The following is a 72,089-nucleotide window of genomic DNA, read 5'->3' on the forward strand; positions in this document are numbered from 1 at the left end:
CTTCTTCCTATAAAAACCTTCCATTTTGTACAACTCCTCCAGGAGTTCCCTTCCAGGTGCTGCATGGGATGCTGCACAATTCATGAATGGCTTAATAAAGCCAATTAGATGTTCAAATTTGAAAATTCAAATTCAAATTTGAATTTCTGCTGAGTTGAATTTTGTTCAACAATATTGATTACATGTTGAAATGACACTGTCTTGTCTATATTGGGTTAAATGAAAAATTATTAAAATTAATTTCACTTTTTCCATTTCACCTTTTTAGTGTAACTAGCAGGAAATTTAAAATTGCATATGTAGGGGTGCCCGGGTGGCTCAGTCCATTAAGTGTCCAACTTCGGGTCAGGTCATGATCTCATGGTCAGTAAGTTCAAGCCCTGCATTGGGCTCTGTTGACAGCTCAGAGCCTGGAGCCTGCTTCGGATTCTGTGTCTCCCTCTCTCTCTGCCCCTCCCCCACTCACACTCTGTCTGTCTGTCTCTCTCTCAAAAATACATAAACATTAAAAAAATAATAAATAAATAAATAAAATGCATATGTAGTGTACGTTGTATTTCTAGTGGCACTGCTCTAAGAAGTAAAAGAAATTGAATATTAAAAAGACCAATCCTCTAGGGATGTCAGGGTAGCCTAGTTGGTTTGAGCCCCTTCTGACTCTTGATGGCTCAGTTCTTGATCTCAGGGTTGTGAGCGGAAGCCCCACACTGGCCCCCCACACTGGGTGTGACGCCTACTTAAAAAAAAAAAACAAAAACAAAAAACAGACCAACCCACCATAGAAAGCATTTTAGGAATAATCTTGTAAGGGGCTTATCAAATTACTTATTACAAAAAAAAAAAAAAAAAAACTTTGTCCAAAAAGGATTCGCAAACTAGGGGCTGAACAAGTAAAATATTTCTCCATTCCATTACACGTGCGAATTCTTCATGTACAATTTTGCACCACACAAATTATTAATGCTGAGAAAGAAAGGGTATGGGGGCCCAATGTCCACAAGTGGCCCAGCTCTGCGAACCTCTGTGCATTTGGGAAAGAGCAGAGCAAACCTTGTAGTCCTGGAAGTCAACCATCCTCCAGGGGAATTGAATGCATAACCAGAGCCTTATTAACATAGCCTACAGTTCCCATCACACCCTATAGCTAATTTTCTTATCAGTAATACTAATCACACTGTAATTACTTGTGCAAGTAACTATCTCCAGCACAAGACTATGAGCTTTGTGAGAGCAAGAATCCACATCTGTCTTCCTCATGGACATGTCCACAATGCCCAGCAGCATGTATAAGGGCTCAATCACTATTTACTAAATGAATGTTTGGTAAAAATTGAATCAAGTAGTTTTTCTGTTCAGTGCACTAGAAGCCACATATCTACAAATGAGTGGCCTAGTTTGAAAATGCTATCAAAGCTTCTCTTTATGGCAGAGATAGAAAAGAGGCAACTGATAATAATAATACAGAAATGATGATATAGTGCAGGCAGCTAGCTAGGTATGTGCAGAGAACTGGATTCTCTGACCATGAAAAAGACAGAAATCACCAACTACCTCCTCACTGAAGTCAGGGAAAACCTGGGGGAGCTCACATGAGCTCTTCCCTATAATCACTGCCCTAAAGTAACCAATAACTTCATTGTAATACATTTGCAATGAGGTTTTGACCCTCCCTGCAGGGGATGACTGCTGTGACAATTCCAACAAGGACCATGAAGGGCCAAAATCTCACCCTCCCGACTAGTAGGAGAGATCTCTTAGATGACTGCCCATCTCTGCCCAGTCAGAGACTGCCCTAATTTGTACCCATAACCCATACGAGTATAAAAAAATAAGACAACCCTGGGCCTGCCCAATCGCCCACTTTGAGAGTGCACTTTCACTCTGGCCACTATTAAAGGATTGCTTGCTTGCGAGTTTGGCTCTGAATTCTTTCTTGGCCAAACTCAGGAACCAAGTCCAGAGAACAGGACTCACCAGTAACAATGATATATTAATATTAATAATTAATAATTGATATAATATTTAATATATGAATATAATAATTAACAATAAAAGTGTTTTTTAAATATTTTTTTAACATTTATTTATTTTTTGAGAGACAGAGAGAGACAGAGCATGAGCAGGGGAGGTGCAGAGAGAGGAAGACACAGAATCAGAAGCAGGCTCCAGGCTCCAAGCTGTCAGCACAGAGCCCAACGCAGGGCTCGAACTCACAAGCTGTGAGATCATGACCTGAGCTGAAGTTGGTCGCCTAACCGCCTGAGCCACCCAGGCGCCCCTACAATAAAAGTGCTTTTAATAAAAATGATAATAGGGGCACCTAGGTGGCTCAATTAGTTGAGCGTCCAACTCTTGATTTTGGCTCAGGTCATGATCTCAGGGTCATGGGATCAAGCATCGAGCTCCATGTTGAGCATGGAGTCTGCTTGGGATTCTCTCTCTCTCTCCCACTGCCCTTCTCCCTCATTCACTCTCTCTCTCTCTCTCTCTAAATAAAAAAGTTAATAATAATAATAAAGCTAACATTTACTGAGGGCTTACCAGATGATACCCATTGTGCTAACCATTTGACCACATTTAATCCTTTTTCACTTAACACTACAACTAACCAGATGAGTACTATTATCAGCATTTTACACACTGGAAGACTGGAATTTAGAAGATTTAAGTAATTTTCCCAAAGATACCCAACAAGCAAGTACTAGTACAAGGATATAAATTTAGTCTGATTCTAGAACTTAAGTCTTAACACAGTGCAAGATGATACGCCAGGACATTTGAGAATCTGAGAAGCAAAACACCTCCCAAAATTGTCCTGAGGGATAGAATGCGGGAGTGTCTATCCATAGGTGTCCATCCCCCAATGGAGGGTCATTGCTCTGTCAGACCTCTGCCGCATCAGAAAAACAGAAAGCAAAAAACACAATGTAAGCTTGAGGCCAGACACTGGCAGCAATAAGTGATCCGGTGAGATTGAGAAGACAGATGCATCTCTACAGAATATCTAATTCCCAAGGCTTAGTAGAATCAGCGAGAGAACCCGCTGCAGCAACTTATGCTGAGGCCATCGTTGACAGCCATCTTCTTCCTCTTCCAACTTTCATTCTAGATATATTTCACCCTTGGCCAGCACCACAGATGACTGCTTACCTAGTGGGGAGACATTTGAGCCCTTAGTTGCTTTGCCCTCATGAGGCTATTATTGCTCTTCTTGCCTTCACCAATTTGACTGGGCATGGAAACACCAAGAAACACTTCAATGAATCCCCTAGCTTTGTAGACATAAATTCTCCTTGTCCTCACTAAATAGAGCAGCATTTGTAATGAACAGGTCTGAGAAGAATCCAGGTCTCTTCTCCACCTGTTCGCCCCACTAGTATGAGGTACCCAACTAATCCAGCTGTAGTTATAACTTCAGTTTCAGTGGCTCCTATTATGGTCTCTGGTAGGAGAGTTCTTCCGTGGAGATTAGAACCTCTAGTAGAAGAATAGGAAGCAGAAATTCTGCAGTTAATTCACTGGGAGGCAGTGTGAGAAAGGCCAATATTATTTCCACTTCTTGGTCCCCAGACTCATATATTCTAGCTTTTTGGGGCACAAGATCATATCTATCAGCTGTTTTTGTTTTGTGCATGTAAGTATCCAGGATGATGGCCTTCCAATTCGATCAGGATTCCTGAGTGGGAGATATGATGGACCATGCCAATGTCCTATTAGGCCAGCTGCCTCCAGGGGATGCAATATACAGTAGGACCCATAGAACCCATGGTTGTGTACCCATTGTGACACCTCTTTACCATAAAGTCGATCCCTTACTCAAAGGCAATGTGTCAGAAAATCAGGTATCTTGTAAGTCCATCAGATTATAGTGCTGGCAGAGGCATTGGGAGCAGGACCAATCCATAAAAAGGAAGGTGTCAATTCTTAAAGGACAAATCCCTTCACTCTCTAGGAAAGACGGGCTTTTCTGTAATCAATCAAGTGGCTGGCTGCTCTCCTTTCAGGATTTACTATCAATCTTTGCTGCTGACACACTGGACATTCCAAGAGCTATACAAGCTTTAGTAAGCAGGAGCTTTTGCTGTGGAGCCAGACATGCACCCCATCCTTAACATCATGGCTCCTCTGTTCATGAGCGTATCAGGCAAGCACTGAATCAGCTGAGGACAAAAGCTAACTAACACACATTGGATTTGCTTGCTGAGTGCCTCCTCTGTGATAAAGATTCTAAATGGGGCATAAAAATAATATATAAAGGTTCATGAACTTTGTGCATACACCCTTAGATCTATCCACATGCCTCCTCCAAAGCTCCTTGTCTCCAATCTGCTGATTTTGTACCATCTTCACCCCTGACCAGAAATAGACACTAATTAGGAGGGAGCGGCCATTTCTCCCTCCATACTAAGTAGACAATCAAGTGCTCACAGCTCCGTCCAATGGGGGCATTTCACCCAAATGTCTTCTTAGGACCATCCCTGAGTAGGGCTGCAGAAAAACAATAATACATTTTCAGCTCAAACCAAGCTATTTAGCCAACCAATGCATGTATAAGGTCTGTGTTGTTGCTGTTGCTATTGTTGTCTCTTTCATTACTTCATCTTCAGAAGCCTGTCCTAAGGCCATAGATGTGAGCTGACTGAGAGGTACTGGGGCAATAGAGGTAGGTGATATCTAACTTACTTTGCCCTCTGGACCTCCTCAGGCCTGATCCTTAATGTACCATTTTCCCCTTACAGCAGATTGCTGTTCTACTTGCCTAACCTTATGACTCAGTGGGTCTGAATTTGACAACAGCTAGCTCATGATGGGCACCAGTGCTTTCATAGCCACTTGATATCCCACAGTTAAAACCCAGTCTCTACCAGCCCCCAGGAGTATTGCAGGAGCTTATCAAAATCAAGCAGTTTTCTGTAGTCTACACCTTGGATCTTCTATTGTTTTCCAGAGTTTCCAGTTAACATTGTTATCTACAATAGATGCCTCCAGCCCCAATGAATCTACTGGGTCACACAGGTCAAGTGCAGAAAAGTTTATACTTCACTACTGCCTGGATCTGCTACAGAGCAGATCTGGGCCACATTCAGAGCTGAAGGTTTTTTGAGTCATCTAATGAATGGATTGAAGCAGCATTCCTAAATGTGGTATATGTGGCCTCCCAAATCAAGGAGTCATCAGTGCAATTTCTCTCTCTCTCTCTCTCTCTCTCTCTCTCTCTCTCTCTCTCTCCCTTCAATAGGGACTGCAAAGGCAATACATTTTCCTTCACTTGAAAGGATGTAGCCAGTGCTTCTGTGCCCCACGACATGACATTCCATCAGCAAATCTCTGACTTAAGCCACAGCTTTGTTGAACATGTTTGTGGGAGCTCAGATTCACTTTTCACTTGCAATGTTTCAGCTCAAGCAGACTCTGTGAGTCTCTCTGCTTCCTGCCCCAGAGTCTCCCCTGAAACTATCGGTGTCTTTTAGACAGGGCTCATGTATGTTCTGAAATCCAAACTCCGGTCCTAAACACTTTGCATTCCTGAGAGAACTGAGCGCTGTTGTCCGGAGCAAACACCTCTATATGAACCCCAGTACTCCCTCTCCTCATTCTCCCTCTTCCTCTCCTTCTTGTTTGCCCTCTGCTTCCTGAGATGGCTTTCCAAAGAAATTACCTGCACACAAGTTCTTGTCTCGGGTCTTATTTCAGGTGAAACCAAACTAAGAGAGGATGCCACCAGCTCCTAAATCATTAGATGCCCCCAAGTCAGGCAGATTCTAAATCCTCATAGGTTTTATCTCTCACTCTGTGGCACTCTCCCTAGAATATCTTCCTAGAATATCCAGCACTTGCCTCCTGTTATCTCTGTCCAATGAGCATGATGTCAATGATATAGAGGATGTCGTGACAGTCAAGGTTCCTGCAGGACTCCATATTGATGGAAAGCAGAAAAGTTATCCTATCCCTGGAAAAAGACAGTGAATATGTACTTAAGTCTTTTTCACAAAGGAGTGAAGTGTTTTTGTTCTGCTTTATGGATGGGACATTTGCCAGCTCAATAACCATATAACAAGTATGAAAGGCGGTTTTAGCTATTTTAATAAAAGTATCACATCTGGCACAAGAGCAGCTGTTATTGGAGCTATCGCTTGGTTAAGTTTCCAAAATCTACCAAAATACACCATGATACTACTAATTCTTTCAAATACCAAAAAGATGAATTGAATGGGTTATGACAGAGATCATCATCTCTACATTTTTTAAGTGTTTACTGATGCAATCTCTATAATCCCTCTCGGGTGCAATAAGCTTCCGGTTTTTTATTCTGGTCCAGGGAGGCGAAATGATTTCAGGAGCTTTACCTTGGCCCTTCCTAGCATAAGAACTCTTGCGACAGGTCAGAGAGGGATCTATCAGTTGCTAAGCATGTCAGTACCAATTATACCTGGGGGAATCCATAGGCGCAGTGGACACACTGTGACGCAGATTTAGTCCCTGTGTAATTCACTTTCCACAGTGTGCTTCTCCTTGGGCAAATGGCTTTTGGTCCCTTGGGGAATGTGTTGGGAACATTTATTGTAGGTAATTTGTAGTGGCATTGCAGGGTTCTTCCTCAAGGGACCTGGCTTCCCCCTCACTTGATGGGTCTGAATGTGAGGTTACTCGTATTAAGGCAGTTAATGTCAGCCTTTTGCTCACTACTTCTTCTGTTTGTTTTTATGGCTACTCAAGGTGAACAATATGCTTAAATACACATCTGCCTTACCGTTAGAAAGACTTTGACTGTGAGCCTGAAGACCAAGGCAACCCGATGCCACTCTGGTTTTGCTACCAGTTTTAGTAATTGCATCCACCTTCTGTTGGCTAAATGCTACCACAGGGCTTTTGCTCTTCTGGAATCCTCTCACCCCTGTCATCCTCCACTGATTATTCGGGATCCTTGTTCCATGGAAGCATCTCCTACTTCAGCCTGGGCTTATAGAGGACCCTAAACTTCTCAAAGGATATTCATTATTGCTTTATTGAAGGCAGTGCCCACCTAGCCTTCCCAGGCAATATAGTCACATGTCGGGTTCTTTGCCCTCCCATTAAAAATTCACTCCAAAAATACCACCTCCCTGATTCCTTCCTCAATATTCTGTCAAGACCATTTTGCCAACCCTGTTTCATTTACTGAGGGCTTCCACTGCATTTAAACTTCAGTGAACCATCTCAGCAGGGCATGGGGACTGCCTCTAGGTGACCTTGGCCAGCTATTAAATTGAATCATGGAGACTACTAATATGTCATTAAATCCTCCCTTATCCAGCCTGATATTTTGTCCCCTTCCACTACCCCACAAAGTCCAATACCTGCAATAACCACTCCCAGATTCTAGCCTGTGTCCTCTAGATTGCTGCCAGTTCTTATCGGCTAGATCTAGTGATTCTTTGGGTGACAAAACCATTTCCTGCCAAAGAATGGACTGCACTTCCCCACTAAGGCTATAATAAGAGCCCACCCTAATTTTCAGTCTGGAGGCAATGAGGAGAGATTGGAACAGATCTTGAGGATAAGCATGACCCTGTCAAGCACCTGTCTCTGATGAGGTCTTTTCATGGTCTTTAGGTGGGGGTGGGAGTGATTCTCCCTAAACAAGGGTGTGTGTGTTGGGAGTGGGGGTGGGGGGTAAGGGTTGCTTCTACTAGCCCAAGGGGATTAAGGGAGTTTCAAGGTTTAAGGTTCCCAAGATCACCGATATAATTTTCCCCTTCTTAGTCTCAGGATCCTTCTCCTCCCCTGACCCTAACATTAGAGACCCGTCAAAGATACACATTGGATTACCAAGCAGCTCTGCCACCCTTAGAATTAAATCTTGAACATGATTTTAGCACCCTGTCCTGTGGCTGCAAGAGATGAGGGTCTCCTTAAATGCTGATACATCTCCCAGTGAGCCCTGAGCTGAGAGCTGGCTGACCATGAAAGTTAAAAAAAAAAAAAAAAAAAAAAAAAGCCAGCGAATTCTGCCATCTTCTAAGTGTCCTTATCTCTTCCCACTCAAATGCTAGAGCTACCATGCAGACCAGTGTTTTATCTTCACCTTCTGTCCACCACATCTAAGAAGAGCCTTAGTGATGGTGATACCCCAGCACACCCGGACGTATCGGTGTCGCCATCTGACTAGTGAGTCACCTGAGGGGCTGCGTTTGAGACTTTCTTCCTACACTAACTTTCTTAGCTTGGTTTCCCTAAAAAGTGTAACCTAAGACAGCTGCATGTGTGTGCCCAGGCCATCTGGAAGATGATCCCAGTGAGAAGCAGTGCAGGAATAAAAGGAAGGTATAGGAAATGGTCTAAGAACGCAGTTTGAAAGTTGCTGCTCTGGGCAACCAGGATACAGTTTCCCCAGGACCTCTTAAGAAGCACACAGAATGGCCCTCCAGAACTGCCTCACTAAAGGGTAAGAGCAGGAGGCTTTACCCATCGGGGACTGTCACCCGTTGGTTGAAGGCCAACCTAGGAGTGAGTTGTTGTATGGGAGTTAGCAAACTTTTAGAGGAGACTCCGGGCAGACAGCAAAGAATGATAGAGAAAGGAAGCCATCAGGGAAAAGTGACAAGTTTGCATGAAACCGACCCCACAACCAAGTCCAAAATTGGAGGTGATGCTCAGAACATGAGTCAAGACACCACAGGCTTTTGACACAACAGGACTATGAATTTCTTAGGAGTCGACAGTCAGTTCATTGCTGCACATCTTCAGTTTCCCACGGTGGTCATCACTAGGGCATCACAGTGATGTAATGGAGTCAGTACTTGTTAAAAACCGACTCAGTAACAAGTACTACTCAGTCTGTCATTCACCTCACATCTGACATGTAAAAATATTGCACTGGCTGTATTTCGTTGCTAGGGCTGTCATAACAAAATACCAGAGAATGGGTGGCTTAAGCCACAGAAATTTATTTCCTCAGAGTTCTGGAGGCTAGAAGTTCGGGATCAAGGTACTAGTAGGATTGGTGTCTTCTGAGGCTCCTCTCCTCTCTCTGGCTGTCTTCACATGACCCTCCCTCTGTACATGTCTGTCCCCAGATCCCCCCCCCCTTTTTTTTTGACAACTGCTACATTTCACCTTTTCTCCTCTTTTCTGCTTTCTGTTAAATGATTGCTGTTCTTCCTTTAAATGTGTTTAGTGATTCCCTGAACAGTCATCCAGGTAGATAATGTGCAAACCCCAGCTTGTCCAAGAAAAACAGCTATGAGTCCTCCACCAGCTTCCATAGCCTCCTGGATGCAGACCTCTTGATTCCCAGTTCCCTGGGTTGTTTTTCTGGTTTGGTTTGGGTTGGTCTGGTTTGGGTTTTGAGGATGTCCAGACATTAAATTCCATGTCATTTTCAGTATTTTCTTTTTCATAGCTTAAAACAAATTCCAACTATGCTCTAAATGTATTTGCCAGTCCGTCTGGAATTGATAATAGTTAACGGATACAATCTAGGAAGGATGGAATTTGCTAGTAAAGAGGGAAATGATACATGAGCCCTCGGTGAGGCAAGGCTGAATTTTCACACACCAGCTATTAGCTGCTTTCCTGTCTTAGTTTTGCTCGTGGAGATCAGCATATTAGCATTACTGTAAACCCGATTACTGCCTGTTTAATGTCTCTGTTTATTTTGGTTGATTCTGCTCGGACTGCCTTCCCTCCCCTTTCCCCCATTTCAAAGCCATTGGAATCCTCATCATCTAGGTTCTGCCCTTTAGAAGAAGCTTTCATAAGCCATGCCAGCCAATACTTTACTTTTTCTGGACTTCCATACTCCTGTCCTGACCCTCATTTGGCATTGCATCTTGGTAATTCACTCAGCAACTATTTACTGAGTGCAGACTGTACCAAGCACTCTGTTCTAGATGATGGCAATACAGCTGTGACTGAGACAAAATCTCTGCTCTCATAATACATGGGGGAGGCGCAAACAGCAAGCTGCTGAATGGAAACTGGAAGTAGAGACATAAAGGGGAAGTAGAAAGTCCTGTCAGAAAGGCTATGGTAATTGTCCAGGCAGAAGTAGAGGGTAACTTATGATGTCTCTTGTAGAATAAGTTGTTCTATGCTGACATTTACCTTTTCTTTTGTGCCCACAGCTCCTTGAGGGCAAGGAACCCATACTTGTAATTTATGGATTATGTATACAAACTCTGCATATGCCCATTTAATAGGTGCTCAATAAAGAACTGTTGTTCAAATGCCTTTAAGTCCACATTATTCAGGTAACAGTATGGCATCGTTAATGGCTTTGTCATTTACTGTCTCAGTGGGGAATTAAAATTCTCTAAGTCCTAATTTCAACATTTATAAAATGCTGATAACACTGACCTTGTACCAGGTTGGTAAGGATTAAATAAAAATGCCTAGCCACACTCACCTCGCTTATACTAGGAGATATCTGCCAGTCTTTGATAGAAACCCTCACACCCAAGACAAAATACAAATGTTGCCCTTTCTGTACAATGCCTGTGAAATTGTCAAAGCTGTGCGAAACTGACTTGATGTTAACATATACATTAATCCAATCCATCCCTCTATGGGTATCCAAATCATGCACTCAAAAAATGTTCTGGCTTCCTTACAGTAATCTTTGCCTTCCGGGCCACCTTAGTGTTACCTAAAGCTATCGCAGCTATCCCATCTTCGGGTTCATGTCATTACATCTCAGCGACCGTAGGTGTAACCCTAAATGCAGGATAAATGTTTAGTGTTGATGGCTGGCAGAGCTATGGGATGTATGTACATTCTGAGCAGTAAGTGACATTGTGTTAACAATGCTGTCAACTTTCGTGTCACGTTGGAAGGCCTGGGGTTGCTGTAGCTACAAGGTGAATTATAACGTCAGAAGCAACCCAAGTGCGACTTCAGTCCGCTGTCACCAGAAAGCAGGTGCAAGTCAGGCAAGAACATAATAGAGACAGGTAGGGTGACTATGCCATCTCATCTGGATCAAAAGGAGGGAAGAGGGAACCCCAGTGTTTCTAATTCCGGGTTCAACATTCTCCACTAGTCTTCCTTCCCAAATATCAGCAAAGGGCCATGGCAGTGGAAGTGGCCCCCAGCGTGGTGGCCCACGGGGGGAGGGACCCGGGAGTACGAGGCCGAAGCAACCCGGAGGCTGTAGAGGCTCAGAGACCAACAACAAGCGAGGACCGATCAAAGGATAAGAACACTCTACCCGATCGGCGCTCCCCGCTCCTAAGCAAATTTTAGTGGGCGCAGGAACGCACTACCGGCCCCGTGGTGCCCACTTTGGCTGCGCTCTACCCAGGTTCCTGAGAAGACAGAGCATGCGCGAAAGGTAACCGCGCCCTCGCCGCTAGAGACCCCAGGCCGGCGAGGGGGCGGGGCCGCACAGCTGCGCACGCGCGCGGGGACACGTAGGCGGAAGTGGCGCGCGGGCGCAGGCCAGGCGAACACCTTGCGAGGAGGCGGCGGCCGCTGTGGAAAGTGCAGGGGTAGGCGGAGAGGAGAAGGAGGTGATGGCGACCTGGGGAGGGGGAGACTGCTCCGTCTGGCAGGCGCCACCCGGGCTGGGGTCACCTTTTCAGGTGGCTTAACGGCTCTGGAGTGGACGTGTACCCCCGGCTCTTCGCCGTGTTCGGGACCCAGACCCTCCCCTCCCCAGAGAACCTGGACACAGCTTATCTTCCTCATCTATAACGAGCGTGCGGCGAGGGGATTGAGGGCAGGACGGAGGGCGGGGATGACTTCCTTTTTTAAAGAACGGAAACTGGCACGGTTTCTAGGGAGGAGTGTGTGTCCGTCCCTCCTTGTCCCCTTTGCGCCCTGCGGCAGGCTAGAACCCCCTCAGGCCCCGGTCTGTGGACTCAGGCGTGAGGCCACTTCCAGGAGGGCCTTTTAGACTAGTGAGGGGCCTCTGGAGAACTGGCAGTCGCCTGGGTTCCCAAGACTGCTTTTGAGTGAAGAGCTACTTCCGGGTTCTGCGTTAGATAAAGTACTTAGGGTCTTCTGCTGTCCATCTGCTTTGCGGTGCAAGGTGATCGTTCTTGCCAGGTTATTAAATTTATGTCACAATCTTCCACTAAAAGTTATGCAGATTCTCCAGTCTTTGCAGCTTAGTTTTCTCCCCCGCCTTTTTATTTTTCTTTTAAAGAAATAACGGAAAGGAGGTGGAATGCTTTGGTGTGCTGACAGTGGGTTTTTTTAGTGTCGGGCATATGCATTTCTTCTAAGGTAGTGTCTCACATGTCGATGTCGAGGGTAGATTTTTGGATTCACGTTTTCCTAAGTGAATTGGGATAGTTTGGGCCTTGGAAGAGAGAGATACGGCAGCATTTGAAAATAATTTGGATGAGTGTTATTTGTACTTAATTTCTTTATATTAAATCCAAAGCTTAGATTTATCCCTTGGAAAAAAATAGAGTAACTGTCAAAAATGAGTACCCTGTCTGATCTTCGTGTAGTGAAGTGTGTACAAAGAAATGAGCCCCCCTTTTTTTGTTGTTTTATAACCATAACCCATAGGTGAACAATTAATAGAGTCCAGTTAATGTAGATACAATGGCAAGATTATTTTATTTGTAACAACGAGTATGACAAAATACAGAGTAAACTATGTTCAGGTTATTTACACTGTAATGTAATTTCCTCATATTCTACCCTTTAGTAGTGGGAGACTTTTCTTCTAAAGACTGGAAATGAACTAGATTAAGAAATGAACTGAAAGATTTTTAACTTAAGTGGGTCATTGCAAACCAATGTTATTACCAGTTATTTATAATTTTTAGATGTCAGTATATACTGAAAATGCTGCCTTTTCCCATTTTAGCAGTTGCTTTGTACCAACAAGTAACTAAAGTTAAATATATGTGTTGACTTTAAGAACAGGAGAGGCCCCAGGCAGTGATTCACACCTGTGGGGTTTTTTGTTCTTAGTTTAAGGCTTACTGTGAACGTCTAAAGCAGAGCAAAATGTTGATCATTTAATTTGAAAACAGGTTTAATTCTATGCTGGATTTTATTTTTCCTGCATCGAAAGGACATTGGCCTAGGTTCTGTGGATATTGATTGATATCCATCATTCATGTCTGAAACGGAAGGTTTCACACATTAGGATCACAGTTATTGGGTATCAGAGTTTACAGTGTCTTCCTTCATCAGTCATGTGATCTGACCAGTGATGTTCTGATTAATAAAACTGCATTCTAAATGCAAAGCTTGCAAGGCAGATTTTCTGGAACTGGTACCTCAAGTAAGCAAAAGAAATGAATTTATTTCCATGTTCATTTCAGATGCTTTGTGGGAAATTTCAGTGGAGATGTCAATATTTTGGCACAGATGTCCAAGAAGTGACAGTGCTGAAGGGATTTAACTCTACATGTCTGGCACAGATCTGCGGCTCCTAAGATTGCCAATAGGTGTGTTGAAAGTGGCAAATTGTTGGAAAGGAGCAGAATTCTGTTGATTAAATTGGTGCTTACTAGCGTGCAATAGACTCCTTCATTTCATATTTTACACTTTTGTTATGTGTTGAAACATAATGAAGATGATATCTTCTCTTCCCCTAAAGATTTCAGAAGCTTCTAAGAGAAGCAACCATAAAAGCAAAAAGTTATGCTGTTATGATTTAGGTATTTGTAAAAAATTTTATAAAATGCTATGAGAGTCCAGAGAATCACCCAGCTTGTAATGTATAGGGCCTTAATCAGAGGTATAGCATAGTGGGTATTCATGTTGAGCAATGTGAAAGAGGGATCAGAAAGGGAAGAAGAGATTATAAGCAGTAATCTAGTGATGCCTAGTAATCTAGGCAAGAGAAAACAGCTGCTAATGGTAGGTTCAGAAACAGATTTTAAATACATTTACCAATGTAGAGTCAACAGGAACCTTGGCAAAATGTAAATTTGAGGAAAAGGAAAGAATCTAAGATAATTTACAGATTTTCTGCTCGATACCATAAGTGAGATTGGGAATATAGGAAGGGCAGGTTTGTTTGGAGGTGAACATAGTTCAACTTTGGACTTTTATTTATTTATTTAAGTTTATCTATTTTGAGAGAGAGAGAGAGAGCATGGGGGAGGGGCAGAGAGAGAGAATTGCAACCAGGCTACACACTGAGAGCATGGAGTCCAGTGCGAGGCTCGAACTCATGAACCCCTGAGATCATGACCTGAGCCAAAATCAAGAGTCGGAGGCTTAACTGACTTAGCCACCCAGGCACTCCCAGCTTTGAACATTTTTGAAAGGAGGTGCCAGTGGAACTCATGAGTAGAAATGCTTTCAAAGACGCATTTGGAAATAGAGATCTGGATTTCAGAAGAGAAGTCCGGGTTGGAAGTCCAGATTCATATTTCCAACTGCACATCAGAGGAGTGAGTCTCCCAGCAGCCGACCATATCGCACTAGCAGTAGTTCTAAAAAGTTGGGTAATAGTTGGGGCGCCTGGGTGGTTCAGTCGGTTAAGCGTCCGACTTCAGCCAGGTCACAATCTCGCGATTCGTGAGTTCGAGCCCCGCGTCGGGCTCTGGGCTGACGTCTCAGAGCCTGGAGCCTGCTTCCGATTCTGTGTCTCCCTCTCTCTCTCTGCCCCTCCCCCGTTCATGCTGTCTCTCTTTGTCCCAAAAATAAATACACATTAAAAAAAAAATTAAAAAAAAAAAGTTGGGTAATAGTTAACATTGGTGGTCTTACTATATGCCAGATGTTTTTACATTTATTTCATTTAGTACTAACAAAAATTCTATGATAGGCACATTTTTTACCACCCCTCCCCCTTTTAAAGATGTACAACCTGAAGTTCAAAAAGGTTAAAAGAATTTACTTAAGGTTCTTCAGCTAATCAGTTAGCAAAGCTGGGTCGTGCACTCAGATCTGTCAAAATCCAAAGCGTAGGGAAAGCACCATGCTGTACTGCTTTCTCATAAAGGTAGCTATAATTTTTTTGAGTCACTGCAATATGCCAGGCATTTTGCTGAATTACAAACATCTCAGCAGAATATGGTTGGAGAGAAATTTTTGATACTAACAAAAGCAGGAAAGAGGTCTTCTAGAAGTTTTATTTATTCTCTCATGTAAATATATAATCAATATTTGCACATCCTACTCAACCTGTTTTCCATAAGATTTTTAGTTTTGCTCACAAAGTTTGCCGCCACCACAGTACATTTGAAAAATCATACTCAGGTAGACAGGGTGATTGCAAGCTGGGGTTTCAGGACTTCCAGATGAAGGGCCAATTTATTTGGTTCCTTTTTAAGGGTGCAGAGTATGCCGGATCCCAAGAACGGAGAGATAAGTAAGATTTGAGTCTTGCCTTTTCAGTTCTGTTCTCTCCCAGCTGGGGAATTAGAGAGGGTATCACAAAGGAAGGAACGCTAAAGCTTATTTCAAACCCTGACCTAGAGAAAGAAGACATCAGGCTGAAAGAACATCATTAACATAAGGTAGAGGTGTTTGAAAGTCCATGGTCTATTTCTGGAATGAAATAGTAGTCCATTGTGGGCAGTTTGGGGCTTGATTGAAAGATGTGGAGGGAGGAGAAGCTTAAGGGGGATCAGATTTATTTGAATGGTACTCTGTATCCATGCCTACACATGTGGAAAGTAGTTACTCAGGTTTTTGTTTCTTCTACATTCAAGATCATTTGAAGCATGATTTATAAAGAAAGTCAGATCTCAAGGGTGTCCTGCAAGATGTCTTAAAAAGTCTTAACTCAGAGATGGCAGTGATTGAAACATAGTGTGGGAAGGAAGAACAATATATAAAGAAGAAGAAACAGGTAAAGGAAAAGAAATACAGTAAAACTTCTTAAAATTATGATTTTTCTCTTTAGAAATTTGGCGGGTGCACTGTAAAACAAATGTTCTTTGATGCCTGAGGATGGTTAGTTACAAGTTGTATTCAGAACCTGGATCCATATTTAAATTGCTAAAGATGGCCTGCTTAATCTCTGTGATCAGCAAAGGAGAAGTGATCACAAAGTGACTAAGTCTTGCCATTTTAAGCCATCAAGACAGTTTTGTCAAAATTATCCTTATCCATGCTCTTTACTCAACTAGTCTGAATTTTAGTCCCCATTGGGGTTGTGAAAGACAGTCTTTTCTAGGATAATTTTTTCATCATAAATGTGTTTAGTTGTCCTAACTCTGCTCTCTCCTCATCCTGTACTTGGAATTCATTTTTCAGTTTATATAAATCCAAAGAGAAACTGACAGTCATCTACAGAGTCCTCATGACTTTTTTTCACAAACTAACAAAAAATGATGTTTTCCAGCTTTTTATAATCCCAAAGACTTCTTTATTTCTTTTTTTTTTTAAACAGCTGTATTGAGGTATAATTTTTATACAAAAAAAAACTACACATGTTTAACATAACACAATTTGATGAGTTGGGACATATGCATATACCTGTGATACCATCACCTAATAATCAAGGTAATACATATATCTGTCATCTCTACAAGTTTCCATGTGTCTGCCTGTGTGTGTGTGTGTGTGTGTGTGTGTGTGTGTGTGTGTGTGGTTAAAAATGTATAACCTGGTATCTACCCTCTTAAGAAGTTTTTAAGTGCACACCACCATGTTGTTAACTATAGGCACTATGTCCCATAGTGAGTCTCTAGAACTTACTCATCTTGTATAAATGAAACTTGAAATCCATTGAACAAGTCCCCAAAGACTTATTTTTTTTTATTTATTTTTTTATTTTTTTTTTTTCAACGTTTATTTATTTTTGGGACAGAGAGAGACAGAGCATGAACGGGGGAGGGGCAGAGAGAGAGGGGACACAGAATCGGAAACAGGCTCCAGGCTCTGAGCCATCAGCCCAGAGCCCGCCGCGGGGCTCGAACTCACGGACCACGAGATCGTGACCTGGCTGAAGTCGGACGCTTAACCGACTGCGCCACCCAGGCGCCCCAGCCCAAAGACTTTTTAAATTAAAATGATTTCCAAAGGAAGGAAACATCTTTTAACCTAAGAAATGCTGTTGCTAAAGCATATCATCCTTTCTATAGTCTCTGACAAATCTAGCTTTTTTAAAAGTAACTTATAGTTGTTTGAGTTTATTTTAAAACATCCTTAGCAAGTATATTTTAAATTGTATTAGTATTTAAGGGAGCATCAGTTTTTTGTGTGCAATTAAAGATCAACTTTAATGTTGAAGATATTACTCATAGACTGTCATGGGCTTTAAAAATCATATCCTTAATACATATAAAAACAATAAAAGCGTATTTACTTCTTTGATAAGTAAACACAAAGATAAAAAATAAACACTAAGTTAGCTTTTGACGTTTGCTGTGGGAATGAGAATGGCATTATGTTTAGTGATATTGGTCTTTACCAGGCAAACATAAATTGGAGAGTAGACATTGTTTTTGGTTGCTTAGAAGTTTGAATAGAGGAATTACTATATTAATATCTAGAGAAAATGAGATTCGCCTGTATAATTTTTAAAGTGTGATGTGAACTATTACTTGGAGCATAGTATCTTATCCAAAGGTTTTGCTTTAATTGCTAATTTCCTTCTTTAGGACTTGGCTCAGCAAGCAAAAGAAACACTGAACAAAGGAGAGGAAACCAACAAAGATAAATTTGGAAGCACTGAATGCAACAAAACAAGAACAATGGATCTCAAGTTCAACAGTTCCAGGAAATATATTTCTATAACTGTCCCTCCCAAAACACAGACAATGTCACCACACATCAAGTCAATAGATGACGTTGTAGTGCTTGGCATAAATCTCAGCAGATTTAACAAACTTACTCAGTTTTTCATATGTGTTGCTGGAGTTTTTGTATTTTACCTAATTTATGGATATTTACAGGTAAAAATATTTATTTACAAGATGCTAATTATTTATAACAGTTGAGGTCAATAAGAGCATTACTAATAGTTTTACCCAAGGTAGTTTTCTCCATAGGATACCAGTTTATTCACATTTTTGAGTTTTTTAAATATGGAAAAAGACTTTCTAAAAGTTAGTGTGCTCCTTTTTTCGGGGATCAAAATTTCACAGTTGAACATTTCAGATGGGAGAGGAACAGAGACCATCTTAAAAAATTAAAATTGTGAACACAATTTGAACTATTTATTGTGTTTAACAAAATGGGGGTAATATGCACCCCCATGTGTTTGTAAAGAGTGATTCAAGTATTCGCTGATATTTTGGAACATAATTCTCCAATAAAATTGAATAGTAACACAAAAGTCATATTCTAGCCCATGGTTGATTCTTGGAGCTCATTAGAGTGATTTAAAAATTATTGTATTCTTTTTGATTATCACATATAGATGAACTATAAAAGGAAGTATAAATAAAGAAGATGGTAGAATTGATTATTCCTTACTTTGTAAAAATGCTATGAGGAGTATTAGCGTGAAATAAAAACATGAATTAAAAATCTTAGTATTTATAACAACTAATTTCCCCACTAGAAGATGATACAAACATTCAGATATCACAATGAAGAGCAATGAAAAATAGTAAATTTTATCAAAGAAAGGTTGCAATTTCTTGTTAAGGAATATTTTATTTCTTCTTCAAAATACCATTGTTACCAAATAGTCTGGGAGCAGAGTTAGTCATTAGAAAGGAAAATGAATTAGAAGTTTGCTGTACAAATTTATATTAATCTTTTTCTGTTTGATTAATGAGCAGAGACTTAATAATCTATGCAAAACTTCTTTTAAAATTAGATAAACACCACTTTCACTTTGTGACAACTGATGTTGCTAGCATATTAAAATAGTTTAGGGGCGCCTGCGTGGCTCAGTTGGTTAAGTGTCTGATTCTTGATCTCTGCTCAGGTCATGATCTCACAGCTTATGAGATTGAGCCCCGTATCAGGCTCTGCACTGATAGTGCAGATTCTGCTTGGGATTCTCTCTCTCCCTCTCTCTCTCTGACCCTCCCTGGCTCATGCTCTCTCTCTCTTGCTCTCTGACTCTCAAAAATAAATGAAAAAAAGAAAAGCTTTAAAATAGTTTAGAGAAAATGGTGGGGTTTTGTAATGAAGTTATATATATATATATATATATATATATATATATATATATATATATATATATATATATATATATATATAATATATCTGAATGCTAGCATACTTAATAAAGCTATTTTCATGTTTTTTAGTTCATGTGCCAGAAAATTCCTAAATACCTTGCAGACGTACTTGAACATGAAGTAAATTTGGGGAATTACACAGTATCTAGTTCAGAGTTTATGAGGGAGGGTGATTTATTGGATTAAGCCAAATAACTATTGGAATACCTCTTAATGACTTGTTAATAATGGCTTATTAACAATTAATATAAATGTTACTTCATGACACAACATTGTGTTTAGATAAGTAACCATTTACAAGGAGAAATTTCATAAAACCCGTGGCCCAGATATTCTAAAAAATAACATTGGTTTGAACTGATTAAATTCCTATAGAAAAAACAGGTCTGAGATAATAAACTTCTAATGAAATATATTTATTGTATCATAAAGGAGTTCTTGACCCAGGGACCTTTCTCAATGTTTGGGAGCAATTTTTAATTTTGGCAATCTTTTTTTTTTTTTTTTTTTTTTTTTTAAAGAGCAAAGCATAGGATAATGTTGCTTTATAGCCAGCCTTCTTCCTCCCTTTGTTTTTCTCACTCAGTTCTTTGGAAAGGCCTCCTGGACTTCTCTAATTTTACCTTTGAGGTGCCTTGTGATTTGGATGGTGTTTTGATTTTTGGTGGGTTTTTTTGTTTTGTTTGTTTTTTTGCTGGTGGTGGTGGTGGTGAGGCTTGGTTTCTTTTTAAATGTTGTGTTTATAGGGGCGCCTAGGTGGCTCAGTTGGTTGAGCGTCCAACTGCGGCTCAGGTCATGATCTCATGGTTTGTGAGTTCGAGCCCCGTGTCGGGCTCTGTGCTGACAGCTCAGAGCCTGGAGCCTGTTTCGGATTCTGTCTCCTTCTCTCTCTGCCCCTCCCCACTTGTGCTGTGTCTCTCTGTCTTTCAAAAATAAATGTAAAAAAAAAATTTAATGTTGTGTTTATAGGAATTTATTGTGAAGAAATTGGTTTGCCCAAGAACTTAACAGTATTCATGTATCTCTTGACAGGAATTAATATTTTCAATGGAGGGTTTTAAGTCCTTTGGCTGGTACCTAACTTTAGTACAGTTTGCATTTTACTCCATATTTGGCCTAATAGAACTTCAGCTTATTCAGGACAAAAGGAGAAGGTATGTAGTTTGTTTTTATTTTTTTGACAGTTAAATTCATTAGTAGTAGTTAAATTTTTTGTTTTGTGTTTTGGGAAAATGGAGTATGTTATACATGCAATATACATATCATATCTAATGCCCAAGAATTTTTATCAGTATAATCAACTTACTAAAAAATACTAAATATATTTTCTTTGTACCCTGAAAAAAAGTGGTCTCTCTTACAGTGTAATGTTATCAGAAAAATGTAGTTTAGGCTCAACTTACAGTAAATGTATCTTCTTGAAACAGGAGAAAGTATCAAGTGTACATAAGTGTTTTTATAAATTTCACTGAAGTGGGTGTGATTACTGAAAGACTTACAGTGCTACTAAGATCAAAGTGATGAAATGAACTATCAATGCCAGTTTTATAGTGGTCTTTGAAATGTACAGTTAATGTTTGGTGGGATATGCTCTGCTTAATATTGTTGTATTTGTAATGTCCAGGACCTGAGACTGCATGTTTAGACATCAGAGAAATTTCATAACGTGTGTTTTCATCAAAACCACAGGAGCTTGTTTAACAGTATATTTTAAATTGACCATCTAGATTTGAGAAATATCTCAAAATATTTTTAATAGTATACTAAACAATGTGCAATAAAAACCTGATTATATACAAGAGGAGGTTAGGAAATTGAATGTAACTTCTGTAAGTGTGGTTATCCTGTCATATCAGAGACTTTAATATGTGAACATTTCATGTATATATTGGGCAGTTTAAATGCAGTAAAGGAGCTATAATACTGACATTCGATCTTCATTGATACAAATGTTCAATCTTTCAGTAAAAATAGGATATTTTCACAGCTGCTATTTTTCTTACAAATATATTTTTGATATTTCTAAGAAGATAACTATAAAATTTTAAATATTTAAGTCTACACCACTGGTATTTCTTCATAGTCCTAATTCATAGTTCTCAACCTCTTTACTGCCAATAAATTTTTAGAGCAGTCATAGTAAAATGTTTGAATCTGAGAATAGCATTTGTATTATTTTCATGCTCTAAAACTGCCATTCTCAGTCACAGGTGATAGGATAAAAAGTAATTAAATATATCTGTCCAGACTAATCTGTAGGAAAACCTGATGGTTCATTACCAGTTGCAAACTGCTGGACGTCTGTTTTCAAAGTAAAAGAATCTAACACTGTCTTTCTTAAATGGAAAGTGATACCAAGATACGCCTCCCTGTCATCTACCCAAATGAGATGGGGAGTGTGCCTCCGGCCATGTTTATCCCTGCCTTTAAACCACATGACTGTAACATGTTTAAAGATAAAATAATTTCTGTTTGATTTAAACATAAATGAAGGAGTGTAGGAAAAGAATTTACAGATGAAGATAATTATGAGTTGAAACCTTTTCATTTCCATGGCACATTAAAAACATTTTTAGTTTAAAAAGTCTTTAAAGGTATGTTACAATGAAAATATGCTTAGTCACATATTTCTGAATTTATTTAAATGCCATTGTTCTCTAAATCTTGAGTTAGCCAGATTCTTTGCTTAGTTTTTTTTTTCCCCCTTTCTTCCTATGTTTATATGAATACCTTGTACTTGAAAGAGAAAAGGATATGGAGTCAGAAAACATGTATTTGAGTCTTGGCATGGCCTCTAATTAGCTGTCCTAAGACCTCAAGGGAGTTTCTTAAGTTCTCTGACCTTTGAGGACCATTCCCTAATGTGTGGTAAAGCATATTGTAAGTTGCAATACCCTGAACCCGCTACTTGTTATTTTTCACCAAAGATTACCTTGTAACTTTGTTGTTACTTTGAGTTTTTAAGGAAGATCTGTCAAATTGGTTTTGTAGGGGCTATTTAAAGTCACAATTTCCCCACCATGTCTAAAGAAGTAAGAAATTGAGATACTAAATAAACAGACCCAGTGAGCACCCCAGAGGCAGGATGATGAATCTAATAACCTCCTGGTTTCACCAGTGAGCGAACACCCCTGGAGGAGGCTGGGGCCTTCATGAGTCTCTATGGCAAGTTGCTCTCAGAGTTGTGACCTTCTGAATATAGGTCTCCTGAGTTTCAGGCTGGTTTTCTTTCGACCTGTGTTATGCTACTTTTTAATCAACATTCCTTATGATTTTTCTGACTTGAGGTTTTTTTTTAATTTTCTGGCCACTATTTGCAATTTATCTCTGAGGAAATTTGACCACTGTGACTTCTGTCATTACCTGGAAGAGTAGTGCTGTCCTTCCCTGATGATGCCTCACTGAGGATTAGACCCCACAGACAGCATGTAAATCAGTGTTTGTGTTCTCCACTGATGCATATGGGCATGCCACGTTATTTCCACACGGACTTTAAATGTTGACTACTCTATTAGCGGTTGAGTAGGAAAGGCCTGAAAATTGAAATGTAAATGGAAGGATACATTTTAATTGAATTTTCCAGTAAATTATTTTGCCTTATATCTAGCCAAATAAAAACTATGGAGGAGTTTTGTTGCCTTGATTTAATCCCAAAATGGAAGCTACATCTAAGTATGCAGCATAATCTAATTATGTGCATAGTACTTCACGTGTTAGTCACACCAGTGTACAGGGTTATCTTAGACCAATAAATATCCAGTCAAAGTGCACAATAATAGTGCAAAATTCTGAAGATATCATATTAAAAATCCCCTTTAGGAAATTCAGATAGGACCCCAGGTAGTGATTTGGAATCGTGAGGAGGGGAATCAGATACCTCATCTTGAAGCTAATTGTTTTAACATTTTATGGAATACAGAATTAGAGTTCACCCATATGACATTGTGGTGATAAAAATCACGTTCAGCCTTTTAAACTGCCATGTACTTTTTCTGCAGGTACTCTGCTCAGAATATTTTAGCAGAAGGGCTAGACGTATTTTTCCTAATGCTAGATGGGAACATTAGGAAACAACAATTTAGAAGTTGAAAATTAGTTAAGGTTCCTTTTACCATTATGGAGGTCAATGTTTTTTAAAACTCTTTTTTTCCAAATTTAGTCAAGATGGTTTTTATACGTAGGTAGAACTGCTGTTAAAAAACTTCTTACCGGGGCACCTGGGTGGCTCAGTCGGTTAAGCGGCCGACTTCGGCTCGGGTCATGATCTCACGGTCCGTGAGTTCGAGCCCCGCGTCGGGCTCTGTGCTGACAGCTCAGAGCCTGGAGCCCGTTTCCGATTCTGTGTCTCCCTCTCTCTCTGACCCTCCCCTGCTCATTCTCTGTCTCTCTCTGTCTCAAAAATAAATAAACGTTAAAAAAAAATTAAAAAAAAAACTTCTTACCAACGTTTCAGACCACCCAGAAGAATCTGCAGAACTCTGTGGTACACCGTGTTTCACACAGCTGAAAGTTCTCACTTGTGATCAATTAAATTGGGTAAATTGTTGCTTTTACCAACATTCTTTTGTATGAATACAGCGTGATAACCTTTAAAATAGTGGTATTTCACCAGTATTTGTAGAAATACTCATCAGAAATTAGACATTTACACATTGTAAACACATTATCTTATAATAGTGTGAATCGGGTCCCAAAATGAAGATTTTAAAAATTGTCTTTTACAGAATACCAGGAAAAACCTACATGATAATAGCTTTTCTAACTGTGGGTACTATGGGGTTATCAAATACTTCCTTGGGCTACCTGAATTATCCCACCCAAGTCATCTTCAAGTGCTGCAAATTGATTCCTGTTATGCTAGGAGGAGTTTTTATTCAAGGTATAGTAATGATATGTTTTCATACTGTTTGAAACTAAGAGGATCTGTTACGGCATCTAGCATTAGGAAAAACCTGAAACTCCAATTAATATTTTTTAATGAACATTCGAAATATCAGAACAATTCTGAGTGACATTATATCAAAATAAGGTATTATAAAAACACTGATACTTCTGCAATATCCCCTAGTCTTTGCCGTCAGTAATTTGGACTGGGGAAAAATAAAAATAGTACTTTTTTAAATTACTTTTTCTTTTAGTCGGGAATCCATCACATTTCCAGAAATACTGCATTCATCTATTGAAGACGTAGCTCAGAAATACCTAGAAAACTCCTCTTTTCAATTCTTTCATTCTTCTGCTCTGCAGGGCTCCTCTCTCTACCTCCATCATACACACGGACAGTTCTCACACTGAAGTAAAGGTTAACCTGAGCAGAACTGCTTTTTTACCAACTCTGCTGGCTCACTGACTTCCTAGAGCCCCAACTAAGTTACAGGCTATGTGGAAATAGGAGCGAAAGAGGAAGCAATGATAGCAAGTGGAACACATTTTTGTTGTTTCTATAACAGTCATGCAGAATATTCATGTTTTGACAATCAAGGGTTTCTATTTCACTAAAGTTCTTACACAGCCTGACTTCATTTTTTACATTAGAGGCCTTCCCACAAAAGCCCTTTGAAATGAAAGTATGGATGTCAACTACTTCATGTATAATTTCAGGGTAACTGTTGATGCAGGAAAAAGTACTGATACCCTTCCCTATTAAAAACCACATGCATGTGTAATACGTCCTTAACAATCCTTACCAAAAAGTTATACTACATGATTTTATTATTTAGATGTGGATCTACTAAAATAGGTTCATTCGCACCAATTCTGATTATGGTAGTTGCAAACTTAAACAGTTATGCAGCCTGAAAAATTGCTCTGGTTACTTTGTAAACGTATGGGCTGTAAGAAAATTCAGAATCTTATAATATACACGAAGGAAAAAGGCACTCATGTCCATGCACTTTAAATGTTCATATTTACTCACCGTAACAGATAAGGTAGGATCTCATCTCTAACTCCTAAGGACATGTTGCTGCTCATTGGTAATTTAATTTTCCGAAGCCCTTCTGTGACTGTCTAAGGCACTGATCTAAGCATTCTTCGTATGTTTTTGACTTTGGATATAAAAAGCAGATCCTGCTATACTTGGTTAGACACATAGATCTAAAACTGTGTCAAGTGGGCGTGTGCATAATGAGGTTGGCTTACATTTATTTTACACAGGGAAGCGTTACAACATTGCAGATGTGTCTGCTGCCATATGTATGAGCCTTGGCCTGATATGGTTCACCCTAGCTGACAGCACGGTTGCACCAAATTTCAACCTGACCGGTAAGGAAATTGTTTGTGCTGCTCAGATTTTACAGGCATTTGGGTTTAGAGTAAGAACTTTTATAATTTCGTGAGAATTTTAAACGATAGTGTGACATCTATGATTTTCGTATCTGACATAAAGCTTTCGGACTTTCTGTATAAGATGTAGTAAAAATATTACAACCCTGCAAATGTAACAGTTCTTTTTAGTGCTCTGGTATCTTGACATGACAAAACGCTGTGCGGCCAGTCAAAACCTTCTGTGATCCAGTACATGATAGATGAGTTACTTATGGGCTGAATCGGAAGTACACACATTAGTTATAGGAGAATCACAGTAGTAACTTTTTATTCTTTTTTTAAAAAAAATTTAAATTGCACATTTACTTGTCATTATTTTAGCTAAAGAGGAAAAGTTATGCTATATGTTAACATAGAACTGTGTACTCTAAATATGTCTTTAACCTTACAGTGCTTGAAGTTTCCACCATGAACAGTTTCCTCCTTGTGTGTCCCGTGGAATTTTGCAAATAAAATTTAGATTTTTCACAGGCAAAATAGGTATTCTCTATATTTAGAACTAAATAAGAATAAAAAATGTGTTATAATATTGTTTTTGTTCTAAAGACCTTGAAGAGAAATTATTATATTATTATATACACAGTATTGTCATTCTTATACTGTTGAGTTTTATTCATAAGCTTAGTATCATCCCATCTCCTAGCCTGACAAAAGTAGTATTTAAAATACTTACGTGTTCAGGGCAGGTCTCGGTGGCCGGAGGAGGAGTAGGTGCAGGTAAAGGTGGCAGCAGCCAAGGCCACGGACTGCATCATGGAGGTCACCTGGGGCCAGGCAGAAAGCAGCAGGAAGCCCAGTGCTGACATGCAAAGATCACTACCTTGATTCCAGTGCTCACTTTGGCATTTCGAAAGAGATGCTGAAAGATGAGGCACTCACCCTCATGTACCAAAACTCCATGTTTCATAGCTGACACCTCTTTGTGGACAACATGGTACTGGACCTGGGCTCTGGCCAAGGGATCCTCTGTATGTTTGCTGCCAAGGCTGGAGCCCGCAAGGTCATTGGTCATTGGGATCCAGTGCTCCAGTATCTCTGATTATGTGGTGCAGATTGTCAAAACCAACAGTTTAGACCGTGTGGTGACCATCACCAAGGGGAAGGTGGAGAAAGTAGAGGTTCCAGTGAAGAAGGTAGACATCATCATCACTGAGTAGATGGACTGCTGCCCCTTCTACAAGTCGATGCTCAATATGGTGTTCCAGACAAGTGGCTGACACCTAATGGCCTCATCTTCCCAGACTGAGCCATGCTGTATGTGACAACCATTGAAGACCGGCTGTACGAAGACTATGAAGATCCACTGGTGGGAGAACATATATGGCTTTGACATATCTTGTGTCAAAGACATGGCCATCAGAGAGCCCCTGGTGGATGTGGTGGACCCCAAGCAGCTGGTCACCAATGCCCGCCTCATGAAGGAGGTGGACATCTACACTGTCAAGGTGGAAGACCTAATCTTCACCTCCCCCTTCTGCCTGCAAGTGAAGCACGCCCTGGTGGCCTACTTCAACATCAAGTTTACTTGCTGCCCCAAGAGGACAGGCTTGTCCACCAGCCCTGAGTCCCTGCACACGCACTAGGAGCAGACAGTGTTCTACATGGAGGACCACCTGACAGTGAAAACAGGCGGAGAGATCTTTGGCACCATTGACATTCAGCCCAGGGCCAATAATAATCGAGATCTGGACTTCACCATTGACCTGGACTTCAAGGGCCAGCTGTGTGAGCTGTCCTGCTCTACTGACTACCAGATATGCTGAAGCAGCACCTGGCTTCTCCCACAGGCCCAGGGGCAACAGTGTTCTTAGGCAGTTCTTCTCTTCCCTCCCTCAGAAGGGCTTTTTTTAGGGCCTGGGCTGAGGGGCGGGGCACATCATGGCTATGTTTTTCATAATTTATGCTTTTATATGGTTGCATTTATTGCCAGTAGATCCTCAACGGGGGGAAGAGAGTAAAAATAAAATAAAATACTGGGGCGCCTGGGTGGCGCAGTCAGTTAAGCATCCGACTTCAGCCAGGTCACGATCTCGCGGTCCGTGAGTTCGAGCCCCGCGTCAGGCTCTGGGCTGATGGCTCAGAGCCTGGAGCCTGTTTCCGATTCTGTGTCTCCCTCTCTCTCTGCCCCTCCCCCGTTCATGCTCTGTCTCTCTCTGTCCCAAAAATAAATAAACGTTGAAAAAAAAAATTTAAAAAAAATAAATAAAAAATAAAATAAAAAAATAAATAAATAAAATAAAATACGTGTTCATAGGAACTCTGAAGAAAGGGAAAAAATTTATTCATGAGAAAAAGGTACTAGATAATGAAGAAAATTATTTACATCAGCTTTGCTATTCCTAAGAATCAAAAATTTTTTTCATGGCTGTTAGTCAGCCTTCTTTATTTACTAACCTGGTTAACCAGGCTAAGTTAATGGGTTTAAATGTAACCAGCACAGCCTCTTGGAGTAACCCTTCAACAACCAAAAGATTCTGATGGACCCTCTTACAACATCTGTTTCAACTTTGCTCAGAGTACAGGTGATCATTACTTCACTGAGTTTTCCTCTGAGAAAGAAGCTTATAGTTACAGTTGTGTCTGACATGGTGTAGATTTTTCAAGAACGCTTCATGTCAGCAACTCTCAAAGGAGAATTATGTATGGAAACTGAGGTAATTGACTCTTTTACTTATTGAAAAAGCAGTTTTAGAGAAGGCACAATTTGCAGTCAGAATCACGGCTTCAAATTCTGTTCAGATCACTTAAAATTATAACCCTGGCTAAAGTGCCAGACCCCTTTGTACTCTCCCCTTAAAACAGAGATCATGATGATAGCTTGCCTCACACAGAGGTGGTGGGAGGATTGACTGAGGTGATGGAACAGTGGGTATGAATGAAAGCGCATGCGCGTGCTGAGGGTGAAAGTGACAGTAAAGATGGGCTGAAGTGGTGTCAGTGGTGTCGGTGGTCCTGCAACCTCTCAAGGTGACATGACCGCTGACCTTTTCCGACTCCCATGGAAATATTTTGTAAGAAAATTAGAACCTGGTCATACTTCATCATTAAGAATAACTGATGAGCACTTATCATGGTCTCTGATCTGTAATAATATATTATCTAAAGGAGATTAGATTAACTGTTTAGGTAGTTATTTAAGATAGACATAAATAAAACTTTGAATGTGTAAAGTGAATATATCTGAATTTACTTATGCAGATAAATGTCTGCCTTTAAATATTCCCCTTAGAATGTAGTTCAAGCATTTTCATGCTGTGTTGCCTTTGTTCAAAACATTTTTAGAATGTCTTTGAATAGCCTGCCGGGAGCGAGGATGTTGTATTCAAGTCTTCAACAATAGCCCGTCTTTGTTTCAAGGACAGGTTTCATATTTGAAATAAGTAAAAGAGCATTCAGGATCAAGTTTGGTGAATAAAAATGTATGATTAGGTAATAAATACCACAAAGTTAGATGATGAAAAGGCAAACTGAAGAATAAGTATGAAAACTTGAAAATTCTCAAGTGCACACACATGCGCATATATTTTTCTGCTCTGTGTAATTGCTTCTGCATTGTTTAAAAAAATGAAAAGGGGGAAATTCCCGTAGGTCCCAGCAGACTCACAGACGTAACCAAGGCTGCTTTTTGTTCTTTCTGTAAAGCACATGGCTGGTGACCGGTGTCCTGAACACTTCAGGTAACCAACCGCCTGCTTCTTAGGTAGATGTGCCTATTCGCATTGGTGTGTTGATTTCCAGATTTGTACATGCCAGTTGTACTGTTACAACTAGGTAATAATATTGCTTGCACTGCGCAGAAATGAAGGACACCTGGGTGGCTCAATCGTCGAGCGTCCGACTTCAGCCTAGGTCATGATCTCATGGTTCACGAGTTCGAGCCCCACATCAGGCTCACTGCTGTTGGTGCAAAGCCCATTTCAGACCCTCTGTCCCCCTCTCTCTGCCCCTCCCCAACTTGCGCTCTCTCAAAAGTAAATATTTTTTTTAAATTGTTTAAAAATGAGTTTGAAGAGAGAATTGTTTCTGTTAATTGAAACAATATGGTTGACTAGTCAACAGAATCATTGTTGAATTAGGTGTGGAGGAAACAACTGTAAAAATAGCAGGATATCATAAAAGCGTGAAGGGATTCTGCCCCCCGACTGTGTCCGAAGTTCCTGTGTTTTCCTGTATGCTTTTTAAGGAAAACAACTGGGAAATCATTAACGGTGTGTGTTATGAGTATGGTTTTCGTTAGGACACATATTCAAAGAAAAGACCTTGGCAACTATGTGTATGTTTATGTGTTTTAAATGTTTTAATAATGTAGGTAATTTCTTTTATGATTTCCATCCTCATCTGATTTTTTCAATTAACTACCAGTCCCGATAGAGCTCCTAAGAATTTCTTCTGTATGTGTTTAATAGAGTATTCCTTTCAAACATTTAACCTAAACAGAACTATTATTTTATATAATAATGAAACACAGTAAGGTGACAACTTTAATGTAGTTTATTAGTGTCCATTACCTTTTTTTTTTGACGTTATCATCTATGCGCCCAATTATTGCTGGTTGTGGATGAAAATAATCCATTTTTACTGAGCAAATGTGATTTAAGATCTGCTTTGGTTTTTCAGCCAAGTTAAATCTCTGGTAAATCTTGAGTGTCATTCACATGTTTAAATAAGGAGGTTGTATTTTTCTGCACTTTCTTGAAGGTGTGATCCTTATTTCCCTGGCGCTGTGTGCGGACGCCGTCATTGGGAACGTTCAAGAGAAAGCCATGAAACTGCACAATGCTTCCAACTCAGAAATGGTAAGTGCTCTGGTGTTTTTTTCTCCACGATGGACAGGCTCAGAAATGGTGACGTGGTTCATTTTGCGAACCACTTCTGGTGTTGGAGACTGGCACGGCATTTTCCAACTGGTTTGTCATCATTATTTTCACAAAAGTAATCCATGCAAACATTACAGGAAATGAAAAAGTAAAAATACCATTACCACTATGGAGCTTATTGTATAATATTTGATGAATATTTTCCCTATTTCTAGAGTTTTTTACATACTAAAAAATCCTTTGTGACATCACTTTTCTCCTCTCTTTGTATTTGGTATTATCTTCCATTTAGAAGCTTGTGATTTTTATATAGTTGATCCTTTCCTTCATGGCTTCTGGAAACATATTATGATTGAAAAGGGCTTTCCCATCTCTTAAGATTTAAGAATTTTACCCAGGTTGCCTATCCATTTTATGATTTCCTTTTTAATTAAAGCTTCGATCTAGCCAACACTTTAAAAGATTTTTCTTCCATATGGCTATCCACTTGCCCCAATTTCATTTATTGAAAGATCCACTTTTCAGCCTAAGTGCCTTCTTTATCATATCATAGTGTAATGTAGGATTCAGAATTATATTCTTTTGGATTTCTTTCTGCACCCAAACCATGTGATGACAGCAGCTTTGTCATACATTTACCATCTGCTAAGACTAGCCAGCAATGTTCCTTTTGTTTTTCAGAATATTACTACCATGGTTATTCTTGGGTGTTCATATCCCCAAATAAACTAGAAATCGCATTGCTATTGTGATTGGTATAGCACTGAATTATAACTTAATTTAGGGAGAATGACATCTATACACTTGATTCTTTCAGTCCAAGAATAAGGTATGACTTTCCTTTTATTCAAGTGTTTTTTTTTTCCAATGTCCCTTAGATTTTAATTTTTTTTTTCATATAAATCCATATTTCTTATTGAAGCTATTGTTAGGGGTTTCATCTTTTTGCTGTTGTTACTGCTAATAATGCTCTTTCTTTCCCTATACCTTCTACCTGGTTGGTATTTATATATAGGAAAGTTACCATATGTATGTTTACATTAATTTTCTAACCAACCTCTTGCTAGACAGAACGTACTACATTAAGAGTATATAGGAATGGTCTTTCCTGTTACTTTGTCAGCAGAGTGAGCATCTTAAAGGAGTCTTTAATCTCGGTCAGAAGTTTTCTTGATGATCGTCACCACTCTTCCTGGGTAAGGTCAAGATCAGAGAATTAAGGAAGTGTAAATAGTTAGAAGTACAATGGTTAAGAGCTTAGGCTCTGGGCTAAGATCACCTCAGTTTATATCCCAACTTGGCGAGCTCTCTTATTTGGGGAAAATGACTTACTGTCTCTAAGTTTTAATTTCCTCATCTGCAGGTTGAGGCGTAAGTGGAATTAGTCATAGAGAGCATTGTTAACACGGTACCTGCAGCGTCACAGGTCTGTAAATTTGATGACGATGCTGCTGCTGACTGTTCTGAGAGTATACTAAACCGGGATAGAAAGATTGGTAGGAAAACTGGGAAACGAAGCAATAGATATGCCAGATACTGCTTATTTTCCTTATATTTTAATTTCTTTGCAAATTTAACGTTTGGGTGTTTTCATGTTTAATAAGTAGCTTTAAAGTTATTTTGTTTTATTTATATGTGTTTTTAGAACCCCAACAATAAAATGTGGTTTGACTTCAGTAATTGAGTCAGGCAAAAAAATGAATATTATGTGACCGTATATATGAAAGGATCAGTACTGCTGTGTTACCTTATATGTAAAAAAAGCTGTAAACTTCGAAACAGGATCTGTCATCGTCTTGAGAAAGTTAGGCCGTATTGAAATAATGATGTTACTTAAAAAATGGTTTGTTCTTCACATTTAATTAAGCCATGTATTAAAAATCCTTCATTTTCTACCTTTGGTTTGATAGCATTTTTTTCCACTATATTTTTATCTACTATAGGTTTTGTATTCGTATTCCATCGGTTTTGTGTACATTTTACTGGGATTGACATGCACTAGTGGATTAGGCCCTGCAGTAACATTTTGTTCAAAGGTAAACACTAATCATATTTTTAAAAATAAACATCTCCCATTAAATAGTTTCCTCTGTATTTCTTGTTCAAAAAGATTATTTTTATGTAATTTGATAACTCCTTTAATATAATATATGCAGATCAGAAATTATTTCAGAAATGAAATGATTTATATTTAAATTTATTTTATCCTTGCTCTACCCTATAAGTTAATTTTTAAGCGATGCATAATGTGTAAAAGTTGGGATTTTTAATTTCATCATTGTTTTTCCATTAAATCAGAACTAAATAAGAATCTTTGCTTGACTGCATTGTTGAATGGCTTATTACTACTCAGGAGGTTGATTAAAATCTGTAGTTTTATTTCATTTGTAATACCTCAGGGTTTGTTTTGCATTTTCCTAACAGGCTTTTTTTATATGTTGCAGAATCCAATTCAGACCTACGGTTATGCTTTCCTTTTTTCCCTCACTGGGTATTTTGGAATCTCCTTTGTTCTGGCTTTGATTAAAATTTTCGGTGCACTTCTTGCTGTAACAGGTATGAATGATATACTTGCTTAGATTATGAAATAAACATTTAAATTTTCTCTGACTCTCATTTTCAAAAGATATGGGCAGCGTCTACTCTGCGTTAAAAAGAAAATTGTTGTATTTCATCAATTTATTTTTTGGCTTATGGTATTTCTTTAAAATTCTAAAGAAAATGATGTTTCCTCATAATATTTTATTTATTTGAAGGTTTAATTTTAAAATCAAATATGTATATATATCTAAATAGTAACTTTTAAATGCATTAAAAGAATTTTTTATTAAAAAGTGTGATGGGCTATGGGACGCCTGGGTGGCTCAGTCAGTTAAGTGTCCAACTTCAGCTCAGGTCATGATCTCGCAGTTTGTGAGTTCAAGCCCCACATCAGGCTCTGAGCTGTCAGCACAGAGCCTGGAGCCTGCTTCAGATTCTATGTCTCCCTCTCTCTCTGCCCCTCCCTCCCTGTCTCTCTCTCTCTCTCTCTCTCTCTCTCTCTCTTTCAAAAATAAAATAAACATTAAAAAAAAATTTTTTTAAGTGTGATAGGCCAAATACCTTCAGAGAAAAATGCTGCTTTTATATACACTTTTAATTTATAACAAAAATTCTAGTTTTGATGCACGGGAAATTTGGCAGCTGTATTTCAAACAAAGCTTTGGACCTTCATTGGTACCTTTTCTGGGGCATTAGCCAGATTAGCTTCTCTTGTCACTAATAATTATTATGCACCTGCTTTGTGCAGGAACTTTGCTTGACACTTTAGAGGAATGGAAGTTATATTTGTTATGCTTTGGAGGAGTCAGGAAAACAGATGAGAGGCTACAGGTGAGGCCCAGTGAAAGAGATAGATGATTCCATGTGCTAACCTCGTACCATTTGCCAAGTGAATGGTCCAGATGACAAATGCACTCAGCATCTCCCATATGGAGAGAGCGCTGAAAGGAGCCCAGGATTGGATGCAGTGTGGCTGGTTTGGGATGTCAGAGAAGGTAGAACGTCGTCCCAGCTCAGATGCTTAATGGCATGTGGCCTGGAGAGTAATTCTTTCCTCTTCTCTGGCCTTCATTTCTCTCTTGGAAAGAGACTGGGTTGGACTTGAACATTTCTATCAGAGATTTGTAAGGTTTGCATCATAATGCACACACACATTAGCCATTTATAGCTGATTTTAACATTTCATACTTTTAAGGGAATAGTCTAATACTACAGAATAAATTAAGCAAATGGATTTAAATCCTAAACTTTCTCTTTATTTGTTCACATATGACTCCCCTGCTAAAGTTTGTATTGCTAATGGTAAACAGAGGGCATTTAATTGTAGGTGAGGCCATATGTATAATCTGTCAAGTTATCTCATACTACCAAGAAAGATTACAAATTCATATACTTAGCTCGGGTTCCAGTTTCGCTTAAAGATGATAACTCTTCAAAAGGGAATTGATATCAATTGATACGTATTATCTAAACCCTGTAGTTGGTATAAAAAAATATGAGATGCAGTCCTTGTCTTAAAGGTGCAGACAGGTTTATTTCTCTTCCGTGTAAAAGAAATGCAGTGGCAATAATAATAGCCAGCATGTATATAACCTTCATTATGTACCCAGAGCCATTTCACATACATTATTCATTTTCATCTCGCAATAATCCTGTAATAAAGTAGGCACTGTTGTTGTTCCATTTTACAAGGGGTAAACAGAGGCACAGAGAGGTTAAGTGGCTTGCCCAGTGGTCAACCAGCTAGTAAGTTGCAGAATCAGTATTCCAACGGAGGCAGTCTGGCTCCTGACCTATGCTCTTAACCCATATGTGATCCTACCTCCTGAACTGCTGTGGTGGCTCCACGTTCATCAGGAAGCCGGACTCCTGTCTTCTCTGCCGGCTTGTCCTCATCCTCATTTCAGGCAGTGGGGTGGAGAGAAGATGAAGGACACACCTTTGTCTTCAGAAAATCTTCCTAGAAATCACACACCCCTAGAAACAGCACTTCTCACTTTTCACCGGCCAAAACCTAATCACATGACCGCACCTGACTGTAGGAAAGGAAGGTATGCCCAGGTAAAAATAGAGCATAAAAAATAACACAGAAGGAAAAATAGATCTGGGGAGTCAGGCTCTGACACATTTCCAAAACTTTCTTCATTTGGAGTTCACTTATTCATGCATTGGACATTGAGTGCCAGGGACTGTAGTCTGGGGATACAAGGATGAGTAAGACAAGGAACTAAGTAAGACACACAGTCCAGAGAGAGGATAGCAAGTAATAATGCAAGGCGGGGAACAGGGCTACCATGGAGATATTTGCTGAGTCCTACCTCTACCTGGCTGGGACAGGGAGGAGGGCTTCATGCCTAACAGCAGACTTAAAATAATACTTGAAAGACCGGTAAAGGTTAATACAGCCATGTCAAGATTATTCATGGTCTTACCCAGACATGACCAGTAGTATTAGGATATTAGCTTACTTTATCCTTTAGCTTACTACTTTGATTTGTTTATTTATTTTTAATATAATTTATTGTCAAAGTGGCTAACATAACAGTGTGTTCAGTGTGCTCTTGGTTTTGGGGGTGGATTCCCATGGTTCACCGCTTACATACAACGCCCAGTGCTCATCCCAACCGGTGCCCTCCTCAATGCCCATCACCCATCTTCCTCTCTATCCCACCCCCCATCAAACCTCAGTGTGTTCTCTGCATTTAAGAGTCTTTTATGGTTTGCCTCCCTCCCTCTCTGTAACTATTTTTTTCTCCTTCCCTTTCCCCATGGTCTTCTGTTAAGCTTCTCAAGTTCCACATATGAGTTAAAGCAGATAGCACTCCTAGGAATTTAGCTTACTACTTTTAAAGAATAATACCTGTTCTACCTAATCATACCTTCCTCGTGAAAGCCTTTCTTTCCTGCCAGACTAAGCATCTCTAAGGGATTAACATGCCCCACTAGTGTCGTGGCCTTTATCAAGTACTCATTACAGTTGTACTTTAACATTTAACTGTATGATTTAATGTCTCTACCCTCTACCAGACTGTTAACTCCATAACCCCAGCAGCAACTTTCTGTTTGTTTTTTGGTTTCTGTTGTTTTCTTAGCGTGTCATGTAGATCTCGGCACATAGCAGGCTTAGTTAATATTTGTTGAAATGATTTCCAAAATATTCTAAAAGATAGATATTAGTAGGCACATTCTAAAGCAACCTTTTTTTCTCCCTACAGTGACAACCGGAAGAAAAGCAATGACTATCGTACTTTCATTTATGTTCTTCTCCAAACCATTCACATTTCAGTAAGTAGTTTGTAATTCAACAAGTTTTTCTACTTGCAGGTACCTGGTTTCACATTTCCTATTTCCTTAATTTCTTTGTAAAGAATCAGTTTTATCTGGAGCCATACTTTATTGACGTGTCTTCTGCTACTTCAGAAATGCATGTAATTATTTTGAAGAAATCATGTTGTACACTTAAACTGCCTAACTAGAGTTCCAGTGCTAGCATGACCCTGTTTCCAGTATAAGTGCATGTGAGTGATGTCTTGAGATGAAGGGATTCTGCCTTGCCCTAGTACAAAAGTATAAATTATATGTATGTAATACATAAATTATATAAGTTATATATATATGTGGTTTTTAAAGTTACTAAGTTTAGGGGCACCTGGGTGACTTAGTCCGTTAAGTGCCCAACTTTGGTTCAGGTCATGATCTCATGGTTCATGGGTTCGAGCCCTGCCTCGGGCTCTGTGCTGACAGCTCAAAACCTGGAGCCTGCTTCGGATTCTGTGTCTCCCTCTCTCTCTGCCCCTCCCCTGCTCACGCTGTCCCTCTCTGTCTCTCAAAAAATAAACATTAAAACAAAAAAATAAATAAAGTTGTTAAGTTTATTGTTCCCCTTAGAACAATTTGTTCCCCTTAGAACAAAGATTTGAGGTAGAGATCTATTCTGTAAGTTTATTTAGTTTATGGCTTCTTATAAAGCATTTACTGTATTCTTTACTGTCTGGTATACATTTAAAATTAGTATCCTTTCAATTTATGCTGCTTAGTAATTGAGAAGATTCAAACCTAGAAATTATCAATGTATAAGCTTAAAGTTAACCACAGATAAATTTCAGTTGGTGTATTTGTTTTCTGTAATCAGTTTCTCTTTGTGCATGTGCTAGGTATACATTATAGCAACCCATGTAATTCCCCTACTTTCTCAGGATGTGCCCCTTTTTACCTCTGTATGTCCCACCCAACTGGGATAACTGGGTAGATTGTTGAATTCCCAAGATGGCCACTGGCAGATTTACACATTCAGTGCTTAGACTCTTAAGACTATTGGTTAGGACATGGACTTGAATTTGCTATTATCCTCAAAATTCAAATGAACTGTATTTAATATTTTGTAAAATATCTTCTCTGTACCTATACTTAACATAAATAATAGGAATTCTATCTAATCTGGTCTAAAAATACTGGTTTTTTTTATTTTAGTGTCATGGTGGCCCTCCAATAACAAAATGTTTATTTTATTGAAGAATTATTGTTAACTCATCACCAAGTTCTGTGATTAACAATAAATCGTTACCTTGATATTAATATTTTTTCCTTCCTTCTTTTCTTAGGTATGTCTGGTCTGGTTTGTTAGTTGTCCTTGGTATATTTCTCAATGTTTACAGCAAAAATATGGATAAACTAAGACTACCAGCACTATATGATCTGATAAACAAAATAGTGGAAATGAGAAAGTCAAGGACGTTGGCACAAACCGTATAATGAGTGATTCATCCTGTTTAAAACAGAACTCTAAGGGAGTAATCATCAAGTAATTAACTTTCCAAAGGGATTATTATAAAAACCAAAGGATCTGAAGGCATGCTACCCATTTGTGGATGGGTCACCTACGAAGTCAGCCTTTTCTTCAGGATACTTGTTTAACCGTTTGACTTCTGAAGCAATCAAGAGAGCCACATCTGGCACGCCTTAGAATCAAATGTCAGTGCGAAGGACTGACATTTCTTAGCAACCTGTTGAGAATTGCACTGGAAATGGACCATGTTGCAAAACTAATTGGATATCATTATGACATATCAAAGAAATTGATATAATAATATCAATTAATAGATTGTTTTGTTTTCATTACATTTTGGTGGTGTTATTTAAATGATTCTCTGTTATAAGAGTGAACTGATGATTTAAAGTCTAGAAAGAATAACTTCATTATAAATAAAAATTATTCTGTGATTTTTTTAAATAAATGTGTTATTAGAATTTTGTTATGAAGAGGGAAGTGAAGGTTGGAGTAAGTCTTTACAGAAACTTTAAAACTTAGGCTTTTCTCCGATAATTTAGTAGGAGTATTAGAGGAAACGTGCTTTAAGTTTTCTGTGAAATATAGACAGCATAATAAAAGGAGTCATCCTGCAACCTGTAAGTATGTGTCTCAGAAAAAATTGCTACTATTCATCAAAGAAGTGCTAAAAGATTTAATGATTTGGATTTTTTAATTGAAGGGAAAATAATGCATGCCTTAAATTATAATAAAATAATAAAACCATCAGTTTTTCTCATAAAAGTGAAATTTAATTTGGCAGCTTAAAGATTAAATAGGGTAAACGTAAGAAACACAAGTAGATTTTACCAAATTTGTACAGTATCTTGTTTGCACAGTTTTGAGTATAAACTCGTAAAGATTTTGGCTCTTATTTTGTAGCAGTTGAGTTTTGGAATTGCTTCCACTGTATTAAAAAAATCCAATTAATCTTCATTTTCAGCATAAGTAATGCTAGTTAAAACAGCTTAGTTTCTGTGTTATTGGTGATATCACTTATATTTTGTGAGTATAATATACTTGGAATATTAATCTTGTTCTGAAAATTCCATTGTATTCTGATGGTAATTTTAACCTGTTATGTGCATATGTGGGTGTAACAGAGCCCGTGATAATTTAAGGGTCTAGCCATAAGGAATTCTGACTGAAAATCAGTTACATGTTAAAATACTCCGAGGGTATTTTTCCCCAAATGGTAATCATTTTTTAAGTTTTCGTATTTTAAAATGAAAGGAATCTTAATTTATATTTCATTATGCCTTCTTAAACTCTTAAGACGGTAAGGAAATTTGTGCCATTAAAAAAAAAAATCAGTTTTCCCGAGTTCTTGATAAAAGATTATAATTTTAACTTTTCAAGGCATCCTTTTATGTACATGCTTTTCTAATTTTTTTTGTCTTTGCCTGTTAAGAATTCCTCACCCCACCCCCCAATTTTAAACAGTTGAGCACTGTTTAAAAATTGGTTTGCCAGCCTAACCCTTTTACTTCCATTTCCTTTTTTTACCTGCTATCAGATGGAAGCAAACTTCGTCTCACTTATTTGTGTCCATAGAGTACCCTTAGTGAATAGTTTGAAATACAGAATACTTTTCTATAGTAAAGGAAATCAATATTTGAATGTATACTTTGTGTCAGGTTTTCTAAAAGCATTCGTAAATATTGTGTGATCCCAACAACCCACGTATAAGTAATATAATTAATAAAGGAATTAAAAATAATAATTACTAAAATCACTAAAATTTAAGTGCTTATTAGGTGCCAGGCACTATTTTAAGTGAAATACTCAACAGTTTATTTAATCCTCACAACAGCTCTATGAGGGCAAGTATTATCCTCATTTTACAGATGAGGAAGCTGTGACCAGAGAGATTAGGTGACATTTCTCACCTAGAAAGAACCAGAGCTAGAAAGAACCAGAGCTGTCTGTCAAGCAGCCAAGTCCCAGAGTAAGGCTCTTAGCCATGTTGCCTCTCTAAGTAGATGTGATGGTTTATGTTCATGTTTTGCAAATACAGAGGTTGAGGACCAGGGTAAGTACTCACTAGCTCACAGTTAATTGGATTTCAAGTCCCTTTCCATCATACCCCAAGGCATATTTTCTGAACCCCACTATGAGCATTTAGGTAACAAGTAACGTAATGATGAAATATTTTTTTAAGTTTATTTATGTTTGAAGGAGAGCATGAGCACGAGTGGGGGAGGGGCAGAGAGAGAGGGAGAGAGAGATTCTCAAGCACACTCAGCACGGAGCCTGATGCGGGGCTCAAACTCACAAGCCATGAGATCATGACCTGAGCTGAGATCAAGAGTTGGACGCTTAACCGACTGAGCCACCCAGGCGCCCCAATGATAGAATATTTTTTAGTAAAGAATTCGTGAGACATACTTTAATGAATAGGCAAAGATGATTTGTTTGTAACGTTAGTTCGGTGCAGATAGATGTATTTGTTTTAAGCAGTATGTAAATATAGATTGTTTCTTCAGCTGTATTCACATTAGGTGCCTATCACATAGTTAGCACTCACTAAATATCTGTGTTATCCAAGACTAGTCCTCAAAGAATACCATGAGGCCAAAAACTATATTGGATAATATATGTTCTGAATTCTTCCAGCAATGTCCCTCTTTTTAGCATAATAGTCAGTGCAGCAACAAAATAATAGCAGAAGAATCTGGCCAACTCATGTAGATCACTCTATTCAATCTTACGTACAGGTAAGCCAGCCTAGCCAGAATCCTTAGTAAGGCCAACTTATATGATGAATTTGGCTGGCCTTTCCTTGGTTCCTGGTAGGGAGTTTCCAATCTTTGGGATTTTCCAAGTGATGGGCATGTCTTTGATATTCATGGTAGGTCCCTAAATAGTTCCAGAGTAGGGGCTGACCATGTTAGAATGACTAACCATGTAACTGTCTATGGAGTTGGGGTTTTGAGCCACATCATACCAGCCCGACCTCCAAGGATGGCAGAGGATTTGGGACGTCAGTTCAGTTGTATAGCCAATGATTCAGTCAATCATGGCCATGCGGTGAGGATCAATAAACACTATACCTGAAAGCTTGGGAGAGTTTCTCAGATTGGAGATGCACGTGGCTGTACCAGGGGGGTGACAGGAGGATGTGCCAGAGGACTTGGAAGCTTAGTGTCTGTCACCCTCCGCAGACCTTGCCCCAAGGATTTCTTCTTTGGTCTGGTCCTGATTTGTAACTTTGTAACAAAACAAACATAGGAAGTATAGCACTTCCTTGAGTTCTGCGAGTTGTTCTGGCACATTCTCGAACCTGAGGGGATAGTGGGAACTGCCGAATTTGTACCCAGTGGGTAACAAGTACGAGTGGCCTTAGGATCCCAGGGCTTGCAGCTGGTGTCTGAACTGAGGGAAGTCTTGTGGAGACTGCCTGTGAAATGACCTAATCTGGGTTGTTACAATTCCATTGTGGGCTTTATTGCTGAACAAATGCTTGTAAATAACTATTAGCATTCTCTGCACTATTCTCAAAGCCTCTTGAGTTTTCTCAAGTGATTTTCATCTTCAGCCCACTTTACATTCTAGATCCCTCCTTGATCAAAGAGCATAGAGTTCTAGTAAAATTTGACCAATATTTGGGGCCAACAAATAATAGGGCTTAACATAATGAAAATATTTTTGCATTCCAATATCACGTTTGTCCTTTAAACTACAGTTTTCCAATTACCAAGTTATGCCCAGAATGCTCAAAACCTTTGTATGCTTTCTTCCTAATTAAGCACATGACCTTTTTTTTCCCATTGTGTGTTTGAACAAAAACATTTTCTCCTGTTTTTACTTACTCTGCTTTTTACGTGTCCCTATTGAATGTCCTCGTTCTTGCCCATGGGGCAAACCATCTTAACCTTTTTAACAGATTGTGTAGCATCACTGACTTGACTACTCTTATTTTTACTTTAACATACTTTCCTCTTCCATTCTCACTGGCCAGATATGAGCCAGGCATTATACTAGATGCTGAGGATGAGAAAAATAATCAAATAAACCCTAACTCTTAAGGAGAACCTATTCTATAGAGAAGATTTGCTGTGATCGCTATGTAAAAATACATAAACTTCCTGTCACAGAGTAGCTTGTTAGCCTTAAGTTTTCAAAATAACGCCCCAAGGTGGTAGTGCTTCTAAAAGTTACATGTGCACGTAAGTCACCAGAGGATCTTCTTTTAAAAGATTTTAATTTAATAGGGTTGTCTTGGGGCTGAGACTTTGCTCTAACAAGATGCTGATGCTCTGGTCTTTGGACCACACTTGAGTATCAAAGCCTTAGAATACCAGATCTGTGTCCTGCTCTTGGGGTCCAGACATCTTAAGCTATTTGAATAGCTTCCACCTCATTCCCTTCCATTTGCTTTTCAAACTTCCCATTCTGTGGGACCTACCTCACACTATGTAACATCTCTAAGTCTCTTTGTTCAAACTGAACAAAAATCTTACCATGTTGCAGAGTTGCTAGCGTAAGTGAAAAGAGTTCTTTAATCAGTGTAGGTGTATGAAAGATTTAATATTCATTACTTTCTCCATAAATGTGGCTTTTTTTTAAATCTTCACGAAACTAAGATAAACCCATAATTTCCTACCAGTCATGGTCTGTTGTTTTAATTTCATGGCATGTAGTTAGAATCCCTTTTACGCTATTTTGTAGTGACATTATGAAGAAAATGTTCACTTCAGTGATTTACTCCGGCTTCAGAATGAACTGTATTATAAGGGGTTCAGGAAGTAGGACTTAACACTTAAGGGATTCTTCTGAGACTTTAATCACAAAAATGTGTTTTATTAAATATCTTAATCCTATGATACCCCCAAATGTCTAAAACATTTCCATTTTCATCAGTTTCACACAATCGATAAGATTTAAATAGGTGAAATAGGTAAAGTGTGGATAATTATCACAATAGATAATGATAGAAATGAGACTTTGGAGTCTGATTATTAGAGATTTCCTTACAGTACTCACCTTCCATGTTTTCTCCTAATGCCAGTCACAATGAAAGGACTAAAAAGCATATTTCTGACTCGACAGAAAATGAACATGTGGGAATTCATTTTTTTATATGTTATGAAAAATTGTCCGTTAATATATATCCTATTTTTAATTGTGTAGGATTTGTACGTGTGTGTATACCCAGAGATGACTCATAAAGGTGGGTGATTATCTTTTCTCTAGTTTCTAACTACATATTAATTGACATAATGTTAATCTGCAATATATGTGCTAATCTCAGTACGTTTTGGTATTTGGGTACCTCTCATGAAATGAAAAGTTGATTGAAATGTCTGCCCTTACCAAGGTTTGATCTAATAGGATGGGATGGGGCTGGGGGTAATTTCCTGTAAATACCTACAAACACATCCACAGCCAGTTCAAGCCTATTTTTAAACCACTAGGGATTATTGCAGGATCCAGGAGAGGCTTGCACCAGAGGAGTGCGGTGCCCGTGGGGACACAGGTTGGCTCATGGAGCTAGTGCACAGTTAACGGGACTAGTTCAAATGTGCCTACATTAGCTGACAGTCAAACACTGAATAAAGAAGCTCCTTATTTTTTTTTTCTTTAAGGTTTATTTATTTTTGAGAGAGAGAGAGCCCGCGCGCACCAAGTGGGGGAAGGGTGAAGAGAGAAGGGCAAAAAGATCTTCAGAAGATCTGAAGCAGGCTCTGCACAGACAGCAGAGAACCTAATGTAGGGCTCGAACTCACGAGCTGTGAGATCAGGACCTGAGCCGAAGTCAGGCACTTAACCAACTGAGCCAGCCAAGTGCTTGGAGGAACTCATTCTTTAAGATCCCAGCTACTCAGATTCTCAAACTTAATCTTACTAAACATGTATTTAATTATTCATTCAATTCTCGGCAGTCAGCCATTCTCATAAAACTGAGCCATGGGTAGTTTTTGTTTTTGTTTTTTCCCTTAATTCTCAGGGCTTATCTATTTACAAAATTTCTAAGAAGACCTGATAGTTTTTTGTTTTTGTTTTGTTTTTATTTTTGTTTTTTGTTTTTGTTTTCTTTTCTTTCCCTCAAGGACTCCTAAGAGATGCCAATTCTACTTTTGCCTCACATATCCCTGAGCTGTTCTTTCATGGTTTCCAACTCTTTATTCTTTCTTGCCGCTTCTAGGAGAGTTTCTCAGTCTGATCTTTCTGCTTGTTCTTCATCCATTCAACCTACTATTTGTCCCATTCAGTGTAGTGTCATTTTTTTATATCCCAGTTATTACATATTCATACCTAATATGTCCACTTGGATTCTTCTAATGATTTCTTGGTTCTGCTTTATGTTAACAATATTTTCCCTTATTATAGTTACCATGGTGATTTTAATTTCCTGGATTCTCTATCCTAATCATTCTGTTTCTGATGATCGTTGTTTTTTAAGTTGGTGGTCTTTTATTAATTATACACCTTTGTATAGGCATTGGCCGTTCAGCCCAGCCTTCTCGCTGCCTGCTATAACACATTCCCCCACATACCTGGCTCCCACACACACCAGGCCCCTCCCACACTGTGCTCTCTGGCACCATGCTCCTCCCCCATACACCGTCCCCTAGGCACATTGCACTCCTTTCTCCACGCTGCAAGGCTTAAGACTGTCTTGGCCTCCCCAGGACATCTCACTTTTCTGTTTTTCTAGAATCCATATGTCTGTCTCCCTATCTGCCTTTCTCTCTTTTCAATTTCTCTGGGGTGGTTTTAGAAGAAGCCAGCAGCCTGTGCTAGTTCACCATTTGATAGGAGCTGAAATTAATTAAAAAGGAAGCTCTCTCAATTCTGTCTCTCAGTGATGCACACTAATGATTCTCTGATTTGCCATTCCAACCCCTATAAGTAATAGTTTGTTGGCTGCTATTTTGATTCAGTGTATTTTACAAATACTGGTTCATTTAAATTGGTAAAAATTCAAATTTAAGCAGTAAGATTTATAATATTCAACCATTTGAAAGATTTCACATCTTTTGAAAGGAAAATTAAGTAATGGAAACATAAAATAGAATTCAGTCATTACAATAAACTTAAATTTTATATTATAGTTAATTAGATGAGATTTTTTTAATTAATTAATTTATTTGGGGGGCGGGGTGGCAGAGAGAGAGGGAGAAAGAGTATCCCAAGCAGGCTCTGCACTGTCAGTGCAGAGCCCAACACGGGGCTCAAACTCACCAACTGCAAGATTATGACTTGAGCCAAAATCAAGAATCAGAAGCTTAACTGACTGAGCCACCCAGGTGCCTGAAGATTATTTTAATACATCTGCATAATTACTTGAGATTGAAAAACTTCACTACACTTAAAGCTTTAATTTTGAGATGATACTTATTCATATACCTTATAAAATTCTCTAATTGTGCTGTTGTCTAATGCACAGCGAAGTAATCATCACTTGTACAAAATTCTGGGAACAGACAAGGCAAAAATGATTTCTGTTGTGCAGACATGGAAACGGGCCTTGGCAAGACAAATGTGGCTAAAGTTCACATGTAGTAAAGGGGCAAAATGAAACCACACCCAGTGTCTTTCACTCTGTATCCTAATACCTGTCTGATAACCCACGATTCCTGAACCTCCACTCTTTCTAGCCACCACAACACCACATTCAGATTGGCATCCTCTCCATTGTTCTTGTGGTCCGTCAAAGGACTTAATGCTGCCTTCTTTCTCTGTCCCACTTACACTGAGCAAGACTTTTTCCAAGGAAGGGATTTTATGGACAATTCTGCTTGTATATTACCTATTAACACATCTCAGGAGACTGGCCACTTCAGCCAGGTTTTAAGAGAGATACCCAGACAGTGGTGAAAGAAGGGATTTTCTGCCTTGTGTCCCTGAGCAGGTAAATCCACATATGCATCAGTGAGATTTTACAGGTAGGCACTTAGGGTAGGCTACCAGCAGGTAATAGAACCCAACCAGAGGAGAAGTTTTAGGGACAAGTGGAGGTGGGGAATAGAACTAAAGGACTAGTCAAGGGAGCCTGGGTGGCTCAGTCGGTTGAGCATCCAACTCTTAATTTCAGCCCAGGTCATGATCTTGTGGTCATGAGATTCTCTCTCTTTTTCCCCCACCCTCAAAAAAAAGAAAAGAAAAGAAAAGAAAAGAGAAAGAAAAGAAAGAAAAGAGAAAGAAAAAGAAAAGAAAGAGAAAGAAAGACAATAAAAGGGAGAAAGAAAGAAGAAAGAAAAGAGAAGAAAAGAAAGAAGAAAGAGGAAAGGAAGGAAGAAAAAGAAAAGAGAGAGGAAAGGAGAGAGAGAAGGAAGGAAGAAGGAAGGAAGGAAGGAAGGAAGGAAGGAAGGAAGGAAGGAAGGAAGGAAGGAAGAAAAGACTAGTCAGAATGTGAGTTTCAGCAGAAATGCTGAGCACAGAGCTAAAGTGTGGTCAAGGTTGAGAAGACATCACTGGAACAGAACACATGGCGGAAGCTTAATCACAAGGGAAAAAATAGAAACTGTAGGTGCCAGGGTCAGAGGAAAATGAAATGGGATCTGGCTTGCTAAGCTGTGAACTCCAAGGTCTATTTGCCTCCCCCAGTAAGAGATCCAGAAGGGACTAAACATAAAGATTAAAGGTTATCCACCATGGGAATTTCAAAAATATGACCTGTAAGAGCAAGATCAGAAGTTATGCTTAATGATTTTGTGTGACTCTTCTAGGTTAGGTCAAGACAATGTTACCACCATAAGAAAGGGGGAGAATCTAGAATTAGGAATCAATACTCCTGAATTAGTGTCAGTAATGTGATGAGAGTTAACATAAATTGCTTGATTTTACTGTATTTTATCTGCTGCTTTGAAAAAGGGATGATTAAAAACACGTTCACCACAGAAGTGAGATTTCTTTCTTACGATAGTTTTGTTAATAAGTGGTATATAATTTGAAATTATAATATTCAAAATTCAAATTACATGATCTGAGCTTTTCTAAGCATACAACTTCAATAGTATTATGATTTGACGATTATCTTCCAAATAGACATGAATATTCAAATGAGGTGGCTATAATGTCAGAAGGCTTCATTATAACTGCATGAACACAGACTTTTCCTGGAAAGCAGAGATGGTCATATTCTATTCATGTTCTATTTTAAAGTGACATTGACTCAAATTAATAGTGCCATCTGAACTAACTGACTTTTCCGAAAGGTTAATAAATAACAGTACATAGACCCACATGGCCCCTCCACTGAGAAGTATGAATTATCAGCAATTGTGATAAGCGATGAGAAAATAGTAAGCTTTTCTTTTTTGTTTTTTGATGAGATCCATTGACCCAAATGTCACATTGCTTCATCCATTCAACAAATGTGTACTGAGCAATTTGAAAGGCTCTCAGAATATATATTAGAATATATATAAATGCCATAGCTCCTTCACTCAATTATCCTACAGGAGAGAGGCAGGCATAGAGTTATGGTATAATCATTTCTATAATGTGATAATAATTTCTATGATGTGAATATATATAAGTGTTCAGAAAGACTTTTGAAGAGGAAGTATTTAAGAAAATCCATATAAGAAATTATGAGGACATAAATAAGTACTTGGAAATTGGTGCTGGAGAGAATGGAACCAATATGAGAGATATGTAGGAGGTGATTAATACAGGGGGTGGAAGGAACAGAAGAATTCCAGGGTAACTTTTGAGGTTCCCTCTACAAAATAACTGACCAGTCAGTATAAAGGTCATGAGAAACAATGAAAGATTGAGAAATTACCACAGGCTGAAGGAAACCCAGGAGACAGGATGCCGTCATGGTATCCTGGATTGGATGCCTGAACAGAAAAAAATACAACAGTGGAAAAACTGATGAAATCTGAATAAACTCTGTAGTTTAGTCAATTGTATCATATTAGTGTTAATTTCTGAGTTTGATAAGTGTTTTTTTTTTTGATAAATATGTTAATACTGGAAGAAGCTGGATGAAGTGCATATGGGAGCTCTCTATAACTCTTCATTAAATCTGAAATTAATTCAAAATAAAACTTTAAAAATAGAAGGTTGTTATTCATCAAAAGATACCACTAAGAAAATAAAAATATAAACTGTGGAGTGGGACAGTGAATTGACCACACACATAACCAAAAAAGAACTTGTACAGAGGATATGAAGAGAGTCCCTTTAATGAACAAGAAAAAGGATAACCACACAAAATCTGGGAAGAGACTTCAGGCATTTTACAAAAGAACATAGCCAAGTGGCCATCAACATATGAAAAGGTGCTCAACCTCAGGGAAATATAAATTTAACCTCGATTGAAAATCTACAAATTTACCAGGAAGGATAAAATTAAAGAAGTCATAACTACTGCATATAGACAACCATGCGGAGAAAGAGGGCTTCTCATGCACTGCTGGTAGAAATATAAATTCATGCAACCATTTCAGAAAGCAACTTGTCAGTGTATCTACAAAATTTGAATGTATGCTTCCCCAGTGACCCAGAAATTCTACTCAAATGCACATACAACAGAAATGTAAGCACATGTGTATCCAAAGACACAAGAATATTCTGAGCAACATCATTTGTAAAAGCAGAAACTGAAAGCCACTCAGATACAGCAGCCACCTACAGTAGAATGGGAAACAAGACAAAAACAAAAACAAAACATGGTATATACATATAAATGTAATGAAAATGGACGATAAGAATAAATTTCATATTAATGATGTTGGATGAAAAAACATAGTACAAAAGAAATGTTTGATTCCATTTATACAAATTTCCAAAAAAAAAAAAAAAAAAGACAAAGCAAAACTGGAATGTTTACGGATGCATGTTTTGGTGGTAAAATTATCTAGGAAAGCAAAGAAGTGACATGGACTTTGTGGGGCACCTGGGTGGCTCAGTCGGTTGAGTGTCTGACTTGACTCTTGATTTGGGCTCAGGTCATGATCCCAAGGTTGTAAGATCAAGACCTGTGTCCACTCTGAGCATGGAGCCTGCTTGAGATTCTCTCTCTCTCTCTTTCTGCCCCTCTCTCCCATCCCATACTCTCTTTCATAATATAAAATAAAATAAAATAAAATAAATAAAATAAAATCCTACTACATTTTGGGGGTACAGAAGGCAGGAGGAATGGCAGGAGGAGGTTCATAAGGTGCTTGGCAGTTTTTTATTGTCCTGTGTGGTAATTTCACTACTGTGCCATTTCAGATAAAGCATCGAGCTGTATATTTTTTGGTACAGTTTTCTGTACGAGTATTACATTGCACAATTAAACAGTTCTCTAAAAGAGGAAAGGTGGGGGGGAGAACAGAGAATATATTCTTTAGAATATTAAGATGACTCAACAGTTCTCTAAAAAATGGGGAATCTTAGGGGTGCCTGGGTGGCTCAGTCGGTTAAGCAACTGACTTTGGCTCAGGTCATGATCTCACGGTTCGTGGGTTTGAGCCCCACATTGGGCTCTGTGCTGACAGCTCAGAGCCTGGAGCCTGGTTCAGATTCTGTGTCTCCCTCTCTCTTCTCCTCTTCCAATTGTGCTCTGTCTCTCTCTCTCTCTTAAAAATAAATAAAATGTAAAAAAAAAATAATAATAACATTTTTTTTTAATGTGGAATCTTAGACCAACCATGATTATTTCTATGTCTTAAGTCTCATTTTCCTCTTTCAGTGAAAAGATCTATTCCTTCATTTTGGACTGAATCAGACATTTTTAATAAAACATAAAATTTTCTTTTCACAGTGCCTTCTCCTTCCTTATCAGAGTATCTTTAGCAAGCTAAAGGTGCTCCTGGAAAGAGTTGTTCTTCCTTAACGACAGCAGCTGATTAAATGGATGTAACTTACACACACATGCCTACCTTTAAATATGTGTTTATTTTTTAAACCTCCCTTCAAAGTCAGTATATTTGACTGGAAGGGATATATTCAGTCATTAAGATACTTTTTCATCACATATCGCATTAAGTGTTTTCCATTTAGAAGATAGATCTAAAACACTAGTCTTATCATTCTTCTGTTTGCAATTTAAGTATAAAATCCTGCCAGTGTTGCATTCATTAGAATAAAACAGTCTTGGAAATTAAGCACTAATTTCCCCCTCAAATGGCCATTTCTGGGTTTTTTTTCTTTCTAATTACCACTGTAATGAAGTGGCCAGTATTGTGGTAGGAAGTGATTTCAAAGGCAGCAATTTCTTATTATGAATCATATACTTTATTTCTTCCCTAATGTGAGTCAACCCCAGTTATAGAAAATGCACGTGCAAACTCCCATCTCTACTGAGACTAAAATCGTTTTGGAATAGCAAATCATACTTTCAGCTCAAAGAGTTAGGCTTTCAAACATTCCACTAAAGCAAAGAGGAAGAAGAAAGCCATTATATTTTCGCTCTGGGATCATTTCTGATCACTCTAATCTATTGCACTCAGAAGCAGATTTTCAATATCTTAAAACACTGCTATGCTAATAACACATCTGGTAAGGCTAACTTGTATCAAAATAAATATGAGAAAATGCACTTTAAAAAGAGTGTTAAGTATGCACTCCATTCTTTGGTATTAGCACTATCAAATTTAAATGAGAGTGGCATCTAGAAATAGGTTAAGTGTGTCTATTTGAAAATAAACAGTGCTAAGCTTTGGACTCTCACAATTGAGATTTTTCTGATGGAAAAATATAGAATAGTACTGACCATGACTGGACACCTGGTTGGCTCAGTTGGTTAACTGTCCAATGTTTGATTTTGACTCAGGTCACGATCCCTGGTTCATGAGATTGAGCCCCGTGTCAGGCTCTGCACCAAGCGCGCAGCCTGGTTGGGATTCTCTCTCTCTCCCTCTCTCTCTCTCTGCCCCTCCCCCCCCCCCATCCTGCTTGCTCACTCTTTCTCTCCAAATAAATAAATAAGCATTAAAAAAAATATTATGATGGTAATTGCCTAGATTGTGCACCAGATTATTTTATCATTGCCACAAGTTAGAAATTGATAAACTCTTACTGAACTGTCATACATAGCTGCTTGCAATATGGTAATGGATAAGAGAAATCAGTGTCCCTCATGGGCATTTCTGGGTCTATCTGGACCCTCATTTCTTCCCAAGGGTCTTTCTTCTTCCTATAGCTTGAATACATTGATCAACAATGTATTCACTATAGGTTCATGGGAGTAGAAAATGCAACCTGGTCGGTCCTTGAAAAACCTCTACTGCTCGCTAAAAAACATTCAACCTGTATTTACTATTTGTGCAAAATAATTTACATTTCACGAAGCTACTCTCTCTTTGTTTTAAGAAAACAGAGGTTTTGGGGTGCCTGGGTGGCTCATTTGGTTGAGCGTCCAACTTCAGCTCAGGTCATGATCTCGCAGTCTGTGAGTTCAAGCCCCTCATCAGGCTCTGTGATGACAGCTCGGAGCCTGGAGCCTGCTTCGGATTCTGTGTCTCCCTCTCTCTTTGTCCCTCCCCCACTCATGCTCTGTCTCTGTCTCTCTCTGTCTCTCTCTGTCAACAATAAACATAAAAAGAAAAGAAAGAAAGAAAGAAAGAAAGAAAGAAAGAAAGAAAGAAAGAAGAAAGAAAGAAAGAAAGAAAGAAAAAGAAAGACAAAGGAAGAAAGAAAACAGAAGTCTGCCTAAAAAGAAAAGGCAATTTGAGCAATCCATGGCTCAAAAGGTAATATTGGAGGACAACTACAGTGGCAGTGAAAAGATAAGTGGTTGAGGAGGAGGAGAGGGAAGGGAAGGATGAAGAGAGGAAGCACAAAGGAAGCTATTCTGTGTGAAACTGTCATGTTGAGCACATGTCATTACACATCTGTCAAAACCCATAGAACTGGACATCACAGAGTGACACTTAATGCAAATTAAATGGACTCTAGTTCATAGGAGTATATCAATATTGGAACATTAATTGTAACAAATGTACCTCACTGTGGAAGGTTGTTAATAACAGGGAAACTATGTGTGGGGTATTGGGGGTGAGAATGGGGGCATGGAAGGAGGAGTGGGGTGTGTATATGGAATACTTTTTACTACCCACTCATTTATTCTGTAAATCTAAAACTATACTGAAAAATAAAGCTATTATTTAATTTTTTAATATACGAAAGAAGACGGGAATGAAGAAGCAACCAAGGTACACAAAAAATGGCCGAATCTCTTCCTGGAGATCTGGGAGTAAATCCACAGCTCCCCAAGCTTGCTTCAAGATGGTGTGAGTTACACATACAATTAAAAGACTTGAAAATATGAATAGATTTAAAAGAATAACAACTGTTTTGAAGTTTTGCAATGCCTGTATTCATCTGGACCATATCAGAAAAATAAAGAGAATGTCATTACATATTCATTAAGGTATTTTTTTCATTAAGGTATTTTAATAAAGTTTAGACGTTCTAATTAAAAAAAGATTTGCTTCAGCCGCTCTGGAAAGCAGTGTGGAGGTTCCTCAGAAAATTAAAAATAGACCTACCCTATGACCCAGCAATAGCACTGCTAGGGATTTATCCAAGGGATACAGGAGTACTGATGCATAGGGCCACTTGTACCCCAATGTTCATAGCAGCACTCTCAACAATAGCCAAATTATGGAAAGAGCCTAAATGTCCATCAACTGATGAATGGATAAAGAAATTGTGGTTTATATACACAATGGAATACTACGTGGCAATGAGAAAAAATGAAATATGGCCTTTTGTAGCAACGTGGATGGAACTGGAGAGTGTGATGCTAAGTGAAATAAGCCATACAGAGAAAGACAGATACCATATGGTTTCACTCTTATGTGGATCCTGAGAAACTTAACAGGAACCCATGAGGGAGGGGAAGGAAAAAAAAAAAAAAAGAGGTTAGAGTGGGAGAGAGCCAAAGCATAAGAGACTCTTAAAAACTGAGAACAAACTGAGGGTTGATGGGGGGTGGGAGGGAGGAGAGGGTGGGTGATGGGTATTGAGGAGGGCACCTTTTGGGATGAGCACTGGGTGTTGTATGGAAACCAATTTGTCAATAAATTTCATATATAAAAAAAAATAAAAAAATAAAATGGGAATAAGACGTAAAAAAAAAAAAGATTTGCTTGCTCACTGTGAAAAATTGGTGGTGGGGGAGAACATAAAATAAAAAACAATTTTAAATGTAAAAAAAAACCATATATATATATATATATATATATATATATATATATAAAACGCTCAACAGATCCATAATGACAAGGACAGTGAAGGCAAAGAAAGACCTAACAGCCCAGTACTAAGAGGTTGGGTGGAGAAGCAGTGTAAGCGAATAATTGGTTAAACAGCAAAGGGTGCTCAGATAGCTGCACGTAGTTCACTGCAGCTGAAACTCAATGATTTCAATTAGGGTTAAACTGCAGAGGGAGATGGGGAAGGCTTGAAGTTGGGTGTTGCCCTTTGGGAGTGGGAAGTCATTGTGGGCCTCACAGCAGGAAGCAACATGACTTAGCAGTGTGCCTGGTGGGGGGTGGGACAAGGACATATGAGGTGATGTATCAGAATAATGCAGATTAGACCTCATGAAGGGATATACAGAGGAGGGGATGACTTTGAGAGATACTAAGCAGGCAGCACAGTAAGACAGTGGCAGCTTGGGTGGGAGGAGCCAAACACTTGAGACGGCTCCCATGTGCCATCTGTGACATGGGGAGTCTAGCAGGAACAGGGGAGGTTCAGAGCACAGCTCTGGGAAAGCACTGGATTTCTTGCGGGGCATGGTGAGATTTAGTTTTCTGTGGGTCATCTGGGCCTCCTTGTCCAAAAGGAAAGAAATGGGATTTATGCCAGTCAGAATGGTCTGTGCCAAAGATGAAGTCATCAGTCTACAGATGGTAGTGGAAGCTGAATGCGTGAGATCACCTAGGAGATGTTACATACAGTGAGAGGGAAAGTTGCCCAAGGACAGAAGTCTGAGAAACACCCACATCTCATGGAACAGGAGAGGGAGATGATCCCACCCAGGGCTCTGCAAAGAACTAGAAAGGAAGGGAGAACCAGTAAGCAAGAGGAAAAAAAAAAATGTTATTCTCTGGTGAAGAAGGTTACCAAGTATTTTCCTTCAAGATGTTTTCTCATTGCTAGAATATTTTGCAAAGTCACAAAAGAAAATAAAATTTTGTTCCATGTCTTCTAACTCTGAAATATTAAAAATATAGCTCCGTTGGGATGCACACGGGCTGTTTTATGTAAGTGATGAATCACTAAGTTCTACTCCTGAAATCATTATGACACTATATGTTAACTAACTTGAATGTCAAAAAAGTTTAAGTTATTAAAAAATTAAAACATAGCTCAGTTAAATCAATCTAATTATAATGGAATGCCAAGTACGAATTAATTTAAAAAGTGTTGTATTCAACTTAACAGCACTAGTGACCACGAGAGGAAATACTGCTGGCTTCTCTTCTTGTGGTAGATCATGCCTCCATCATGGCTTATACCCTTACTGGGCTTCGAAGAGAAAAAATAAGACAGTATCGATGCGCACCAGCCTTCAAGTAGGTAGACCTGAGTTTAAATAAGATTCCCGTCACTTATCAGCTTGGGCAAATCATTTCACCTATTCGAGGTCCAACAGAGGGGGCAGCAAGTTCTGGAAACTTAATGCTTGGAAGTATCTTTTTTTAGAGTTCAATTCACATTCTTCAACCTTTGGTATTCGTTGCGTACTTTCAAATACTGAAAAATTTGATGGCGTTCTAGAGATTATCTAATATTTTCTTTTAGCATAATTCCTGTTTAAAGGCACAAAGGGACCCCTGAGATCACAGTGGCTCCTTCTCTCTTCCTTGAAGACTCTGGGACAAATGCCATGCAGGGGGGCCCACTAGCTGAGAACTACCTAATTGTGCCCATTCTTTGTTAAGTTTATTTCTTTATTTTGAGAGTGAGAGAGCAAAAAAGTGGGGTGGGGGGGGCACTGGGCAGAGAGAGAGGGAGAGAAAGAGAATCCCTGGCAGGCTCCACACTATCAACACAGAGCTCAGTGTGGGGCTGGAACTCACAAAGCATGAGATCACGACTTGAGCTGAAGTCAGATGGTTAACCAACTGAACCACCGACGCCCAACCGTGCCTGTTTTAAGTGCAAACATGGGCGTGCAACTTAACAATTTAATTCAACCCAAAGATTTTTTTAATGAAGTTTCTCCAAAACCATCTGTAGATCTGTTGAATTTTTTTTCATCCCACAGGTTATCTGATATATAGTAGAAACCCCCGCAGGTTGTCTGATATATAGTAGAAACGTAACAAAGGTCTTTGTCTCCCCCGTCTCTCCCAATGCATTAATATCTCACTGTTGTATCCTAAGCCTGCACAGTACATTATGGTAGAGCTGAAAGTCCCTCCCCGCAACAAGTAGACAGCTACACAATACCCCGTCCCCTCCCAATTACCACAGCAAGAAAAGACTGGAAGCCCACTTATTACCTTAGTCATTTTGAGTAAAAAGAAAGATAATTTGATTCCTAAAAATGATGGAACTGAAACAAAATACATATCCCTTGATACACTCAGCTGGAATGTTGCTTGTCTTTATTTTGTTTTTTTTTTCTTAGATTTACTGATGCATCATCTACCTATAAGAAAATTTGTCCTTTATTATATACAGTTCTATGAATTCTGGAAAATATTACAGTAATGTAGCATATACTTTAGAAGAGCCAAAAAACTCCCCCACCCCCTAAATTCCCTCCTCTCCTTGTAGTCAACCTATCTTCTCCCACCCACCCCACCTCTTGGCAACCAATGACATGTTTTCTGTCTCTATAGTTTAATCTTTTCCAGAATGTCGCTTAAAATGGAATCAAGGTGTCTGTACGACCTTTTGAGTCTGACTTTTTGCATAACCTAATGCATTTGAAATTCATCCCTATTGTGGACAATGCAAGCTGTCCCTTTGCATCATTGAATAATATTTTATTGTATGAATGTGCTACAGATTATCATTTCACTTGTGTTTTTTTTTAATGTTTCATTTATTCCTGAGAGAGAGAGAGAGAGAGAGAGAGAGCATAAGCGAGGGAGGGGAAGAGCGAGACAGGGACACAAAATCAGAAGCAGGCTTCAGGCTCTAAGTTGTCAGCACAGAGCCCAATGCAGGACTTGAACTCACAAGCCATGAGATCATGACCTGAGCCAAAATCAGACGCTTTACTGACTGAGCCACCCAGGTGCCCGTATCATTTTACTTGTTGATGGACATCTGGGTTATTTCCAATTTTGGTGAATGTGAATAAAGCCACTACAAACATCTATGTATAAGTTTTTTCATAAACAGAAGTTTTCTTTCTCTTGAATCAATAAATACCTAGGAGTAGGATATTTATACTATATGGCAAGTATATGCTTAACTTTATAAGAAGCTTCCAGACTATTTTTCACAGTGGTATTCCTATTAGTAATATATGACAGTTACAGCCTCTCTGAATCCTCGCCAACACTTGGTAAGGTGTTATATTTCAGTAAGGTTCTTTTCAGTAAGGTTCAGTAAGGTTCTTTTCACGCACTTACTTGTCATTTATATATCTACTTTAGTAAAGTGTTCAAATCTTTTGCCCATTTTTTATTGGCTGTATTTTTTATTATTGAGTTTTAGGACTTCTTTCATATTCTGGATACACATTCTTTATCAGATACAAATTTTGAAATATTTTCTCCCAGTGTGTGGCTTGTCCTCGTTTTCTCAGCAATATTCTTCAAAGGGCAGAAGCTTTTAGTTTTGATGATATTCAATTTAACACCATTTTCTTTTGTAGATCACGCATTTGACCATTTCTAATAAATCTTTGCCTAATCTGAGATCACAAAAATTTTCTTTGTATACTTTCTTCTAGAAGTTTTATAGTTTCAGGTGTTTTTTTTTAATTTTTTTTTAACGTTTATTTATTTTTGAGACAGAGAGAGACAGAGCACGAACGGGGGAGGAGCAGAGAGAGAGGGAGACACAGAATCGGAAGCAGGCTCCAGGCTCTGGGCCATCAGCTCAGAGCCCGACGCGGGGCTCAGACTCACAGACCGTGAGATCGTGACCTGAGCCAAAGTCGGACGCTTAACCGACTGAGCCACCCAGGCGCCCCTATAGTTTCAGGTTTTACATGTAGGTCAGGTTATTCTTTTTGAGTTAATGCTTGCTTATAAAATGAGGCATGGCATCAAAGTTTGTGGTTTTGCATTTGGATATTCAATTGTTCCAGCACCATTTATTGGAAAGACGTTCCCTTTTCCAACTAACCTGCATTTGCACTTTTGTTCCAAAATCTGTATGCATGAGTCTAATTATGGACTCTATATTTTAGTCCATCAATTTCTGTGTCTGGTTCTGGTTTTTTCACCAATATTGCACTGTCTTGTTTATTTGAACTTTAAAATAAGTCTTTAGGGTGCCTGGGTGGCTCCGTCGGCTAAGCGTCCAACTTCAGCTCAGGTCATGATCTCACAGCTCATGGGCAATCTGGAAGAAATGGACAAATTCATAGAAACATATAAAGTACCAAAACTGAAACAAGAAGAAATAGAAAAATTGAACAGACCCATAACCAGTAATCAAATTAGTAATCAAAAATCTCCCAAAAAACAAGAGTCCAGGACTGGATGGCTTTCCAGGGGAATTCTACCAAACATTTAAAGAAGAGTTAACACCTATTCTTTTGAAGCTGTTCCCAAAAATAGAAATAGAAGGAAAAATACCAAACTCATTCTACAAAGCAAGCATTACCTTGATTCCAAAACTAGACAAAGACCCCACTAAAAAGGAGAACTACAGACCAATTTCTCTGATGAACATGGATGCAAAAAACCTCAACAAGATACTAGCCAACCAGATCCAACAATACATTAAAAGAATTATTCCCCACGACCAAGTGGGATTTATACCTGGGATGCAGCGCTGGTTCAATATCTGCAAAACAATGAATGTGATACATCATATCAATAAAAGAAAGGACAAGAACCACATAATCCTCTCAATGGATGCAGAGAAAGCATTTGACAAAATACAGCTTCCTTTCTTGATAAAAACCCTCAAGAAAGTAGGGATAGAAGGATCATACCTCAAGATCATAAAAGCCGTATATGAAAAACTCACCACAAATATCATCCTCAATGGGGAAAAACCTGAGAGCTTTCCCCCCAAGGTCAGGAACACTACAAGGAGGTCCACTCTCACCACTGTTATTCAACATAGTATTGGAAGTCTTAGCCTCAGCAATCAGACAACACAAAGGAATAAAAGGCATCCAAATTGGCAAGAAGGAAGTCAAACTTTCCCTCTTCACAGATGACATGATACTCTACATGGAAAACACAAAAGATTCCACCAAAAAACTGCTAGAACTGATCCATCAATTCAGCAGAGTTGCAGGATATAAAATCAATACACAGAAATCGGTTGCATTTCTGTACACCATAATGAAGCAACAGCAAGAGAAATCAAGGAATCAATCCCATTTACAATTGCACCAAAAACCATAAAATACCTACGAATAAACCTAACCAAAGAGGTGAAAAATCTATACACTTAAAACTAGAGAAAACCTATGAAAGAAACTGAAGAAGACACGAAAAAAATGGGAAAATATTCCATGCTTACGGATTGGAAGAACAAATATTGTTAAAATGTCAATACTACCCAAAGCAATCTACATATTCAGTGCAATCCCTATCAAAATAACACCAGTATTCTTCACAAATCTAGAACCAACAATCCTAAAATTTGTTTGAAACTAGAAAAGACCCTGAATAGCCAAATCTATCGTGAAAAAGAAAAGCAAAGCTGCAGGCATCACAATCCCGGACTTCAAGATGTGTTACAAGGCTGTAATCATCAAGACAGTATGGTACTGGCACGAAAACAGACACTTAGAACAATGGAACAGAACTGAGAACCCAGAAATGGACCCACAAACATATGGCCAACTCATCTTTGACAAAGCAGGAAAGAATATCCAATGGAATAAAGACAGTCTCCTCAGCAAATGGTGTTGGGAAAACTGGACAGTGATATGCAGAAAAATGGACCGCTTTCTTACACCATACACAAAAATAAACTCAAAATGGATGAAAGACCTAAATGTAAGACAGGAAGTCATCAAAATCCTCGAGGAGAAAGCAGGCAAAAAACCTCTTTGACCTCAGCCGCAGCAACATCTTATTCAGCAAGTCTCCAGAGGCAAAGGAAACAAAAGCAAAAATGAACTATTGGAAATTCATTAAGATAAAAAAGCTTCTGCACAGTGAAGAAAGCAATCAGCAAAACCAAAAGGAAACCAATGAAATGGGAATAGATATTTGCAAATGACATATCAGTTAAAGGGTTAGTATCCAAAATTTATAAGGAACTTACCAAACTCAACACCCCAAAATCAAATAATCCAGTGAAGAAATAGGCAAAAGACATGAATCAACACTTTTCCAAAGAAGACGTCCAGATGGCTAACAGACACATGAAAAAAAATGCTCAACATCACTCATCATCAGGGAAATACAAATCAAAACCACAATGAGATACCACCTCACACCAGTCAAAATGGCTAAAATTAACAACTCAAGCAAGGACAGGTGTTGGCAAAGATGTGGAGAAAGAGGATCTCTTTTGCACTACTGGTGGGAATGTAAACTGGTGCGGCCACTCTGAAAACAGTATAGAGGTTCCTCAAAGAGTTAAAAATAGAACTACCTACCCTATGACCCAGTAATTGCACTACTAGGTATTTATCCAAGGGACACAGGTGTGCTGTTCCGAAGGGGCACATGCACCCCAATGTTTATAGAAGCACTATCCACAATAGCCAAAGTATGGAAAGAGTCCAAATGTCCATCGATGGATGAATGGATAAATAAGATGTGATATATATATATATATGTATATATATGTATGTATATATATATATATAAAAATATATAATGCATATATATGTATAATGTATATGTGTATATAATATATATAATGTATATATATTATGCATATATACACATAATGGGGTATTACTTGGAAATCAAAAAGAATGAAGTCTTGCCATTTGCAACAACATGGTTGAAACTAGAGGGTATTATGCTAAGCAAAATTAATCAGAGAAAGAAAAATATCATATTACTTCACTCATACGTGGAATTTAAGATACAAAACATATGAACATAAGGGAAGGGAAACAAAAATAATATAAAAAAGGGATGGGGACAAAACATGAGAGACTCTTAAATATAGAGAACAAACTGAGGATTGCTGGAGGGGTTGTGGGTGGGGTGATGCGATAAATGGATAAGGGGTATTAAGGAAGACACTTGTTGGGATGAGCACTGGAATCTACTCCTTAAATCATTATTGCACTATATGCTAACTAACTTGGGTGTAAATTAAAAACTAAAAAAAAATACAATTGATTTTTATATATTTAGTGGCATTTTATTTCCAGTTATAATTTTTCCCCTGGTCATTATATATATATATATATTTTTTTTTTTTTTTTGAGGACAGTGGTTCTCAAAGCTAGATGAGGGTCAAAATCATCTATGAAACTGTACATATACAGATTCCTGGATTTCATCTCCCACAGGTTTTTATTCCACAGTTCTGGGACAGTCCTAGGAATTTATGCTTTAAAAGATTTCCGAGGCAATTCTGATCCCAATGAGGTTTGGGAATTACTCTTATGGGTTTGTGGATATAAATTAATCAATAAACAAATATTATAACTAACAGTTCATTTCCTATACCAACACTACTGACTTCCATTCACTAGACATTTTTAGTTGGATTTCTGGTAATGAATTTGCAGTGATAAGTCTTTTCAGAAAACTAGCTGCTCCTTTTTAACCAACGGCATGTATTTGTTGGAAATTGTGCCAAATCACTAACTGGTGCATTAAATTTCAGTCAGTAAATGAGGCATTCAACTCATTAAGTTTCTGTCTGTGGCCATGCTTGGCCAGATTAGCACAATATTGTTAACTGCTTGAGCAAACTATATACAATTTGGTGGGAAGAGGAAACAAGTAAGAGATCACTGGCTGAAAAGGCAATAAAAATTTGGTAAATTCTAGAGTGGTTTGCCAAAATCAAGTGTGGTGAGGAAGGAATTATTGAATGCAAGTGCTACAAAGTCATATTTAATTAGCCTTGTCAAGAGGTTTATCACCAGGACATTGCTGTTTCTCTTAGAAGAAGAACCCAAGAGCAGAGATTGCAAACTGGACTGCATCCAAAGGGACTGGAAGAAGGACAAAGAAAACCTTCAGGATCCAGTTGCTCTTCTGTTCCTTCTCTTCACATCACCATTCTTGCCTCTGTCTTGTTGTTCCTGCAGAGCAGCTCTATTTCCTCTTAGTCAAGAATATTCCTAAAGGAGATCACGCTCTTTATATCTACATGACCCCAAAGTCACACCAGTGTCTAATTAACCAAGAAGCTCTCTGGTGAAGTTATGAGATTGACCTAAATTATATTATGTGACCACCTCTTAATATCGACTGATAGAGGTGCTGATAAATGACATTCTGAGAAAAATATTTAGAAAGGTATATAATTTTATTAACACTTGCCATATATGAATGCCACATATGGAAACTCTTAAAAAGTATGAAAACTTATAGTGATACGGTGTGTGTTTCTACCGTGTCGTTCTGTGGTGATGGCATGATATATCCAATGCAAGTATAGATATTTTGAATTATCTAATAAACTAAGAACAGTATTTGTCAAATAAAACTCTAATGTTTGTAAAAAAAAAAAAAAGAAAAAAGAAATTCCATTCTCAACACATAAAGCTTAAATTTAATCTATCCTTTTAAACATGAGCATTACAAAAACAGAATTGGGGTAATTAAAATTAAATTACTTCTAAATAAATGAGCTAACTACATAACAAGGCCATGGAAATAAGTCCATTTACTTGGATTTTATACTATGGTTTCTTTCCCCTCTTCCTCCCTACTTCTCAGATTACTTCTCAGATTACAGTGATTTCCAGATTATACCTCAGAATTCAATCAAGTTGGGCATACAGGTTGGCATTATGGAGCTACTTACACCTACGAAGAGAAGAAAGGTTTCTATATGTTACATGGCAAGTGTTCTAGAAACACTGGAACCAGAATATGCATTCTCCAGAAGGAAGTCTTAGGGAAGTCCAAGCCAGATGTTAGGAGTAGAGTAGGGTTTTACTGCTATGTATACTTCATTTGATTTTTTTTTTTAATCTTTATTCATTTTTGAGAGGGAGACAGAGTGTGAGCGGGGGAGGAGCAGAGAGAGAGACACAGAATCCGAAGCAGGCTACAGGCCCCGAGCCGTCAGCACAGAGCCTGACACGGGGCTCGAACCCACAAATCGTGAGATCATGACCTGAGCTGAAGTCGGACGCTCAACCGACTGAGCCACCCATCGCCCCAATGTACACTTCATTTTAAAGAAGAGGAAATTGAGGACTCCAAGGATTATCCCAATTGTCTAAGCTTTTACTCTGAAGGATCGGCACGACTGGGTGGGGAAGAGTAGAGGTAGTTGGGCTCCCTTCTGTGAAGCCATGTTTGTCCACTTAAAAGCTCTGGTGAGAGAAAAATGACAGCAGTAAGCTTTTAAAAACCAAGCCTGGGGGCGCCTGGGTGGCGCAGTCGGTTAAGCGTCCGACTTCGGCTCAGGTCACGATCTCGCGCTCCGTGAGTTCGAGCCCCGCGTCAGGCTCTGGGCTGATGGCTCGGAGCCTGGAGCCTGTTTCCGATTCTGTGTCTCCCTCTCTTTCTGCCCCACCCCCGTTCATGCTCTGTCTCTCTCTGTCCCAAAAATAAATAAACGTTGAAAAAAAAATTAAAAAAAAAAAAAAAAAAAAAAACCAAGCCTGTTATTCTCCCTGAAGAAACAAGCCTGAATAGGGTTCCTTCCACTCTCACCCTACTGCTGATTCTCACACCTATCTAGCTATATTCCTCTCCTTTATTAAACCTCTCCTCCACCATCTGAGCATCCCCAGCTAGACTTTGTATCCACTGCTTTATTAGAATTCTCCTTTAATCTCCAAAGAATTATGTCAGTGTTGCTGATATTCTTATAAATTCATCTAGAGTTTCCACATAATACCTGGCATAAAGACTTAGATAACTAAAAATATTTATATATAAATACCTAAGAGAGTAGAAGAAACTATCTTAGAGTTTTAATGACTTAATTTGTGGTTTAATTGTTCTCAGAGTTGATACTGATGAGTGTTATGAGCTGAATTTTGCCCCCTATAAAAAAACACTTATGGTGAAGCCTCAACCCCAATGTGACTATTTGGGGACAGGACCTATAGCACAAGCAACTAAGGTTAAATAAGGCCGTAATGGTGGTGCCCTAATTCCGTAAAACTGGTATCCCTGTAAGAAGAGGAAGAAACATCAGAGACCTCTCTCTCTCCACACATGCACAGAGGAAAAGCCATGTGAGTACAAGAAAGAAGGCAGCCGTCTGCAAGCCAAGAAGAGAGGCCTTGCCAGGAAGCAACCATGGCACTTGATCTCTGCCTTCGGCCTCCAGAACTGGAGAAAATAGATGTCTGTTGATTAAGCCACCAGACTGTGTGGTATTTTGTTATGGCAGCCTGAGCAGACTGATACAATGAGTCAAGCTGCCGGCTGTGTTGAGAATCGTAAGATGTTTTCCGAACAACTATGTAAGGAAAAATAGCATAACAAAAAATAACATGAGCGTATCTCCAGAACTTATAATATATATTTTTAAAGGTTTACTTTCATTTTCCAATGTCAGCACTTTTAAACCTTATTGGAAGGTAATATATTTGCTTGTGTTTCTTTCTACCGTGACATTTTTTGCCAGATTTTTTTTACATGACCCAGAACAATTTGGGAAGGTTTTGCATTTTTTAATTTTATATTTATTTCAGATGTACCATTTACTAACACTTTTCCATTGGATCCCCACTCGTATTATTTTTTCAATAGTTTCTTTGTAGATTTAATCAAATATTGTGACCCATAATCTGCTTTTCCTGAAATCAAATTACATGCTTAAAAAATCCTATTTTTCCATTGTATAAAAATCTTATTTTTTTTATTTTTTTTTAATTTTTTTTTCTTTTTCAACGTTTTATTTATTTTTGAGGCAGAGAGAGACAGAGCATGAACGGGGCGGGGGGGCAGAGAGAGAGGGAGACACAGAATCGGAAACAGGCTCCAGGCTCTGAGCCATCAGCCCAGAGCCTGACGCGGGGCTCGAACCCACGGACCGCGAGATCGTGACCTGGCCGAAGTCGGACGCCCAACCGACTGCGCCACCCAGGCGCTCCATCCATTGTATAAAAATTTTAGGCAGTTTAGATTAATTTTCATTTTAGCTTGATCTCTTATGTTTCCCTGAAAATAAGCTTTTTTTTTTTTTTGTCTCTTGCATGAGCCTGTTAGGTTAAAGAGATACTACCTGTCTCATTTTTCACCATATCCAGACCCCACTCCTAAGTTGTAGGAGGATCCATACGGACAATACTTATTTACTGACTCCTGGAAGATATAAATCTCTAAATGACAGTACATTCCATTTTCAGTCATAAATCCTGAAGTCATACAGAAAGTTGCCATTAGCTGCGTCATACATCCCTGAGGCATTTGTGTGGGAAAACGTTAAGGGCATTTTACAAGCTGGTAAACTGAATAGCAAGATTGTATGAATTTATTTTCAGAGCCAGGCTAAGGGATTACAATGAAATCCCCCACTCTTATTCCCTCCTGTACATTTCCATTTTCCATTACCTTAAGTTAAAAATCATTCAAATGTGCTTGATTGCTTGAGGTCAAGAAAAGAAGACAATGTCCACTGACTTTTTACAGTTCTGATTTGGTGCCAGTCAATCAACTTCTAAAGATTTTTCAGTCTATATATCACGATTAAGATACTAAAACAAAAAGAGTACCAGTTATGATGCTCAGATTCACTTTAGCAACTGTTATTTTATGTAAGGAATGTGAATGCATGAGGAATTGGGACAAAATATTATTTGAGAGAGATCAGCATTAGTTGAGATATTGAGGATATAACATTAATTTTCTACTTGTCATTGTTAAATGAGGCTAGCAAAGTCAGAGAGTATGACTGTGATTGCCCGGGTTCACACAATCTGGTTTATTTGGACTGCATATTTTCATGTGCATGAAGCTCATGTCAAATGAGTCTCACAAAAAGAAATGCCAGAATGAGAACATGAACCTCCAGTGACCAGATTATGTTCCAGCTCAAATCCAAACTTCCGTGAAAGACACGCAAAATTCTCTATTATCTTCCCTTTTCACACTCTCCCTTTACTCAATCTCTCTCTCTCTCTCTCTCTCTCTCTCTCTCTCTCTCTCTCTCTCTCTTTCAACTTCACAGAAGCCTGTGCTCCAACCAGGCCTCCTTCCTTCTTGCTCTTTTACGAATATGGTATTTGTTGCCGGCTGCTTCCAGAGTAACATCAGAATTCTTTGGTAGGGTTTCCCAGGTTCTCCTCAGCCTGGTCCCAGCCCGTGTCTCCAGCCTCATGCCTTACACACACATCTCACTCCAGCCAGACTGAAACAGGACGAACTCTCCTCTTCTGTCTTTCCCACTTGCCCTCACCAAATGATTCCCTCTGCCTAGAATGTTCTTCCTCTCCTTCCGCTGGCTAATTCCTTCCTGGCTCAAGATTCCTATTAGGCATGAACAACTCTGGGAAAAGTTTCCTTGTACTCCTGTTTCTCCCCCAGTCATGTCACATGGCCCTTCTCTGAGGTCAATGAGCATACCACCCTTGGCTCTTCCATGGCACCCATCACTCTGTATACAATAGCCTGCTAGGGTCTGTTGGACTTTTCACTCTAGAACAAAAACCATGGCTTTTATCTCTATGGCCCTCCCATCTAGAAAAGTGAGTTTGAGAGTAAATGTTTATTCAATTTATTTATTTTTTATTTTTTTAATGCGTTTATTTATTTTTGAGACAGAGAGAGACAGAGCATGAGCAGGGGAGAGGCAGAGAGAGGGAGACACAGAATCCAAAGCAGGCTCCAGGCACAGAGCCCGACGCGGGGCTTGAACTCACGAACCGTGAGATCATGACCTGAGCTGAAGTCAGACACTCAACCGACTGAGCCACCCAGGCGCCCCGAGAGTGTTTATTAAATAAATACCCAACGTTGTGCCTTTGTTCATATCCTTCTCCTTGGCCAGAATCCCCTCCTTCCTTTTGTTCACCCATCCCAATATTTCTTTCTCTTCTACCAAAATCCTACTTAAACCTCATCCCTCTATGAAGATCTTCCCTTCTCTGTCTGTGGTTTGTGCTTTTCATTGTTTTGTGAAAGTCTTACAGACCCAAATTCTACTAGAAGACATTCTAGGCAAAGGTTGTGTCTGTATTACTTCTGCTCAGCTTGATACTGGGTCCAGAGAAGTCTCCTCATACTCATTGACTGATTTGCCTGAATGGGAAATAAAACACTCTGGAAGTAGGGTAGAGGGCCAACCCCTTCAAAAGAATAATGATCTGTACAAGGCCATGGCACCCTTTTAAAATAAAATAATTCCTTTTGTTTAGTGTAAGTGCTATTATCATTATTATTTGTATTATTATTATTACTTGCCAAATAAAACACATCTATCCTGAAGCCAAGAAAAGCAATAAGACTAGTGACATGCTTTGAGTGCTTTTATTAGTCAGAACACTGGTCTATTACATGCTCAAGTCTTTAATATGCATGAAACAATATTCTCTGATGCAACAGATGATTAAAGAAATATATTAGAGCATTCATTCTGAATGAAAATACATGGACAAGGTAATTCCCAAGGCTCAGAGCAAATACAGGGAGGAATATAAGCTGAAGTAGGTCATTTCTCTCCAGAGAAATTCTATGGAGATTGCTTTCAATTTTGGTTTTAAATTTAAGAAGTTGTGGCAGAGAATCGAAAAATACGGTTTCTGGCTTATTCACATGCAAGCTCTGGGTTTTTGTGCTTTTTTTTGTTTTTGATGGGGGAAGGGTAGGTGGGCGTGGGGAGGGGGGGGGCGCGCATGAGATCCTTTTCTTTTTTCTTCTATGAAGACCCTTCATTGAGGACTTCATCACAGGACCTGTTTGTTGTCAAAGCGCCAGGAACCTCCCACGTGCCATTCTGGCTACTAACTAGTTCCGGGCTAAACCTCCTGACCTTTCTGAACCTCTGCTTTTTTTACGTTTCAAATAGGAGCAGTAACATCTTTGCTTACCCCACATTGTTGTGGGAGTGGAGTAGGGCTGGGAGGTCAAGTAAAATAAGGAGTTAGATTTTTTTTTAATTTATTTGTTTTTACTTTTATTTTAGAGGGAGAAAAAAAGTGAGAGGGACAGAGGCAGAGAAAGAGGGAGAGAGAATCTTTTTTTTTTAGCTGTTTATTTATTTTTGAGAGACTGCAAGCAGAGAGGGGCAGAGAGGGGGACAGAGGATCTGAAGACGGCTTTGCGCGGACAGCAGCAAGCCCGATGTGGGGCTTGAACTCACAGACTTTGAGATCGTGACCTAAGCCAAAGTCGGGCACTCAACCAACTGAGCCACCCAGGTGCCCCAGGAATTAGAATTTTTTATTCAAAGAGAAGGCATTAAGATTCACTTATTCCCACAGTTTGGCTGCCTCCCAAACTGAATTTACAAACACTTATGTTAAATCATGAGATTAGCACTGATATAGGCTTAACAGGGGCAAAATCTGTTTTGCTTTTCTAGAGGTAGAATTGTTCTTTGGCTGGCTAGCACACTTGACTGGGATTCTTCTTTCAACCAATCAATCAACAAGTTTATATTGATTAACTTATTCACAAGCACTTGTCTGGACAATGGACAGTGTACAGAGTTTGCCCAGTCTCCAGAACCATAATACATAATTGAAGATATCAGACATGTATGTGTGCCAAGTTAATTAAAATTCCACCCAATGTAGTTGTGTAGATTGGGGTTTGGGGTGGGGAATAGGGGCTGGAGGAGAGAGCACTTGAAACTTCCTGAAACCAGAAAGATAGAGTATTAGTCCTCTGGGCTGCTCTAACAAAGACCACAGATTGGGTGGCTTAAATAACACACATTTATTTCCTCCCAATTCTGGAGTCTGGAAAGTCTAAGATTAAAATGATGGCAGATGGGGTTGGTTTCTTCTGAGACCTCTCTCCTTAGCCTGTAGGTGGCTGTCTTCACCCTGTGACCTCACATGGTTCTTCCTCTGTGTGTGTCTGTGTCCTGATCTCTTTCTTCTTTCCTTTTTTTTTTTTTTAAGTTTTAATGTTTTATTTTTATTTTTGAGAGAGACAGAGTACAAGCAGGGGAGTGGCTGAGAGAGAGGGAGACACAGAATTCAAAGCAGGCTCCAGGCTCCGAGCTGTCAGCACAGAGCCCGACGAGGGCTCAGACCCACTAACCATGAGATCATGACCTGAGCCAAAGTCAATGCTTCACCAACTGAGCCACCCAGGAGCCCTTCTTCCTATAAGAACACCAGCTCTCTTGGATTCGGGCCCATCCCAGTGACTTCATTTTAACTAATCACTTCTTTAAAGGCCCTGCTTCCAAACAGTCATATTCTGAGATACTGAAGGTCAGGACTTCAACACATGAATTTTGGGGGCATTCAACTTAGCCCATAATTCAGATAGATACTTGGAAGGAAGTGAGGAAAGGTTTTTCAGAGACAGGGACAGGTGAGAGGCAGAAAAGGGCCTGGGTGAACGGGGACAGTGAGTAAACCACCATCATATAATTCAAATCAGCAACATGCTTCACAGTCAGCAGAATACACTGTTTTATTTCCTCTTTGCAGCAGTCCTAAGAGAGAGATTATTCTTTACAAAAAAAAATGTGAAAACTGAGATTTAAGTGGCTGGCCCCTCACCTCCCCCCTTAAACTTTGTGTGCTTGGGTGACCACATTCAAGAGAAGATTCTTAATCATTAGATTTGAAGAGGGATGAGAATCATCTTCAAAGAGAATCAGTATTTCTAACAAACTCTTATGCGGTGTTGGAGCTGCTGGTCTATTACCACACTCTGAGGGGCTAGGGTACAGGGGACAGGAAAACAGAGTGGCAGAAAGTCATGTCTCAAAAGAACATGACAGAATTTGTTTATCAACTCTAGCAGTTGTTTGGTGGAATCTTTTGGATTTTCTATATAGAATATCACGTCATCTGCAAATCGTGAAAGTTTTACTTCCTCCTTGCCGATCTGGGTGCCTTTTATTTCTTTTTGTTTTCTAATTGCTGAGGCTAAGACTTCCAGTACTATGTTGAATAACAGTGGTGAGAGTGGACATCCCTGTCGTGTTCTTGACCTTAGGGGAAAAGCTCTCAGTTTTTTCCCATTAAGGATGATGTTAGCTGTGGGTTTTTCACAGATGGCCTTTATTATGTTGAGGTATATTCCTTCTAAACCTACTTTGTTGAGAGTTTTTATCATGAATAGATGTTGTACTTTGTCAAATATTTTTCTGCCTCTGCTGAAATGATCACCTGATTCTTATCCTTTATTAATGTGACATATCACATTGATTGACTTGTGAATATTGAATCACCCTTGCAACTCAGGAATAACCTCCACCTAACTGGGGTGAATGATTTTTTTTAATATTTATTTATTTTTTTGGAGATCACAGCAGGGGAGGGGCAGAGAAAGGGGGACAGAGGATCTGAAGTGGTCTCTGCATTGACAGGGTGACATCAGCGAGATCATGACCTGAGCCGAAGTCAGACACTCAACTGAGCCACCTTGGCACTCCTGAATGATTTTCTTAATGTATGGTTGGATTCCGTTTGCTAGCATTTTATTGAGAATTTTTGCATCCATGTTTATCAAGGATGTTGGCCGTGTAGTTTTAGTGCCGTCTTTACTGGGTTTTGGTATCAGGATAATGCTGGCCTCGGAGAATGAATATAGAAGTTTTCCTCCCTTTTCTATTTTTTAGATAGTTTCAAAATAATAGGTATTAACTCTTCCTTAACTGTTTGGTAGAATTCCTATATGAAGCCATCTGGCCCTGGGCTTTTATTTGTTAGGAGTTTTTTTGTTACTGATTTGATTTCTTTCCTGGTTATTGGTCTGTTCAAGTTTTCTGTTTCTTCCTGCTTCAGCTATGGCAGTTCATATGTTTCTAGGAATTTATCCATTTCTTCCAGGTTGTCAACTTGTTGGCATATAGTTTTTTATAATATTCTCTTATAATTGATTTCTGTGGTGTTGGTTGTTATTTTTCCTCTCTCTTTTGTGATCTTACTTATTTAGGTCCTTTCTCTTTTCTTTGTGATAAGTCTGGCTAGAGGTTTGTCAATTTTCTTAATTTTTTCAAAGAATAAGCTCCTGTTTTCATTGATCTTTTCTGTTATTTGTTTGAAATTTTAGGGTTTCTATATCATTTATTTCTAATCTAATCTTTATCATTTCCTTCCTTCGGCTGGCAGGATACAAAATCAACATACAGAATTCTGTTGCATTTCTATACACCAATAATGAAGCAGCGGAAAGAGAAATTAGGGAATCAATCCCATTTACAATTGCACTAAAAACAATAAGATACCTAGGAATAAACTTAACCAAAGAGGTAGAAGACTTGTATTCTGAAAACTATAAAACACTGATAAAAGAAATTGAAGATGACACAATGAAATGGGAAGATACTCCATGCTCATGGACTGGAAGAACAAATATTGTTAAAATGTCTATACTAAATGTGTATACCAAAGCAATCTACACATTTAATGCAATCCCTATCAAAAGACCACCAGCATTTTTCGGAGCTAGAACAGACAATCCTAAAATTTTTATGGAACCACAAAAGACCCCAAATAACCAAAAACAACCTTGAAAAAGAAAAGCAAAGCTGGAAACATCACAATTTCAGATTTCAAGTTATATTTCAAAGCTGTAGTAATCAAAACAGTATGGTACTGGCATAGAAACAGATACATAGATCAATGGAACAGAATAGAAAACCAAGAAATGAATCCACAACTATATGGTCAATTTATCTTCAACAAGGCAGGAAAGAATATCCAGTAAGAAAAAGATGGTCTCTTTTACAAATGATGTTGGGAAAATTGAATGGTGACATGCAAAAGAATGAAACTGGACCACTTTCTTACACCATACACAAAAACAAATTCAAAATGGATTAAAGATTTAAGTGTGAGACAGGGTACCATCAAAATACTAGAAGAGAACACAGATAGTATCGTCTTTGACATTGGCCATAGCAGCTTCTTTCTAGATACGTCTCCTGAGGCAAGGGAAACAAAAGCAAAAATAAAAAATAAAACTATTGGGATTTAATCAAAATGAAAAACTCTGCACAGCAAAGGAAACAACCAACAAGACTAAAAGGCAACATAGAGAATGGGATAAGATATTTGCAAATGACATATGGGATAAAGGGTTAGTTTCTCAAATCTACAAAGAGCTTATAAAACTCAACACCCAAAAAAACAAATAATCCAACTTAAAAATGAGAAGACATGGACATTTTTCCAAAGAAGACATACAAATGGTTAACAAACACTTGAAAAGATGCTCAACATCACTCATCATCAGGGAAATGTAAATCAAAACTACAATGAGCTATCACCTCACACCTGTCAGAATGGCTAAAATTAACAACACAAGAGACAACAGGTGTTGGCAAGGATGTGGAGAAAATATTCTCTGCATTATTGGTGGCAGTACAAACTGGTGAAGCCACTGTGGAAAACAGTAGTATGGAGATTCCTCAAAAAGTTAAAAATAGAGCTACCTTATGATCCAGCAATTTCACTACTAGGTATTTACCTAAAGAATACAAAAATACTAATTCATAGGGATGCATACACCCTGATGTTTATAGTAGCATTATCTACAATAGCCAAATTATGGAAAGAGCCCAAGTGTCCACTGAGTGATGAAAGGATAAAGAAGACATGGTGTATATACACAATGGAATATTACTCAAGCATAAAAAAGAATGAAATCTTGCCATTTGCAATGGCATGAATGGAGCTAGAGAGTATTATGTCAAGGGAAATAAGTCAGTAAGAGAAAGACAACTGTATGATTTCATTCATATGTGGAATTTAAGAAACAAAACAAATGAACAAAGGGAAAAAGGGAGAGAGAGAGGCAAACCAAGAAACAGACTCTTAACTCTAGAGAACAAACTGATGATTACCAGAGGGGAGGAGTGTAAGGGGATGGGTAAAACAGGTGATGGGGATTAAGGAGGGCACTTGTGGGGAGCACGAGGTGCTGTATGAAAATGTTGAATCACTATATTGTATACCTGAAATTAACATTATAACTGTATGTTAACTGGAATTCAAATATAAACCTTAAAAATATTTGTTAAAAATAAAAGAATATGACAGGAACAGATTATAAGTTTGGTGTTGAGTCTTTGGTATTAAAACTGCTGCCTCAGATCATGGGTTAGAATTGGTATCATCTAGCAAAAGTCAAGGAGTAGCAATGATTTGCTAACTCATAGAAAAACAAATGAGTGACTTAGATGGGGTTTTCTCAATTAAAATTTTTCTCCCATTTTCTTTAGACATACAAATGGCCGATATCTATATGAAAAGATGTTCAACAT

At 38.8% G+C, this 72,089-nt stretch overlaps 1 protein-coding gene and 1 pseudogene across 10 annotated transcripts; both read left to right on the forward strand.

The window, feature by feature from the left end:
• Positions 1–10,906: 10,906 nt before the first annotated feature.
• On the forward strand, positions 10,907–39,270 carry SLC35B3 (solute carrier family 35 member B3). 10 transcript variants are annotated; one of them, XM_045057144.1, is made up of 13 exons: positions 11,376–11,468; positions 13,266–13,391; positions 15,612–15,751; positions 16,295–16,407; positions 17,508–17,801; positions 20,076–20,197; positions 23,768–23,922; positions 25,200–25,307; positions 30,069–30,166; positions 32,131–32,223; positions 32,632–32,743; positions 35,944–36,013; positions 37,330–39,270. In XM_045057144.1, the coding sequence occupies exons 5-13, from the start codon at positions 17,601–17,603 to the stop codon at positions 37,478–37,480; spliced, it is 1,110 nt and encodes a 369-aa protein (XP_044913079.1). In that variant the 5' UTR covers positions 11,376–11,468; positions 13,266–13,391; positions 15,612–15,751; positions 16,295–16,407; positions 17,508–17,600; the 3' UTR covers positions 37,481–39,270. The 10 variants fall into 10 exon arrangements, with proteins under 10 accessions (XP_044913082.1, XP_044913081.1, XP_044913079.1 ...); XM_045057143.1 differs by lacking the exon at positions 16,295–16,407; XM_045057145.1 differs by lacking the exons at positions 11,376–11,468; positions 16,295–16,407 and adding an exon at positions 11,496–12,027.
• On the forward strand, positions 23,889–27,429 carry LOC102901266 (annotated as a pseudogene).
• Positions 39,271–72,089: the final 32,819 nt, after the last annotated feature.

The sequence above is a fragment of the Felis catus genome, chromosome B2, assembly GCF_018350175.1.
Source record: "Felis catus isolate Fca126 chromosome B2, F.catus_Fca126_mat1.0, whole genome shotgun sequence".
Taxonomy (NCBI): Eukaryota; Metazoa; Chordata; class Mammalia; order Carnivora; family Felidae; genus Felis; species Felis catus.

Bases quoted from the DNA above. Each gene is read 5' to 3' on its own strand.
- SLC35B3 (XM_045057147.1), top strand. From the start codon at position 17,601: ATGGATCTCAAGTTCAACAGTTCCAGGAAATATATTTCTATAACTGTC. The intron at 17,802-20,075 runs GTAAAAATATTT...ATCTCTTGACAG, and splicing joins TAATTTATGGATATTTACAG to GAATTAATATTTTCAATGGA. The intron at 36,014-37,329 runs GTAAGTAGTTTG...TTCTTTTCTTAG, and splicing joins TCCAAACCATTCACATTTCA to GTATGTCTGGTCTGGTTTGT.